General features: G+C 47.6%; 1 protein-coding gene and 1 pseudogene across 1 annotated transcript; one reads left to right on the forward strand and one right to left on the reverse strand.

Moving 5' to 3' along the window:
- Positions 1-14,045: 14,045 nt before the first annotated feature.
- Positions 14,046-52,656, reverse strand: LOC126516602 (PR domain zinc finger protein 12-like). Its single transcript, XM_055063823.1, has 6 exons — positions 52,623-52,656; positions 51,960-52,132; positions 48,454-48,618; positions 32,712-32,826; positions 22,650-22,895; positions 14,046-15,230 (listed from the first exon to the last, which is right to left on the reverse strand). Exons 1-6 carry the CDS (start codon positions 52,654-52,656, stop codon positions 14,959-14,961), a joined length of 1,005 nt encoding a protein of 334 aa, XP_054919798.1. The 3' UTR covers positions 14,046-14,958.
- Positions 52,657-71,987: 19,331 nt separating this feature from the next.
- The window catches only part of LOC126516974 (U2 spliceosomal RNA), a 141-nt pseudogene continuing 39 nt past the window's right edge, over positions 71,988-72,089 (forward strand).

Consider the following 72,089-nt stretch of genomic DNA (forward strand, 5'->3'; position numbering starts at 1 on the left):
ACGATCGTCGCGTATGTTTCATTGCTGCTAAACCGCAGCTTAGAATTAGAGGATAATACTGCAATAAGGTCACATTACTCAATGGAACATTCAGAAATGCACAACTGATCTCGGAGGCTGATTGTGGGCTCAAATATGCGCGCACATATCGCATTGCGTGTTCCGTCTGCCTCAACGCCAGCAGAAAGTCCGGCCATACTGACCTAAACCCCTTCGGTACGTCTCACAGAACCGTATTCCACGTAGAAGACACCACGTTATACTAAATAGACCGTACGAGCGCGAAAACAAACGCCAGAAACTACCGCTGAGCGTATACCTGCCATGCAAAACGGAGCGCTCGCCCAAGCCAGCATGTCGACTGCCCATAGATGGCGCCACTGCGTAGCAGTACGGTGGCGCCCATGGAAAAACAGTGTATAGCCCTAAGAGCGTCACTGAGTGCACAGGCAAATCGAGCTAGCGATCCAGATGGGCGGCCAGGCAGCGGACAAAATCACTAAGCTGACGGCTGCACCATTGAAACCGGTACCCTTTCCAGACAAGCCGTAGCTGAAGCTGGGCATGGACATTGTTGGCCCATTTGTGAGAATGCCACATGATTGCAGATATCCAATCACGTTTGTCAATTACTATTCTAAGTGGCACGAAGTATACTTCTGAAGCGACGACGAGTACCACATCACGCTTAAAATAGCACCAATCTCAAGGAACATGGACCCAAATCTCCATAAAGGTCGTATGGAGGCAAGGGCTGAATACCTCCAGAAAACTTACGCTCCCCCAAAGACAACGGTGTATGTGGACGCAGCTATATACACCAGACAAAGGGGAACCAAGAATGCAGTAACAACGATGGTCGACTCGGCACTACGAGAAGGAATCAGCGTATCGCTACAAGACTGCACCTTAGTCGAGGCTGAAGAAGTGGCCGTTGCTCTAGCGGCAGCGGAGGCTTATCGGATTGGACAGTCGCTAACAATACTCTCGGGCTCGCAAACAGTCTGTCGCAACTACTTGTATGCCAGAATCAGTCACCGAGCACTCTGCATGCTCTGTAGACTGTGAAACACAAGAACAAACAGGCACAGAACGACATGAAGCGATCACACAAGATCGTATGGGTACCGGGACTCACGGGAGTGGCAAGGAACCAAGAGGCGGACAGGATAGCTGGAGATTACACTAATTACCGAGCGTCCAAAGTCGACAGCCTTGAGGAACCCACGCATGTATCCCGAGAGTACACGGCCATTTTAGACAGCTACAGAGGCAGCAGGAATCGGTACCCGCTGCCGCACAAGTCCCTTAGCATGGAAGAAGCTGTCGCGTGGCGACAACTACAAGTAGGGTTGTATGCTTACCTTAACGTGCTAAGTTGCACCCCACATTATATAAGGACAAATGTCAATGGTGCAATGAGAAACCCACATTACACCACATAACGTGGGCATGTCAACAAACTGACGTAATCCCAGTCATATCACGCCCAAGTGCGGAGCAATGGGAGGAACTTCTGTCCAACGACCGCTGCGAAGACCAGCTAGGTCTAGTGCGGTGGGCAGGACGGACAGTGGAAGCCAGCGGAGCCCTGGACTGAGGGCAGCCGACCATTCTAATAGAGCATGGGCGAAGCAACGGCTGACAACCTCCGAAGACACAAGGAGGAAGACTCCTCTGAAGAATCCGCACCAGCGGCAGAAGAACACAATTACTAGAGCTCAATAAACTTTTCACTCACTCACTCTGCAGCAATACCACAACCCGCTCAGTAACAAGCTTCTTGGTGTCTGTGTTCGCACGCGAAAGCTATCCAGATGAAATTGTTTGCAATAGTAGACCACATTTTTCATCTCGGGAGTCCGAAGCTTTCGTGCAAGATCAAGGTATCCGCTTGAGACATTCGTCCGTGTACTGCCCGCGGGCGAACGGTCAAATAGAGCGATTTAACAAAGTTCTTAAAGGCTTCGTTCAAGTGACTACACTCGAGCAGCGTCCCTTGCGCCAGGCGGTAACAGAATAATTGGGCGTTTACCGTTGAACGCCGCATGCCACAACTGAAAGGGCCACAGCCCTTTTGGCCTTCTCCTGCACGGACGGTTGCCAAGAACTCGGCTGGATGTGGTCGGGCACCCGTCAGCCACATTTTTTGCTGATCCTGGTTTGGAGCTCCGCTATCTATGTGAGCGGGTCAAGCAAGAACATCAGTATAGCAAACAATACACGGACGCTCAGAGGGCCGCAAGAGAAACCAGAGTGGATGCCGTGCCGGCGACCTCGTAAGAGTAAAAAAAAAAAAAAAAAAAAAAAATTGACGACCTGAAATTCAGTTGCCCAAGAAAAGTGATCATCAAGAAGGGACCGTCCTCTTTCCGCGTTGATGGCAGAAAAATGTGGAATGCTTCGAAGTTGTCAAAAATGACACGAGCCTCTGCTGTCCTTTATATGCGACGCGAAAGAAATGTACGGCTAGGGAAGGCTCGTCTCCGCCCACAAATGAGGGAGCTATTCCGGAAGCGACCACCGGGACTTCAGCTGCTGCTGTAAAGCAGTCGCCCATGCCACCTGTCACTTGCAGTGCGCCCGAACTTATTCCAGTCGCCAGTGGTTCTCCTAAAACAGCCGTGCCGCAACGTAGGGTACGGCCACCATGAAGTAGACGATCCCCAGATCGCTTTGGCTACCAAGTGTAGGTTTCGACGTTGTGCTGCTGTGCCTGTTAAACATTTCGCGAGCGTTGCACCTCTTTTGCATTTCAAATGAGTTTGTTTTCCTTTTTTTTGTTTTGTGTATAGGCTATGTCTATAGCACAAACACGTTGTTGTTACTGTACATAGACATGGGTGTAGATGAGCTAACTTATTAACGCACTGCACTGCTTATCCATATGACTGTGTTCCAGTAAGGAAGGAAATATGTTGTATATTTGATTTTGGTTTGGTGATCGCGGCCACTGGTGGTACTAGTGTCGTCCAGTGTATATAAATATGCGTGTGTTTCATAAAAGGGAATTTTCGCTGCTGTGTCGTTATCACGACAACTCTTCATTCGTCGGCGACACACGTCGCCGCTACAGGAGCCATACAGGAAAACAAGGTTTATTCGAAAGGGCCAAATCATGCGTATATGCAACCCACATCGCCAGAGCCCCCTGAACTCCCTTTCGCTGGCACATACCTTTCTGAAGTAATCCACCCGGGCCCATACCAGAGCCAATCTGCACTTTTACTGCCTGCTTGTAAGTTTTCTGCCTGGTCTGTCCCTACAACCATACCAGTCCTTACGAAAGAAGAGAAAGCGAGAGAATTGCCGCTAAACCCTCTCTCATTTCTTTGCTGACTCGCTGCATGAACTTTTAAGACTGACGTCGCAGCTGGTTATGGTACTCAGAGATCCTGAAGCACGGTATACAGCCGTTTCTTGTGTTCCACTCCCATCGGAATGCGGCCGATGCAGCCACTTGGGACGGGAACGGATCCCGCTATCTTGGGCTCAGCAGCCAAATGCCGTAGGCACTGAGCCAATGCGGCTGGTCGGCAGCGCGCGACAAACGACCACTGCATTGTGCGCACAGTATTAGTTTTTTTATTGCGAAAGCAATACTGCTCGCACTTTCGGCCCATCGGTGGTCGTGGCGCCTCCTTACACAGCTGCGCATCACGTGACCGTGTGACGTCACGCCAGACCGAGAGACGGGGCCCCAGCTCGCGGTATCGATGGTGGAGGCGAGGCCTTGCGCGCCGCTGCTGCGGCGCTACCGAGAGAGGGCGCTCGCTGGTGTGACGTCACGCTAGGAGGATATATGGGGCTACAGCTCGGCTCCTCGCAGTGGTCGGCGCGCTGCCTTGCGCTATGTCGGATGATGTATAGCCATAAGTTTAACAAAGGGCAAACATGTCCACACCATCAGCCGAACCGAGGCGCAGCCAAGGGTATTGCTTTCGCAATCTTCCAGGCTTTATCAAGCTAAGCCTTCAGCCAATTTTTTTTCCGTTTTTTCGATATCATTTTCGATGAGCATTAGCGTTGCAGATTCTGCAGCTTCACAAAAAAGGTGTTCGAGTGGTGAACGTTGGCAACAGTAGCAGTAAGTGAACTTACTAATACCGCGGTGGCCAATGCTAATTGCAATAAATTGTATGGTGAAATATAGAACGCTGCAGATGCATAATCGTGCAGATAAGTTGTGGAAAGACTTACAGTGCTCAGCGATTGAAACGCGATACTCGGACCGCGTAGCGGCAAGCGCTTCTTATGACACCGATGAGCTGCGAGTGATCGCTGAGGGGGCCGAATGCAGTCGCAATGCTTCACAAATATTGTCGATTCCATATAATACCAAAATACATCACCTCAATGTCCTTAGCACCTACCAGTGGCGCAAGAAGTGCCGGCAGCCATGCGCTCCGAGTATTGCGCTTCACTCGCTGAGCACTGTACATATACAGTGTCACAGCTAGCTTTAGCCAGAGTTTAAATATATGCGAATGCTACGTAGCTGGTTAGAGCCAAGGTAATGTTTGCCGTCGCTAGGAGATACTCAATTATTTTTTCATTCTACCTAATTCGGTAATTAGTCATAAATAATTAATCAACTAAAATATTATATTTAGATTAAAAGTGTCAATGAGAAAATTATAGAGCGACATGAAAACTCTCCATACAGCTTTGTGTTGCTCAATACGTGCTGCACAAAACGTGTTTTGCCGAGTGTGAAGGTAGCCCGCGAATACACACAAAGTGACTTCGCTCCGCCGGGCATTCCCTTGCCACTGGTGCGGCCTTCGTCAAGCTTCATCGAAGAAGATGGGCGGGTTGAGTTTCATCGCTCCCAGCCAATTTTGTGCCAGCATCGAAGATTGACTGGGCCTCTGATCTCACCTGACAACCAAGGCCTACCAGCGTCAAGCAATCCGAGGGGCGGATATTTAAGCAGCACTTCTCAGCTGAGCGTCCAGGGTACGACATCGCTTTGGCTATTTTCTCACACCCGTTCCACGCACAGGTCAGTTACTTAGACCCTGCTAAATGTTATCCTAGTTCTAATCGTTGTATAGTAGCGGCGTCTTGCCCCACCAACTTGCTATATGTTTTGTGAAAGGGCCTTGTAGGGTTGGTTTCTGCTCTTGTTTCTGTATGGAGTGTTCTGTTGATGGTCTCTGGAGATATTGAGAGTAACCCTGGCCCCAGAACCAATGTAGCACCTACAGGTTCTGACAGTGCCAAAATCGCAGAAATTTTTGAAGTCGTTAAAGGCTTGGAAATGAGCCGGGCGATGCTTCTTCAGGAAATACAAGTTGTTACAGAACAGTAAAATGTACTGAGCACGTCACTGCAAGCCCTTGTTAGCAGGGTGAATCTTCTGGAAAACGATATGCATTCTCTCAAACAGATTGACACGCGCAGTGCAGCCTCCACTCTGGGCGCTCTTGACGCTCTTCGTCATGATATGGCGAAGCTTGGGGCGTCGTTTGATAACGAGAGCAACAGATCCAGAAGAAACAGCCTCATTATTTACATAAACAGCCTCATCCAAACCCAACTGGGTGAACAGATTACTCCGGAAAGTATAGAGCGTGCTCACCGGCTTGGTAAATCCCACGAAAGAAAAAACGGGCCTGTCATTATTAGGTTTGTTAATTTCAAGGATAAGGAACATATCCTATCTCGTGGTATCAGGCCTAAGCGTACTAACTTTGCGATCCGTGAGGATTTCAGCCCTGACATCAGGCTTGCGCGATCTAAACTTGTAAGTTATGCAAAAACATTGAATGGCTCTTTCAAACTTCGATGCGGTAAGCTTCTCGTAGATGAGAAGTGCTACGCATATGATGGTACTCAGGATACTGTTGTTGAATTGAGAAAGTAGCAAGGGTGGTGCCTGAGTAATCAGTCCTCAAAGCAATGTGTTCGCGTGGGATCTTCTGGTCATCCAATTTCAGAGCTTACCATTTTGGTCGTGAACTGCAGAAGTGTAAAAAACAAAACCGATGAATTTGCTACTCTGACCTCGTCAGTAAAACTTCACGTGATTATAGGTACGGAGTCTTGGCTCGACGAATCTGTTGGTAGTTCCGAAGTATTTCCGCCTGGTTTTTACGTCTACCGTTCCAATTGCAATGCGCATTGCTGTGGAGTCTTTCTACTTGTTGTTTCGTGCTTGCAATCGTCTGCCGTCTTAATCCCAACTGATTGCCCCGAGTCAGTTCGGTGCAATATCCGATTTAAAACTGGGCAGTTTCTGGTAGTTGGATCCTTTTACCGTTCCCCCGCTTCCTCATCGCATGAGACCTTCACATCCTTCTCCGAGTTTCTCTCTACAATAAATAATGTCTGTCTTATTGGCGGTGATTTCAATTTGCCTGACATGAGGTGGGTTGACAATAACCCTGTCCTTGTTAACTCATCCGCTCTTCCTATAGCATTCCGCGAGGCACTAGTAGGCAATGCTATTTATCAGTTTGTCACTCAATCTACTAGGTGTGGTCCGAATAGCTCTTCTGTCTTAGATCTACTTTTTTCAAACGAGCCATTGCTTGTGCCTGATAGCGCCGTAATTCCCGGTATTAGCGACCATGAATGCATTGTAGCGCATGTTCAGATCGTCCCCTTCTCATGTGCACATGATCACTCAAGGACGGTATATTTTTTTAGAAAGCCAATTATGTTTAACTATCCAATGCGCTTGCCATATTTCTGCAGGAATTCAGTCACTTAGCTCAGTCCGCAGATTGAAATACCCTATGGGACACATTTCGCTCCACACTTAAGCAATTCGTTGACACACATGTTCCATGTAAACATTTGTGCGCAAAAAAAAAAAAAAAAAACGTAGTGATAAGCCCTGGGTTACTCGAGAGGTCAAGCGATTGATTAATAAGAGACATCCTCTCCTGAATGCTTATATAAAGCAGCGTAAACCTTGTGTATTTGTAATGTTAAAGCCTCTTGGAAAAGATAAAGTAAAAAACAAGGTTGATAAGCAAAAATACTTCTTAACATTGGGTCCAAAGTTACAAAATAGCCCGAAGGAAATGTTTAAAAACAACTAGCAAATAATCAGTTCACATCCCGAGCATAAACAACGGCAGTGTACTTCTTACTGATGACCTCGATAAAGTTTTAGAACAAAAACAGGAACAGCGCAACACAGGACAACACAGGACGAGCGAGTAAAGAGCACAGGACAGAGCGCTCTCCTGCGCTCTTTACTCGTTCGCCCTGTGTTGCGCTGTTCCTATTTTTATTGTAAACATGAACCATCCAGCCCCATTGAACACATTGCTATCGATAAAGCTTCTCGCTTCAATCTCTATTTGCAGTCTTCTTTCACAATTCCTTGTCATAATGAATTAACGCGTATTCCCGGCAATGTGTTTGAACCTATGCCGGAACTGGTCGTGACAAACGGTGGTATGCTTACGTTACTTACCAACATAAATGCTTCTTCTGCATGGGGTCCTGACGGTACACCTTCTTATGTGCTAAAGTCTTGTTCTGACATAATCGCCCACTACCTGGTTATAATGTTTCAGAAATCGTTAAGTACTTCTTGTTTACCTAAGGAGTGCAAAGTTGCAAACGTGGTACCGATCCATAGAAGTGGCCCAAAAATATTATCTCCCACTACAGGCCAATTTCTCTTACGAGTATATGTAGTAAAACACTGGAGCACATAGTGTACAGTGCCGTAATAAAGCATCTAGACAACAATATTTTTTTTACCGAATATCAGCATGGTTTTAGGTCTGGTCGTTCTTGTTCGACACCCGCTCCTAGAATTCAGCCACTATCTTCTTCATTCATTCGATCTCGGTGTACAGACTGAGTGCATATTCCTCGATTTTAAAAAGGCATTTGATTCTGTTCCCCATGTTTTGCTGTTACATAAGGTATCATCCCTGGTTATCTCTCCTTCATTGCTTCATTGGATTAAGTGTTATCTAAAAGAACGCATGCAACGTGTTGTAATTAATGGCTCACAATCTGATTACATTGCTGTTACTTCGGGAGTTCGCCAGGGATCTGTTTTGGGGCCATTGCTGTTTCTGGTACACATCAATAATATTGCTCAGGTTGTGTCATGCAAAGCGCGTGTGTATGCGGAATATTGTGTAAATTATCACTGCATTAGGCCTTCTACTGACCACGAGCACTTGCAATGCAATTTGGACTGCATAACGCGCTGGTGTGTTAGGCGGGAAATGTCTGTGAAACCCAGTAAGTGTCAGTACGTCTTCTTTACACGTAAACACAATTCATACCTGCTTCATTGTCTGACACGATAGCTGGACATTAGACAATGTCCAGCTATCGTGAGTAACTGAGTATAAATATCTTGGTGTTTATTACTCATCGAATTTAATTTGAACTAAGGACGTTGAATATGTTACAGCGAAAGCCTGTAAAGTGCTAAATTTTGTTAAACGTAACTTCCTGTTAGCTCCTCCCAAAATTAAAGAACTACTTTACTTTCGAACGTAAGACCCATATTAGAGTATCTCGGTGTGACCTGGGTCCCGCAAACCAAAAGTCTGTCTAATATAAATATAAACCTAATATATATAATATAACCTAAACCTAATTATATGATATATTATAAAGCGCGCAGCCCGTTTTGTATGTAGTAATTATGACTTCTAGTATTCCTGCAGTTAAGGATAGCTTGGGGTGGGAATTATGAGATTAAAAACATGAGATTAGAAATGCCTTTAAAAATTTCTTTCGACATGGTTCCAATAAATAAAGAAACTTACCTTTTACCTCCTCGTGTCTTAGCTTACTGAAGTGACCTATCTTTAAAAATAAGAGCAAAAACTTGTAGAACGTACGTCTTCCAGCACTCGTCTTTCCCACACACAATATCCCAGTGGAATCAGCTACAGCAGGAAATTGCTGATTGTCGCACTGAAGTACCGCTCAGAGCATTACTGTTGAATTTATAGCGGCATGAATCTTTCTGTTATTGTGTTATTTCTTTCATCAGTTATGTATTTTATCCGACCTTGTGTAACCCAGTATATTCCCCCCTGCAATAATGCCTTCGGGCGCTGCAGGTACTTGAAATAAATAAATAAATAAATAAATAAATAAATAAATAAATAAATAAAGAAAGAAATAAATTACTTTGGGACTTTGCATAGCTGAACTTTGGACTTTTTTTTGGACTTTGTTGCTTTGGACTTTGTTTCTTTGTTATTTCGTTACTTCTTCATGAAATGTACGTTTGCTTTTCGCTCTCCTTTTATGTTTGTAGCATCGGACAATGCTTTTTTTTTATTATTAGAGGTGGTACTGACACGTGCACCTGTTTATCGACCACGTTTCATTGTCTGACAAATGTTATCGCTCAGCGCAGAACGCGCGTACATGTATCGGAAGTTTCTGGAATGTTATCGATTGTTCTATCCGCTGTCTGTTGTCACCGAACCTCAATTGTGTATTATGATTGCATGTATGCGCGACGCGAATGGTGTAGAACTTTCAGGAAGGCACGCGGGCACCAGCGATTACTCTGGAACCTTCGATGACTGATGTATAAAGGCCGACGCGCTTGACCCGCTGATCAGGTTTCCACGATCGCTAACCATGTTCGCCGCTATTGCTGTGCTGTGAGTGTAACTTGCTTTCGTGGGCACAACTTCGCCCAATAAAAAGTTAGTTTTGTCATTCACAGTTTTACCGCTGTATTATTCACCGTCACTACTACGTGACAATAGCATAACTGAGTGAATGAACACAGTGTTTAACAACATGATGCTGGCTCTATGGTCTAAGGGAGAATATGCATTGATGGGAGCAAAGGAGAGAGGAGGCACGCAGTGGCATCAGCGACCGATCCCGATTGTCTACCAGAGCTCCTCTAAAAGAGACGGACGACGCCGGTTTCGCGGCCGAATGCGTAGAGCGCGTGAAAGGTGCCTCACGCGTCCATTCGGTGTCAGATTCAATCATCGAGGTGTGCCATCAAAGCACGATGCTTGGAACCCTAATAAGTTAATGCACTGTACGCCCATAGCATGTGATAAATGAATGGGGGCGTCCGTTTTCCATGCTTTGCAGGTAAGGTCAGGTGAAGGTGGGGGTGTGTTTAATTCGGAGGCACTGCGTTTGTTACGGTACAATCGCCGGCGGGACAAGACGCCCGAAATTAACGCTGAGCCAGTTCTGACCTTGTACGCTAGAACTTGGCGCCCTCTTAGTAGCAGAGGTGAGAGCGGTCCCGGGTCATTCAGTGTTTGCCGTGCCAGCCGTTCACAATTGTTACGCTTTTGAAGCAACTTTGAAGCGGACTTCAGATGAGAGATCCATGGTTGGCGGGAGGCTGATATTGTGGTCGCAACGGCGGGTGGTAGCTAGTACCTCGTTCACCGCATTTTGTCCCTCCCGTTCTCCGAGATCCCGCTATATCCGGGTGCGCAGTGTACACATCTAGTAATGTCATTGTCGGTTAGTGACCACTGGCATTCTTGTTTGATGAAGTGAGTAGAGGACTCGTAACTGCATTAACTGATCTTAGCATCCTCACCACCGATTAGCTGTCTGTGCAAACATGAAGCGTAGAAGTTGTAGGTAGGTAGGCGTTGGCCACAAGCCGTTCGAGTTTGTGAAAGCGCGCAGCCGTCAAGTTGAAGGCGTTAACACGGTATCTGGCCCTAGACGTGAGGAGAGCCTGGACAAGGAGGTATTGCATTGTCTGCGTGTACTTGCTCCTTCCATTCTCTGTGGGATCAAGTTGGGCTTCTTGCGCACTGTTGGAGTAAGCTGGCTTATTTATGTCGTTGAGATTCCTGTGCGACAGGCAGCAGGTAGCAACCCTGACATCAGCCTACCTCAAACACAAGGCCTGACAATATACACGGAGAAGTTCACGTTTATTGCATTCACGCGCAAATCCGTGATGCCATACCCAGTCTGCGCTAACGAACAGACTGTCAATTATGAATCATCAATCTTCAGGTATCATAATCAATAGGTGCTTTTCGTGGAACCCCATTCCGCATACCTGAAGAGACTGTTGTCTGTTGTGCATGTCTTGAACCTCATGTATGGTAAATCATGGAGAACCCGCCGTGGTTGCTCAGTGGCTATGGTGTTGGGCTGCTGAGCACGAGGTCGCGGGTTCGAATCCCGGCCACGGCGGCCGCATTTCGATGGGGGCGAAATGCGAAAACACCCGTGTACTTAGATTTAGGTGCACGTTAAAGAACCCCAGGTGGTCGAAATTTCCGGAGTCCTCCACTACGGCGTGCCTCATAATCAGAAAGTGGTTTTGGCGCGTAAAACCCCATAAATTATAAATCATGGAGAACATCCGTGTGCCCCATGTTACAGCTATACAGGGATTTACAGTTAAACCTCGACATAACAGACTTCAATATAACGAAATTCAATATAACAAAGTATTTAGCTTTTCATAACCTCTTGTCAATAAAACACCATGTATTTAGAACCTCAATATAACGAAGTGTGTTTGTATGCGATTTCAATATAACGAAATTTCACTGCCACCGCAAAGGAATGCCGAGACAATAAATGAAAACTTCCACGGACGAAGATGGTCAAATGATTCAACTACAAGCGGCTGCTCGAAGCACACCTCTCAAATCGCTCGCCGCGCCACAAGAGCGACCGCCGAAGTGGAGCCGCATCATGTTCTATGTAAAGTCAAGTACCATAAGATCCTTTCGCGCCCAGCGCACAGTGTGCTTTAGGTGCGAGTGAAAGTGTGGGAGGGTGAGACAAGAAAGATGGTGGCTTCGCGAGTGCCGCCCTCCCGCGCGAGCAAAGGCAAAGAGGAGGAGGGAAATGAGCTCGCGCTAACGCGATCAAGCGCGGGTGAGGGAGAGAGTTGGTGCGCGTCTCGGCCGTGGCTACGCAGCCGTACACAGCTGTGCGCCCTGTATTAGAGTTAATCTGCCTCGTGTGCATAGAGTGGGCGTGCCGAGAGGGCGTGGTACCTTGTAAGCTCTCTTCCAGCGCGTTTAGTATTAGATGTTGCGTAATCTCGAGTTTCGGTGACCCCTTGGGGCGACAGTCAGACGAAGCATTGGCTCCCCGCTGCCAGTGCCGCTATCAGCCGCGGAGGCGGAGTGCACGCGAAAGCGTGGCTGGCTTTGCTTAATTGGTACTGCCATTGTGAAGCTACTGGCGACGCACGTTGCATGAAACAGTATCATTCGTCACCGGCTCCTTAATATATTAAAACGACATCTTTTCTGATTCAAGTTTGCTTTTATTGCGAAAGCAATACTGCTCGCAGTTTCGGCCCATCGGTGGTCGTGGCGCCTCCTTACACATCTGCGCGTCACGTGACCGTGTGACGTCATGCCAGACCGAGGGACGGGGCCCCAGCTCGCGGCATCGATGGTGGAGGCGAAGCCTTGCGCGCCGCTGCTGCGGCGCTACCGAGAGAGGGCGCTCGCTGGTGTGACGTCACGCCAGACCGAGAGACGGGGCCCCAGCTCGCGGCATCGATGGTGGAGGCGAAGCCTTGCGCACCGCTGCTGCGGCGCTACCGAGAGAGGGCGCTCGCTGGTGTGACGTCACGCTAGGAGGATAAATGGGGCTACAGCTCGGCTCTTCGCAGTGGTCGGCGCGCTGCCTTGCGCTATGTCGGATGATGTATAGCCATGAGTTTGACAAAGGGCAACCATGTCCACACCATCAGCCGAACCAAGGCGCAGCCAAGGGTATTGCTTTCGCAATCTTCCAGGCTTAACCAAGCTAAGCCTTGAGCCAATTTTTTTAGGTCGCCCGATATTTTAGGAAATTCTGCGGCCCCTTTCCATGAAATAAAAATTGATCGGCGACTGCGCTTATTTGCATTAAAGGACGAATTTCAAAACATCGAAACTTCGATATAACGAAGCAAATTGCCGATTTTACCGACTTCGATATATCGAGATTTACCTGTATTTCTAGGATTATTGCGTCACAGCTTGCCAGTGCCTGTCCAATGTGTACAAATACAATGTTCGCTCATTGGAGGGTTTACAGTACCAGGCACTGCGCACTTGTGCGCGACTACCTTAAAGGGCTTCCACTTCTGCAGCACTCGTGCGTGCATGGCAAAGATAATCCAATCTCAACATAAATCACTGCTCATTGTCTCAGGGTGCACAGTCGACATATCGCCGACATTCTTGGTCTCAACTTGGACCTCTTGCCCTCCCAAAGACAACGAGCGACATTTTCCGAAGTTATCGCCACTCATCAAGACCGTATTTTGTGGGGATATACACCAGCAGCGAGACCTTCTTCTCCACAGGTCGCAGGTGCGCCTCACTATTCTGGGGATAACTAAAAAGGTTGATCACCTAATAACAGTGTTAAAACAAGCGATGCTGCTGCTACTAAACAAGACATATAGGGACCGAATGCAAATCTATAATGATGGGCCGGTCTTGTCCTTAAGCTGCATTGGTGTCTTTGTCACTCCGGCTATGCTGGTCAAAATCAAATTTTAATTGTCGCATAAACAACATTTACGGCGGCAGGGCTTGCTGCCCTGTGTGCTGCTATACAGGTCCTGCGAGAGCGACCACGAAAATGGGTCATATTTTGCAACACAACAGCAGCCAGGCTTCAGAGTTTGTTGTGTGCATGCGACAGGACTCGTAAGCAATTAGTAGTACCTGAGATAAGAAATGATCACCAATAAGCTCATGAGAAAAGACACGAGAAATTTCAGTTGCTGCCAGGACATACCGGTATTACTGGAATTACTGGAAATATATTTTCCGACGAGGCAGCCCCGTCCGCCCATGGAGGAAGCCGAGTGGTTTCGACGCCACTATCAAGAAACCATGCTGCAAGGAGACTTTAATTCCTGGCTCTGACTATCAGCATTGCCATTTGTTGGGCGTGTTGGTAAACTGAAAGCATATTTAGCGCCAGCAAACAAGGACGGAAGGGAGACGACACCACAGCGCATTGTGGTGTCGTCTCCCTTCTGTCCTTGTTTGCTTGCGCTAAATATGCTTTCAATATGCTTTCTGACTATCACACACACTTATTGTTCGTTTCCTAGTTCTCAGAAGGTGCCGCCTACATAAACTTGATTCTTCGTTAAAGCTGCAACTGCCATCACAAAGTTCCCGTTCCAATGTATCGTTGTTATGCCGTCTCGGGGTTGCATTCACGAAAGCATACTACTCACTCCTCATCGAAATGTATGACGTGCGACTCCTGGGGGGTAAAAGGAAATACTGAATGCGTCCTGTGCTTTTGTTTTCTTCCAATGACCAGTGCCGCGCACTGCGGACAGACTAAGAGCGTTTTCAGAAAGCAAGATTCTTGGACCATATCTGTCGCTGTTGGATAAAGCAACGAATGCTCTGTTAGAGTATTTTAGGTCGACAGGTCTCCGACCATTTGTAGACTTAGTGTGCACCTTCAAGTGTGCGTGCGACTAGTGTGCTCTCTCTTCCCTTTTTCTCTCCTTTCGCCGCTTCATTCCCTCTCCCCCAATGCAGGGTAGCAAATTGGACATGCGTGTGGTCAGGTCCCTGCCTTTCTTTGTCTCTCGTTCTTTTCTGACGAATAAATAATTTTCATTAATTTATTCATTGAGTCGTTGATTTTATTCCCTTGACGCTTCAAGCCATACATTATTTGGTCATTGTCAACAAGAGCGACGAAGCAAGCTGATTCCCGCAAACTAAATTCCTTTTTTTTTTCTTTACTTCTCCTCTTCTACAGTTGAACATGAATGGCCCAAAGGGTATTGCGCTCTTTTTTCCTTGTCTGCAGGCCCACACAAGTCTCTGAAGCAGCCGTATTTCCAGCGACTTAGCTCTTCCTTGCTGTAGTATGCAGCTGCAAGACACCCTACAGCCGGCAGATAAAGTCTTCAGACCTGCACATGTGTTCACTGCTTCTCTTGGTTCCTCACTAGATTGTCATTGAGTCCCCACACGGTTTAACACTAGAACCAAGGAGCTTCTGCAGGCAACTCTACACAGAGAGCAGGGAGCTATGCAATGGGTTCGCTGTCGTGGGTCCTTGGGGTCGGCACAAGGGCAGGGCCTGTTCCTTCCGAGTCGGCACCTCAGGCAGCGGCCCTCTCCGGGACCTGACTTCGTCACGACCACATCCCTCGTCACCAAACTCCCTGCCAGGAGGAGCGCCACTCTGAGGCCTGTGCCGAGCACTGCGCTGGTGAGCACGCAGTCCCGCCAACTGACTGTAGGCACGCTGGCACACCAGGCATTTGTACGGTCGCTCACCTATTGGAAATGAAAATGGTAGCAGTGTTAATTGACAAATTCAAAGTATTGCAGTGCTAAACACTTGCCTGATACTGTGTGCATGTTTTAAATTACGGTATAAATTTTATTGAAACAAATTTAATCACTGTAACAAAAGTTAGTGTGTGTGTAAAAAAAATTATTTGCACTAAAACTACCAATATTTTCGCAGTCACTTTAGTCTAACGTTAATAGAGAGACTTTGGGAATGTAAAGTGCACTATGGACGAGACACCGAAGTAGAAGAAGACAGGACAAACCCAGACTCACAACTGGTTTACTGAAACCGCACAATGCTGCCTCTTCTAACAATGCACATGCGCAAGCGCAATCATAACCGCGTGACCGTAGCACACTCCCTCTCCAAGCCCCCTATCTACACCAAAAATCAAGCTCTTTCTTGAAAAGATACCCTGATGATACAGTGACGCACCTATCTGGGCCATGTCTTGCTATCAAAGAAGCGTCCAAAGTTTCACGAGCGCTTTGGTCCTCTGCTCGCACTAACACCTTCGTTCTATCAAAAGCCAGCTTGCACTTAATGAGTTAGAGCGCTGCATAGAACGCTTATTAATACATCTTCATGTTTGCCCCACATACACCAATTGACGGGGCAGCGGAAACTCGTACACCACCTCTGTTCTACATGGTATACACATGTGCATCTGTGTTTTATGCCACATCCATCTTTCTTGGCTTATTCTACGTTAGAAAAGGCGCATAAACGCGACGACTTGCAGGGTGCGGCAAAAATCACATCAACACCGAATTTTTCGCCACCCTGTTCATCATATGTGAAACCATGGACGAAGGAAAATACTAGGATGGAGCGTCACGTGACAATTTTGAAGCCTAGTCATACAAAGTTTAAAGAAATTAGATGATGGGAAATAGGCCCTCACGTGATAGGCAAGCGGTAGCTTTAGTCGGCTCGCTTTGGTGGCGTCTGCTGCGGGGGTTTCGGAAAATGCACACATAATCGGCGTGGCAAACGCACGCCGAGGTTGAATGAAGGAATTCAAGTGTGTGAAGCAGTCGAGTCTGTGTTATGTCATTCAGGTAACGCACCGAACCACCACGCGCTTCGCCGCTTAAGCAAGCAGCAGACAGGCGCCAATGCTGTAGCGAATGAATGCGTCGGGCAATTAACCGGCATTGTGCCCAAAAACCTGCGACAGCCACCTCAACGACGACTGGTCGCGTTTCAGGGCGGTTTCAGGGAAACGAAGAAACGTGTGAGGGCAACCACGCCGCCCTTTCCACGGCGATTCGTCGCGTTTGGGGGCATCTTCTGGGCAACAATATGATGTCTTTCGCCCTTGCAAACATGCGCAGGCGCTCAAGCGAGCGTCCAGGGTCCGCAGCGACTGCTTTTCCGTGTGAAAAAAATTCGTCCCATCTTGTACCCAGTGATGGACTGGCGAGCCGGGTACCCCAACCATATTTGAGGCCTTGCCGGCCCACTGCTACGGCACATGGTGCCAGTCGACGCTGTCGTTCTGCTCAATGCCTTCTGCCTCTCAACAGATAGGCACGTCTGAAGAGCGTAAGGACGTCGCACCAACCAATATCTTACAAAATAGTGCACGTATATCTCAAGGAAAGGCGGTGACTTCGTCGTTTATAGTGCAAGGTAATGCTGTTTATTTCTTTCACAATGAAAGACGCACAGCAGAACCTGTTACTAAGCAAACGCGCAACAAATAACTATCACGCGAAAGGTCTCGTCTCATTTTATATAGTTGCTAGATAGCGGAACAAAAATTAGCAAGAAAATACGCACCGGAGTTTCAGGTACACAACAGCTGGATTGACGAAACAATAGACCGCGCTCGGGCCGGCATACTCTGGACGGGTTTCGAGGTGAGAGTGCCGAATAACTGCGGTGGTGAGCGCAAGTGATGCTTTGAGAATTATGTCGCTGTGGGTCTGGCTCCTCAGTCTTTCTCCCACGTTTCAAGGCAACACATCTGAAGCGAAGAACGACGCCCGCAGTAGCAGAAACACACGCGTTATACTTCCTACGCACTTCCATGCCTTTGACGGCGGGCGCCGCTGAGCCACTAATCGTTACCACGTACCAAACAAACACGAATGGTCCGGCAACAATGTCGGCCTGTTTCTACCCAAGCAGCACGGCTTACAAGACCCCGGCGAGTGGGAAGGGCAGTTTCAGAGAAGATTGGCTTGCAGCAGAATCGCGTGACGCTCCCTCCTAGTTTTTTTTCCCTTCCTCCATGTGCGAAACCTTCTGGACATGTAGCATTACCTCAAACTTTCGCCTCTCTCTCTTCTCCTTTTTCAACCCCAGTGCTGCTGGTATGATAGCATATGACCTTTAACAGCGACTATGCTATGGCTTGGAGTAGGGCCTGCGGAAAACCTGCATTACAAAGACATTTCACCTGGAATGAGAAATTATCTTGGACCTTATGGTGACATGACTTGGCAAGAGATGACCTCAAGCATGACAACGCAAAGCCCCTCTTGACCAGCTTTGAGTGACATGAATCAAACGGTGGAAGTGCCTTATTTGATGAGACCAGTACGACCAACATAAGTGGTCTTTATCATCGCAGAGCACCTTGATGTCTAAAAACTTCAAAGAAGAATTCTCGGGCAATTCAAAGGTAAAATTCAGCTTGGTGGCTGCGGATTTGAAGGACTGAGGAATGTATTTCGCTACTTCTTCAAGGTCATCGTCAGAGTTAGTATTTAACCGGATTAAAAACTCGTCCGCGTATCTAAATACACAAAATATGCAGCCGTCAGTAAGTACCCGCGACAACAACCAATCTAATTCGGCTAAAAAGATCTGAGTGAGTACCGGTGCAACACTTGATCGAATACATATACCTCGTTTTTATACATACAAAGTATCCTGAAATCTCACGAAGGACTCAAGAAATACGTTCTTGAGTCTTTCAAGTCCGCAGCCACCAAGTTGAATTTTGCCTTTGAATTGCCCGAGAATGCTTTGCAGTTTTTAGACATAAGGCTGTTCTTCGATGATAACGGCCTCCGGTTTTGGTCGTACTCGCCTAGTTCAAATAAGGCACTTCTGCCGTTTGATTCATGTCACTCAAGCTGGTCAAGAGGGGCAGTCCGGTGTCAGGGATGAGGTCATCTCTTGCCAAGTGATGTCACGGCAAGGTCCAAGCTATTTTCTCCTCCTAGTTGAAACGTCTTCGTAATGCAGATTTTCCGCAGGCCCTAGTCCAGGCCATAGCTAAGCCGCTGTTGAAGGCCATATGTCTCCATATCGCCGGCACTGGGGTTGGAAAACCAGATAAATAGAGAGGCGAAAGTTTGAGGTAATGCCATTTGTCCATAACGTTTCGGGTGGGATCAAGAGGGTGGCCGGAAAATTCGGTGTTGATGTGATTTTCGAAGCACCCTGCAAGTTGTCACGCTTATGCACCCTTTCTAACGTGCATAAAATCAAGAGAGATGGATGAGGCATGAAACGAAGATGCATGTATGTACCATGTAGAACGTAAGTGGTGTATGAGTTTCCGCTGACCCGTGGAATGCTCTATGGGGGGCAAAGCGGAAGATGTATTAATGAGCTTTTAATGGAGCACTCTAGCGCATTAAAAGATGGCAGCGGAAAGTACCTACCAGTGCATTGGAGGTCATGTGTGAAGAAGTGCAAGCCGATTTTTAATAGAACGAAGGCGTTAGGATGAGCAAAGGACCAAAGTGGTCGTGCGTCAGCGAACCATAGGTGTGGCTTTTCAAGAAAGAGCTTCATTTTTTGTGTAGATAGGGGATTAGTGAGGGAGTGTTCTATGGTCATGTGGATATGATTGGGCTTGCGCACGCGCTTTGTTCGAAGAGGCAGCATTGTGTGGTTTCCATAAACCAGTTGGTAGTCTGCGTTCGTCCTGTCTTCTTCTACTTCGGTGTCTCGTCCGTAGTGCACTTTACAGTCCCAAAGTCTCTCTATCAACGTTAAACTAAAGGGACTGCGAAAATATTGGTAGTTTTGTGTAAAGAAACAATTCCAAGTTGGCTAAGGGGACCTTCTAAAAGTCATTTTCTGTGCAGGTCAAAACTACTACAGTATATAAAGAAATCTTCCATAGTTTCATGTTCGTTGCAATAAAAACATTGAGGGTAAGGTGCCAAACCAAACTTGTGAGAATAAAAATTAATCATTGGTATTCGACAATGCATTCTTGTGAATGAAACTTCAAATTTTTTTTGTTGAACACCATCTGATGTGCCAAGGGAATCTAAGGCGATGAAGATTGGTCTTATTTAAAGGGACACTAGAGGTAAATACTAATTCGACGTTGAATGTTTAACTACCATTCCAGAAACCTCGCTACGCTTGTTTCGGGCCAAGAAAAGACTTAGTTTACGAGAAAATTGCGTCTGAAGGGTCCGAATATTTTTTCTGAAATTCAAATCTCCCGCCACCGATCCGCGGGAGTGGTGACGTCGCATACGCCATCACCAACCTTTGCTGTAAAACCGCGACCGACAGATGGCGGTACCGAGCCAAGACAGAGCGGTGTATTCGCCGCTGCAGCTGCTTTTTGCTAAAGTGGCGTAGACCATGTGGGTATCCGGTGACATCACATGGAAGTTGAATTCTCTGCTTCTTGCAGTTTGTGTGAGTTTTGCGAGCCAGCAAAACCAACGCCGCACTACGTGATAACGAAACTGAAACGCGAAAGCGTTGGCGGCGCAGAGACGAGCGAAAACGAAACCTTTCGACCGCCCGCATCGTTGTAAAGGTAATTTCAAAGAGTTATTTTTTCTAAAAATGGAATGGAACTACGAATGTAGCATTTTATCTCGTCTTATATTACAATACAAGGGTGTTTCTTTGCAACGAGTGGTTGAGCACTAGTGACAAAATTTACCTGAGGAGCGCTTTCGTCATCGGCCAAGTACTTGAATGTCCCGGGGGAGTCTCATCATGTCCTGCATTTGCCTCAATTTCTCGATCGTTAAGGCTGTGTTCATGATAATATTGACGCCTCAGAGATTCTCGAGCACTAATCTTTCACTTTATCTTGACTTAATACTTGCTGCTGTGTCCCTTTAATATACATGATTTGGCATGTTCTTGGAAACACCTTTTTAATCTTGCAGCCTTGATGTATGCCAAAGGTTTTACGATCTTCATTACTGGGCCTTTAAGAGATGCCGCCGCTAGTGCGTCTGTTGACTTGTTTAAAGTGAGTCCTATGTGTCCTGGTACCCATACCAAACGGACGAGGCGTAAATGCTGGGGGATATATGAAGAAAAATATCTGAGAATGGTAGATGAATTTGACACTGATAGAGCAGAACAAATAGATAAGGAGTCGGTTATGATTACGGCTGAATGAATAGATGAGGGAAGTTTTCGTAGAGCTGGAATGATAGCCAGTAACTCTGCCTGAAATATTGGTGTAAAGCCGGGCAGTCGAAGAGAGAAAGGCGACCGTGTTTTTCCAGTTTTTCTGCTGGCACTTCGTCTTTTGATCCTCCATAAAGAATGGACTTCATACGTGAAGTTGGACTCAGTATGGATACTCTATGAAGTTTCGTTACAGTTACGACGTCAATTCGCAGAAAGAAAAAAGTTAAATTCTTACGTTTCATACGTGAACGCGTGTTCGTTTCTACCAATTATAAAAGAAGAAGTGCCCATTTCTTTTTTTCCGTTTGTGTGTTTGATTGAAAGCGTCACATCCCTGCCGTATAATTTACCCAGAAACCAAAAACAGTGGTTTCTTGCATTCACTTAGCACGTTGTCTGCTATCGGGAAGGGGAATCCAGAAGGCACGGACACTTGTTCAAAGATAGCAGCGCCCGTGAATCGGTACTGTGAAGCGTCTATACGCCAATAATCACTTCTATACGCATGTATGACCTTCTTACACGAAGTATTGTCTACAGAAGCATATCGTTCAGTACAGTATAAAAGCATATGTTTTGATGCATTCTATTGTTGCGGAGGTTGTTGCGTTTGGCAGGCATTCGCAGATCATGAACAGCAGGTTGCCATTATCCCTCAAGAGAAAAGTGTATAACAGCTGTGTCTTACCAGTACTCACGTACGGGGCAGAAACCTGGAGGCTTACGAAAAGGGTTCTACTTAAATTGAGGACGACGCAACGAGCTATGGAAAGAAGAATGATAGGTGTAACGTTAAGGGATAAGAAAAGAGCAGATTGGGTGAGGGAACAAACGCGCGTTAATGACATCTTAGTTGAAATCAAGAAAAAGAAATGGGCATGGGCAGGACATGTAATGAGGAGGGAAGATAACCGATGGTCATTAAGGGTTACGGACTGGATTCCGAGGGAAGGGAAGCGTAGCAGGGCGCGACAGAAAGTTAGGTGGGCAGATGAGATTAGGAAGTTTGGAGGGTCAACATGGCCACAATTAGTACATGACCGGGGTAGTTGGAAAAGTATGGGAGAGGCCTTTGCCCTGCAGTGGGCGTAATCAGGCTGATGATGATGATGATTGTTGCGGATGAGATGAATGAGATGGAGCACTATGTAATACCATTATGTGGTCTCATGCCCAAATTTGCCATTGGTGGGACTGAAAATGCTTTTTCTCTTTCCGTTCTTTTCTGTTCTTCAGATTGTCAGGCGTGGTGTGGAGGGGTGCTTATCTTTCTCGTTTTATGGGGCTCGTATCAATGCTCTGTAGTTTGCCCTACGTCATGGTTCTCGCGGTCACCTAGTGAGTGTATCAAATAAGGTACGCTGACCACCAAGTGATCCATAAAGGACATCTGTTTACTGTCCAGCCACTGCAGAATTGTCGGTATTGACAGCGAAACCGTGCTCTATGCTCAAGAACAATTTTAGGTGTGTCTCCACTGCCGTCTAAACGGATGCTGCATGATTATTTTACTTATTTATTCGCCCGATAACACTGTCGCTATGGAATCTATCAAGTTTTACCAGCTCTCGCTTGTATTTACATGACCCTTACTTGGGAGTTCGCCTGTCACCCGGGTTCTCCCGTCGCCAAAAAAATGTATTACATTATTTACGAGATCTCATTCATTCCTCGTCGGGATCGCCAACAATGCCGCAAGCAATCACGTGCTGTGCGAGCTATAGTTTCAGCCGCTTAAATGACAAATTGATCTTGCAGCAGAAGTTTAAGGGACCATGGCCTAAGCACTCTTTCATACACGATGCTAGTGATTTCTGAAGGTGACTGGTCGGTGTGGCCACCTGTGTCTGTTAGTCAACAAGCCTCTGCGAGTACGTTCTTACTGATGGCCTATTCCTTCAAAATATTTCTCTTTTCCTACCTATCTTCGCCTTTCTCAAGTGCATAAGCCAACCGGGCACGGTTTTACTTAACCTCTCTGCGTTTAGTTCTTGTGTGTTTCCACGATTCAATAAGTTGGTCGCAACGCGCATGCTCACCGGTGTGCAGCCGCAGATGGTTCCTAAGCGTCGAGGACTGGCTGAACGAGCGGCCGCAGAACTTGCACGCGAAGGGCTTCTCCAGCGTGTGTGTGCGCATGTGCGAACGCAGGTTGCTTCGTGAGTTGAAGCCGCGCCTGCACACCACACACTTCAGCCGGCCTGAGCCGCCACTAGGCGCCGTAGACGAGCCGTAGATGCTGCTGCCGCTCCCGTTGACACACGAGCGTGGGCCACTGCTGCCGTCTGCCAGAAACAGAAACATCACATGCTAAGCACGTTTGGACAGAGACGTGGTGTCCTATTTTGTATGAGTTGCTTCGGTCCTATCACTTTCAGTGGAATTCAGTAATTAGAGCCAATGTACAGACTGCCCGCATCCCGAATGAACCGGGGCACCGCACCACGTCAAGGTGGAAATATCGCTTAAGACCATCCGGCATAGCAAAACGGCATAGAAACACACACACACACACAAGCGCACACAACTTACACCGAGCCTTTTTTTCAAGCGGCACTGCTTACTACTAGCGAGTATAACGCAACCTTGAACCCGCCATGGTTTCTGAGGCAGCATGCGCGTACGCCAGCAGCGCAATTCGAATCCCTTCTACCCGCAAGAAGAATTTACTTCCTCATTACATGCGCGAAGGCGAGCTTTCTGGTTCTTTTTTCGCCTTCCCCTGCACGACCAACGCCACCTCAGCCGCGGACGCGTGAGCCCCCCTGAATAAAACTAAAAGTAGCGACATTCCTCCTTGCCTGGCCTCTCGTTCTCCTTGTTTCCTCGCTACTCGCGCTTTACCTCGTCGCTCGCCCTCGCAGTTTGCTCGTTCACGTGGCTTCGCTCATAGAGTTATGCAAGGTGAGATATCAAAAATAGTTTTAGGCTTGTATATTGTGCGCTGTGCTAGGAGCAATGACGGAATGCTATGAAACTGGCAGAAGTGATGATTTTTGTGCTTTTTCTGGAGAGTAACTGCGCACCTGTTTTGCCGCATCGGGTTGGCTGCCTGTTTCCAGTTATGAGGCTTTTGAGGCTAGTTTCGCGGTCAAATTCCTTTTAGTGTCGAGTACAAGCAAAAAATCAGAGCTTTTTGTCTCGCCAATAATGTATACGTATTGTACATGATGTTCCTGTACATATGCCAGAGCTTTATTTGAGTGTTATGTTGTCCGTCCACCGCCAATGTACCTGCAGTCAAAAGCACTGTTGCTTCTTGCACAGACCAAGCCACTTGGCAGGTTATTTCTATTGTATTAGTCAAATTCTTTATTTAGTGAACTAAACACACTTTTCCGGCGTGAAAGGGCTGCGATGAAGTCAAGGTTTCACCGGTACACGCGAGAGGCGATGCAGTTGTATGTGTGCAGCACTATGTAGCTGCCGATTCAACAACTAGGATGTGTTTGCGCTGCTCGAAGAGCGTGCCTGTTTACTTGCATTACCCAATCGGCTGCCATGTGTCGAGCTTGTGCAGCTTCATAATTTAATGATGTTAGCACCGCGATGACCGAACGTAAGGCGCGCGATTAACTAGGAGCATCTCAACTATTCTCGTCGCGTCGTCATGACGCTGTCATCTCTGCATGCACTGAAAGTGGTCCTATGCCTTTATGACAAACTGGTTCCGCTGGCTCTCAAACGCAAACCTCACAGTGAAACCCGTACTTCATTTATAAACAAAGCGTTTGTAAGGACGAAAGATATACACAGAAATGGTTTCCATCATTGAGCACCTTAAATATGTTTGTCTTTTGCGCTGCCACGCGAGGGTAAAAGGCGCTAATTGGTTCTCCCTATTGTGAAATATATTTGCAGCGCCTAACGAAAGCATGCATTGACAAAGCTACACAATCTCAGTTGTGCAATAATAACACGTGTTACGTTTTTAGCATGATATATGACAGCACAGAGCCTTCGCACTCCAAAGCTTCATACACTTGTTGACAATAGCGCAACGAGGAAAAAAAGCTGAACGAGCACTGAGAATATCCCTTAAAAATTGTTGAAAGGTTACTGAAATGTTATTAGTCAACGTCGAGAAATCGCATTGAAAGCACATTGCGCTATTGTTCAAACATAATTCAGAAAGTTGACAAGTGTTGATAATTGGCCCTCGACATTTTGTCGAAACACCATTGGGACATTTCAATTTGAAAGATCATTCGTGTATTGCTGAAACCATGTATTTCAATAGTGAAAGCCCATTGAAGTGTTGTTCAAAAGTGTTGTGTGTCGATATTCAAAGCCCATTGAAGCGTTGTTGCAGGTGTGTTGAGTTTGTGGGTTGACTCTGGCATGACTGGGCTCACCACGTCTGGTGTCAGCAATTTGTGGGAGGTGGCGCAGAAAGGTAGACGCCATGGCCACGGTTTATTTAGGCCAGCCAGCCATAGTGCAGCGGGATCTCGGGCGCGGCCAACTACGCGGCCGTTCGGGTCGAGCAGGCTAGCGTGTTCTATTCTCGCGCTACCTGCACGCGAGCCCGCTTCTTCTTCGCCGGTATTGGAGGCGATAGTCGTGCCGCTAGAAGTCTCAACATTGAAAGCCCATTGAAGTATTGTTGGAGTTGTATTGAATGTCAACACTGAAAAGATTTAAAAATTATTGGGTTTTACGTGCCAAAACCACAATCTGATTATGAGGCACGCTGTAGTGGGGGGTCTCCGGATAACAACACTGAAAGAATGTTGAAAGGCCATTAGGCCCCCAATGTGTATTTATCAGTGTTTAAAACTGCACTTTTCATAAAATACTGCTCACGTATGTTGTGCCACATAGCATTGTTCGTGATGTCACGTTGATATAGTCCTTGAAGACAGGAGCAAATTTAAATACAGGCACTTTTGCATTGCAGTCCTGGGGTCAAAAGCATGCTCTTTGATAGCCAGTAATAAAACAAATTGTAAAGCTGCTAGCAGAAGTGTTATGCCAGTTTTCAATTGGCTTAACACAGCAAAATCAACGGTCCTCCACGAAATCAACAGTGCAGAACTAATGCAGACAAAAACTATTTTTATAGGTGAAGTGTAAATTTGTAACCAAATATCTGTGGAAATGTACAACCATTTGTAGCTTGAGAACACCAGAAACTTCTTAAAAAAGTATTGCAAGGTACACACTGCCCGCAGCTTGACGCCATAACAAAATTGAATACTGACGGATGTATTCTGTGTGGATGGATGGATGGATGGATGGATGGATGAAAAACTTTATTAGGGTCCTTTAGGGCGCGCCCTAGCGCGCAGCGGGTGGCCCTCAAGTAAAACACATTTCCCAAACTAAGTAAATATTAAAAATAAATAAATATCTGAATAAATAAATGCACAAGCAGACTGATATGACAGTAAAAAATAACACTCAAAAAAGGTACTTGCTTTCTATATTAGGTAGCCAATGGTACCATAACCATGCCACGATTCGCATGAGCCCACGGAAGACACTGCTATGCGGGGTGGTCGTCTGAAATTTATGGAATTTTTAAAGACTGGCTACTGCAGCTAACGTAATTCTATATCGAGGTGGATTATACAGAGTGCCTGACATTACTTGCACGAGAAATGAAAACGCATATTCAGCTAATTACCAATTCAGTTAATTACTATTCTAATTAATTACTTTAGGCACCTATTGCAATTTACAAATTGTAGCCGGTGATGTTACAAGGTGCATGCACTTAAAATGAATTCCCAGAAGCTGGCTTCATCAGCGACACAGATGACAGGGAAGCAGTGCTGTGGTCTGAGTTTTATTGCCAAGAGACGCACGCTCGGACGCAACGCGGCTTGTGCTTGGTGTAGGCCGGGTACACCATACAGCCATTGCATATATAATTTCAGAATGAAACCAGCGACGATACACGCCATCCAACTGTCAGTAAAAATGCACTGTTACACTTACTTTTTCAACAAAACGTACTTCTATGCATGGAAGCACAAATGTAACTAGAACACCCAAGCATTTCGTCTCATATTTCTAGAAAAATCTCAAAACTGGTGCCATCCGGCAAATTAATTTCAAGTTTATACGTTTTGCAAACTCACGGGCTACAATTTGTAAATTGCAACATGTGCCGTATAGTAATTAAGGGAATTAGCAATTCTGTGAGAATCAGTTGAATACATGTTTCATCTCTTGTGATAGCAATGCCTACCTCTCAATAAACCAGCTCAAAAAGAATTGTGCTATCTGGTACAGGCAAATTAAAAAATATATGTAAAACTGAAGAAAGGATCACTCTGTATAATGATCATTTATTGGTTGAAAGGTGGTTGCCAATTTCACTAAACCTTATATACTTTTGAAACAACACGGAAGTTCCAATAAGTGATGCCATGGGAGATGTTGATTGTGCTGCATTACTTGTTGTATGATCCAGTTGTGTTTTCTGCCATCATAACTAGGCTCCTCAGCAAGTAATTCCATGTCAAGCGACTTATTAATTTTGACTAGTACAAATTTTTATATGAAGAACTATAGCTATTAGTGAACTGCTGGAAGAGTTCAAAAATTATTCCTCATGCGAGTTCTATTTCAATTTTTTCAGTGCCACAAAAAATAATGCACGAATTCACAGGTTATCTGATTTCATGCATACATGAAAGGCACATCACTGCCATTACCTGAGAGTTTTTGTTGCACTTAAAATTTAAGCCAACCTATACCTCTTAATTATTACTCATGTATTTTTTGATAGCAAAATTAACCACTTTTGTGAACTTATGTAAAAGACCGTTTTTATTGAACAGAACCACTCTGACAATGGCACAGATACACTTGCAGGTTGGTCATTCCATACCAAATCGAGGAGTGTTTTTTCAACACCACAGATATAGCTGAAAAAATTTCCATGTTTACTGGAGTTCAGAACTCCTTCCCGACTTTTATTTAATTTTGCCAAAAATTTTGTGGCATTTTGGTGACACTTTATTTTTCCTGCCCGGCTGATCTAGAGGACGTCAATCAACATTTTTTTCAGTGGCATATTGTACAGATTGAGGCGTTCAAATCGTGCGCTTGGAAAGACGGTGAAGTGATGTAACTGCCAAAATAGCCAAATTTTCAAATATTTGAATATTTCGAGTGCTTTTGGCACCAGCAAAAACGAGTAAAACTACAATGTAATTTTTTCTCGTAACGCAGAACAATTCACAAAACAGAAGTTAAACATAGAATGGTAGGCCAGTTGACGTAGTATAGCAGAAAAATATTATTAGCTTTGGGGGTTCAGCTGATCGCCTGTAAAGAAACTGTAAAATCCTAATCTTTTGGAAGAAGCTTCGTGTTCGAGGTCAAAAAGCAGCTTTGTTGTTTGGCTTAAAAGTATACGCGATATGTCGTTAGACAGCTCTACATGTCTGCTATGCATGGTGAAGTTGAAGAAGGTATTAAAGTTGAAACTCGATCAAACGAAACCCAATTTTGCGAAGTTCCTAATATAACAAAGAAACTTCCATTCCCTGGCAGATACCCATGAGGTTCACTATTGTCATCAACCCTGAATAACGAAACTACCTTGGCCAAACTCAATTTAACGAAGTTTTTCGTGAAATAAATGAGTAAAAAAAGCGGTGATTTCTTTCTAATTTTGACACAAAAAGGTTTTCTTCGACCGTGCGCTTTAAAGCTATCGTGTTAAAACATCTCGGTGCCATGGTCACGGCCCTAGCTTTATTTTGACGAGGCTGCAAGCCGCACCCGTGCACGGAACAGCGAACTCAACACCGCATCGGTAGGGGCGGCGGTGGTTGCTTTCGTTATTTCACGGTTTATGCGACGGATGGCTGGATTAGCGGCAAATAAAATGTCGCAGAAGCTTTTGCGTGTCACTATGTTAGAATTTCAGATTTCGAAGGACCGATCAATTTATTTTTCAATTTTACGAACTTCCCGATATAACAGAATAATTCGAGTGTTGTCATCACTTCGTTAAATCGAGTTTCAACTGTATTTTTAAATTTAAAAGAATCTTTCTTGAATTTTTGTGTCAGCACCGGCTTTTCTCCGACGTGCACACAAGCTTGCCGGCCAGGAATGCCGACGACTAAGCTGGCTTCGTCATCGTTATAGACGTCAGAGAAGCGGTGTTGGGGTCTGCGTTTTATTGCCAAGAGACGCACGCTTTGACGCAAGGGGACTTGTGTTTGGTGTAGGCCGGGTAAACCATACAACCATTGCACATAAAATATCAATACGTGTTAAATTCATGAGGGAGTCCTGCAGTGTTAAAAGATACGTTTCATGCAATTTACAAAAATAAATATTTCCTCTTACGTAGTCATTAAATCTAAAAATAGCGTTGATATCCTTCACGCAAATGTATTTTGAAAGATATGTCGCACGGAAGTGCAATGCGACACATCAACATGCATTGCGGCATGCAATGACGTGCGATATACAGGAAGCAGGACACTTTGTGCCCTGTTCCCTGGAGCCCAAAGCCTGTCATATGACGATCCAAGTAGAAAATACCTTCATAATTACAATTGAAAGCCTACACGAGCGCCAACAAATTCTTGTGGTGTTGCGTATTACCGCTTTTGACAGCCTGAACACGTTCGGCTACAAAAGTCATATGTGCCGTGTTCGCTCTGATGTGGTCAGAGGTACTTGGCGTCCACTTTTCGTGTTCCTAATTAAAAAAATACCAGTCGAGGCTGCATCGCTTGCCTTCGAATTGATAAACAAAGGCAGTCACAGTTTGTCGACTAGCTTTGGTGGCCAAATTGCTTAACAATCACTCCTTGCTAGATGACAAGATTTCATATATTTATGTTGTAAGCACCTCGTTAATTTGACCATCATTAATTCGGAAAATCGGATAATTCGGACTCGTCTTTTGGTTCCGGCAGGAGTACGCATTATCTAATGCAATGAAACTCGTTAATTCGGACCGCATATTATTCTGTTCTGCAAACTCTACTAATAACTCTCCCCTGCTATTCCTAAAGCCTATGCCATATTCCCCCACTGACTTGTATCCAGCCTGCCTCTTGCCTACCCTGGCATTGAAGTGGCCCACCAGTATAGCGTATATTGTTTTGACTTTATCCATCGCCGATTCCACGCCGTCATAGAAGCTTTCGACTTCCTTGGTCGTAGACCTGGATGACCTTCAATTTCACAACAAGACCTGCCACCCTCTCGTGAATGCTATAGAGTTCCTGTATGTTAACAGCTATATTCTTATTAATCAGGAATCCGACTCCTAGTTCTCGTCTCTCCGCTAAGCCCAGACGTGCCCGCTTTTTAGCACTATATATGCTTCATTTGTCCTCCTAACTTCACTGAGCCCTATTATATCCCATTTACTGCCCTCTATTTCCTCCAATAGCACTGTTAGAGTCGCCTCACTAGATAACGTTCTAGCGTTAAGCGTTGCCAGGTTCAGATTCCAATGGCGGCCTGTCCGGAACCAGGGATTCCTAACACCCTCGGCTACGTTGCAGGTCTGAGCACCGCCGTGGTCAGTTGCTTCGCAGCTGCTGGGGAATGAGGGGCCGGGGTTTTATTGTTGTAATCATACAGGAGGTTGTGACCAAGTACTGCACCAGGGTGGCCAATCCTACTCTGGTGAGGGAGTGCGTTACCGGTTATGCTCACCGGGATCAGGCCGCACTCCAGGCCTGTTTATGCAATTTTATCAACACGCGGATTTTTTTTATCCGGTGGAAAAATTGCACGGCACGGGGATTCTAACCACGGTCCTCTTGCACGCGAGGCGGATGCTCTACCTCTACACCACCACTGCACTACTGGCTCGCTTTTTAAAAGTTTTTTTAGGCAATCGACTGAACCTCCTAGGCTTCAAATATTTTGCGGCCATACTACACTCTTAAACAAATGTACACCCTTTGGGTCGTATCTTGCCACACAACAACAATCGTCATCTGTCTTGCTTGCGTTTCCCTTCTTGAAAACGCTGCGCTCGCTACTTTCCTGGCGAGAATGCTCTGCCATGCTGATAACGCGCATGCCGTTCGTGACATGGAAGTACCGGGCTCGCAGCATTAAAGGGAAGCTGAAAGGTTTTCCAGAAAAAATGAGTGAACATCTGTACATAATGGTTTTCAACCCTCCGAATTCGAATATCGTATCGAAATTGAGCGAAAGAAAGCGCAAATATATATTATTTTGACGAAAAGTGCAGCAGCGGACACGCCCAGCTCGCGCGTCTCGTTTCCGCCTGTGATTGGTCGGGCGCCTGGTGACGTCAACACTAGTAACCGACCGCTGCCGGTACACATGAAGCGCGGTGCCAGGTAGTTTGGTGCTGTTTTTCTGAGACGGTAATGGAAAATTTAAAGAGACTGCGTTTTTCTGAGGAGTTCGGCGTTACTCCCTACATGTACGAGCCGATTGCGAAGAGCCGGCCTCTCGAAGAAGTAAACGATGCTGGTGCGAGCAGTGCTTTCGACGCGAACGAAAGCAAAGTCTTGGAATCCCCTCGTGTTGGAAATGCTCTTTGGTGAGTATGTTTTTTGCAAAGCGATCTAGTGATCTCGCTTATCTTTCGCCGATCTAGTGAGCTCGTTTCCGGTCAAACAACTGTAGTGTTGTGTTCCTGCATGCCTCCACGTGGAACGTAAGCGGGGATGCGATCGTCGGCATTTGTGCGCTGTCCAAAGCTGTCGGCAATCTACAAAGACGGTTTAAACGCGCGAAAAGCTTCCCGGTTCATGCAGTACGTGTAGTGACCTTCATCTGTTGACTACCACGTTGACTACCACTCACGTTGATTACCACTCACGTTGACTACCACGCACGTTGACTAGCACTCTACATACACGCAGACGAACCAAGAAAGGAATGCAGGGTCGATCGAAGCAGATTACGATGGCACGCACGCAGAAACAAGCGCGGTCAGGCACGGTCGCGGACGCTGCGAAGGAACGAAACACTAGAGTTGACGTCACAACACCGCGGTTTCCGGTGTCCGCTCGCATCGTCAGCGTCAGCAGCAGCGCGCGGCATTCGACGGGGGGCGGAGCTACAGCGCAATTTCAACCGACGATTACGTCGCTCCGAATTGAAAAAAAGCCCAAATTTTACATACATGGTTTATAAGGTTCCCGCATCCGTATATGAGCGTCTTATTGAATTCGACAGACTCTTCAGCTTCCCTTTAAGGAAGGAAATGCGGACAAGACAGATGACGATTATTGTTGTGCGGCAAGATGCGACCCAAAGGGTGTAATTTTGCTTAAGAGTGTAAGTCAATCGGGCTGCCATTCTATATTTTGTGCCTTCTTTACTTCCCTGCATCTGACCGGGATGGTCTCATGGCGAGGGTTCGCGGTTGCCACTCTAATTTCCCCTTCTCCTATATAGTGGATCCAGGCTAAACTTCCTTATTTATGCGAGACTAACCAAGGTCCGAAGGACAGTATTTGAAGTTTTAAATAGAAACGTTTAAAGCACTACCAAAATGCATAAACAGAAAAAAGGGATCCTGTACCTGTGGCACAAAACGCACACTTCGTAGCTCTGGGTGACCATATAAAAACTTCTCGAGTGGAAGCTTAAAAAAGGCGTTCTATGGGCTTCTTTCTTGTTTGTCTGTTTGTTTGTTTGTTTGTTGAGGCAACAGTGCAACATGGTCTGGCCGAATCCTCTGTCGATCGCTGATACTATCTCGTTTGCGTGACGTGAGGTCTGGCACGACCCATCACTGGAGCTACGGGTGTTCTGCTTGGCGGATTAGGCAGTATATCGTCATTTGAAAGTGATTTACGTGAAAGTGATCTCTGGGAAACAACGTTCTTCCATGGGTGCAGATAAAAACTACAAAGAAGTGACTAAAATCCGTGCGGGCCAAGTTCTTCCGTGAGTCAGGTAAACTGTCTTTTCGATGTGTCCGAGGCAACGAAAATGGGTGATGGAGCTTACGAGAAGAGCTTATGCCGAGTGCAATCATTGAACCGAATAGCGCTATTTTGGCTGTGCTTTGTGTTTGCGTCAATCCTGTTTTCGTCAACTTGAAATCTGTGTGGTGGTCAGCGCACAATTGCCTTTCTTCAACTTTGATAGAGAAGAAATGGGTTAAACAGCTGTACAACCTTGCGGCTTCTCCTTTACCGGCGTGTCCGATGGCAGCAAGGCATCTGGAATGCCCATGTAGTGAGGCAGCTCGCCGTCGTACCACACCAGGAGCTCTTCGTCCGGGTGAATGGCCTGCGAGGCGGTTGGGCAAATCAGAGCTTCCAGCAAGTTACTTTTCTGACTGATATAAAAGCATGCACGATTAGAGTAAATGAATACTGGCAAGAGCAGTTTCAAGACGAGACAAGAGAAGACACCGACACATGGGACACGGTGTCTTTCTCTTGTCCCGTCTTGAAACTGCATGCGCTTACCAGTATTCATTTATTAGTATGAACCAACTAGCCTAGCAAGGAATTTTGTTAACCTATGATTAGGAGTTGCGAAGGTTTGCGAGTGTTCCGCCGACGTGATACATGCTAAACAGCCAGCCGGTAAGATGCATAGACGCAATATGCGCTTTCTGCACGTAAATAAACCAACCCCGAATATAATACCAGGGTATACTTACGGAGTCTAAGAAGAGGAAAGAAATATATCATAAAATATTAAGAGAAATATTCAGCTCGGGCCAATCTTTGATGCCGCCCATTTAATACACGTAAAACAAAGAAATGCTTTTCTGAGATAACATCGTGACCAATTTTAGAGAAACTTGATGCATTTCAGAGATAAAGTTGAATTCTAGTGACTATTTGTTCCAAATCTTGATTTAAGGCCCTCCATGATTTTAGAAAATTTCCGCACATTGGCAAAAAAAAAAAAAATAGAGGCTTGGAGTTTACAAATTTGTAACTCTGCACCTAAAATAGATATTTCAGTTCTGTCGACTACATCAGTTAGAGCACCTAATGCGGACAAACTTGGTGTAATAAGGTACAGCTTACGTGAATTTGTGACACTGTTTATGCGTTATACAAAAGTCCTATTCGGCTGCTGTGCACGAGGTCGCGGGATCGTATCCCGGCCGCGGCGGCCCCATTTCGACGGGGGCGAAATGCGAAAACACCCGTGTACTTAGATTTAGGTGCGCGTTATAGAACCCCAGGTGGTCGAAATTTCCGGAGTCCTCCACTACGGCGTGCCTCATAATCAAAAAGTGGTTTTGGCACGTTAAACCCCATAATTTAAGTTTTAAAGTCCTATTCACAAATTAGTAATAAATTTCACAGGGGTGCATAATCTATCAATTTTGTCCGCTTTAGATGCATTATGAAATGAAGTTTACAGAACTTTATAACGTTTTTTTATCGCTGAGCTAGAGTTGTAAGCTTGACAGTTAGTTTTTCTAAATTTTTTAGTGTTCAACATCCTTTTTAAAATATCGACGGCCTAAATAGAAAATACACTTGCTAGAGTGACTACACATTAACTTTTTTCTTTTAGACGCTGAAATTTCATCCCGCTCAACGAAGCCACTGACGAGAAAAACGATCTCTCCTTTCCCATGTTGTCGGACAGGAGCCCCTTACCTAAACCTTCGTCAAGTGATGGCGCAATGAAACAGTAAAAGACGCTAAAGAAAGCGAATGCCCGCATGGTGCTTACTTCATAATTACTGCGAACTGCCGCCTCATCATTAAAGGGAAAGAAAGAGTGCATGCACAACTTCCTCGTTGTCACTGCTGAGGTCACAGCCTCAGAACGCGCCTCGTGTTATACTCGGTTTCGTGAGATCAATATAACCTGCTTGTCTTGCTTTAGTTTTTTTTCGTCGGAATGAAATTTCTGCGTTTAAAAAAAAACGTTAATGTCTAGTCACTATAGGAAGTGTATTTTCGATTTAGGCCGTCGATATTTTAAAAAAGAATGTCGAACACTGAAAATTTTAGAAAATACGCCGTAATAACACTGATGCGGGCCTAACAGCGTCTTAAGTCAACAGACAGTTCGCGAGAACGGCTCAGTCCACCATGTCACCTAAGCCATTTGGCAGGTAGCACATCAGAAGTGCTCGCAGTATACAATCGAAGAATGCAAAGCCTTCCACGGATTGCGCTGTGATCAATCGCGCCACTTGGAAGACGGCTCGTTTGACGCGCTCGCACAATAGGACCGATTGTCATGCTCGAGGTTGCGAATAATACGCCGTAATGACACCGATGCCGCACTAACAGCGTCATAAATCAACAGAGAAGAAACGGAGCGAAATGCACACAGGCGGCACGCGCAGAAGGACTGCGTACGCGGCATACTGATCGCGGTGGTGTCGGGTGTCTCAGCTCGCTGCATTCTGAAGCGCAAGAAAAAAAAATAATGCAAAAAAGCTCGTTATATTAATGTCACGAACCCGAGTATAACGCGAGGCGCGTTCAGGCTGAAAATATTGAAGACAGAAAGAAAAAGAAAGAAACTCGCGTTATATTAGTAGAAATAGGGTTCTGCCCTAAGCTTAGCTTTCGCTAAATCTTTGTCAAATACAAATTATTTAAAGTATTGAATCTCAGATTCCCTCAGATGGCCAGTGGGTTATGAGGGATGCCGTATATTATGTATAGTAGAAGGCTCACAGTTAAATGTGACCCTTTCGGGGTTTTTTTTTCTAACCTAGACTTAATGCGCTGTTTCTGCATTCCGCCGCTATCAGGATCAGCTGCAGGGATTTGGACCAGCGCGTCTCCCATGTTCAGCAGGGCAACAAATTCATAATTCGACTTGCACAGCTGCTTCAGACCCTTTGGTGGTAAATTATATTCGGCGAGTCTACACCAAACACACCGTATTCTTGCGCGTATTACCCGCCACCACGTATAATGCGCACCCCCAATTACAACAGCCCTGAAAGAAAAAAAAAATATCCCTGCGTAGAATGCGACGACGACGACGACGAACGTGCCAGTAAGCGTCGAAGACCGACTCCCGCTTCTGAAAATGGTTTCGGTGATTTAATTTGAGCCCAGTGCGACTATTTTAGTGCCAACGGACTCTTTAAGTTGTGGCGATCCTGTAGACACCCGACTCTTGAAGGTGGGTGGCCTTGTTGCGATATTATCGGCCTTTTCCGTCCAGACCACGCCGCTGCGACGCTAACCCTAGCCGCGCTTGTGTTAGCGCGGCGAAGTGCTGCTGCGGCGCCAGCTTTTCTCGTCAGTGTCTGCAGTGATGGAATGTGAAGTGGAAGGGGAGCTTCTGACTCCCGAGGAATTTTCCAAGGATCCCGGATGGCAAACAGTTGCTGCCAGGCGCTCCGGAGCCAAATCGGCGCCCGTCGAGCGAGTTGGTGCCATTTCTACCGGCGCTAAGCCAAATGACAACGCGACCGCAAAGGGTCGCCGAGACCGCAGCAGCGCTAAAGCCAAAATTATTCGGGGTGGAAGGATGCCTCCGCTGCCCAAAGAAGACGCGAAGATCATCGTCAGGCCGAAGGGAGGTCTGAACATCAGCAAGGTGGGGCCGACAGTTGTGGCCGAGGCCATATGGAACGCAGTCGGTTTCGACCAGGCGAAGCGGGACTCGGACACGATGTGCCCTAATTTCCAACAAAATATCATGGTCATCAGCACCCCCAGCAGAGAGAATGCGACCCTCTACGTCAGGGTCGAGTGCATCGCTGTTGGCGGTCAGCAGCACGAGGTGAACGCGTACGAGGCAGCGCCCAACTCTACGTGCAAAGGCGTGATCCGCGGCATCGCACCAAGTGAAGGCCCGGAGGAGCTCGATCGCAAGATTGTCAACTCAAAGAACCCGCTGGCCTTGGGAGCCAAACGAATCAAGAGCACGGGCACCGTGGTTGTGGTCTTCGACGGCTACAAGGTGCCAAACTACGTGTCGTACGGCGGCACACTTGTCAGGTGTGCATTATATAGGAAGCAAGTGGAGGTGTGCTACGCCTGTGGCCGCCTCGGGCATCGAGCGGACGTCTGCCCCTCGCCGGACGAAACTATGTGCAGGGGATGCGGCATCGCCAACCCGGACGAACAACACAAGTGCGACCCCAAATGCAGGCTGTGCGGAGGCCGACACTTCACCGCTGCCAAGGAGTGCAAGCAGAGGTACCAGACGCCGTACCTCGTCAGACGCAGGCGCCGGGACCGATCCCGAGCCAACAGAAGCAAGTCTCCGGCCCTCGCCATGGGCGAGCGACAACTCCCGGCCGCCGCCGGTCCCTCCGCGACTCGCGGGAGCTCTAGATCCAGGAGCCCCTCTCCACCTTCCGGACGCCGTTCCAGGTCCAGGGGCAGATCCCGGTCCAGGGGCAGATCTATGTCCAGGGGCAGATCCGGAAGCCGCTCCAGGAGCCGCTCTGTCTCATGGGCCCGGTATGGGTCCAGTGCCGGCCAGCAGAGGAAGAGAAAGTCGACGCTATCGTGGGCAGATATGGTTGCTGGCGGCGCCCATGCGAGATCCACCCGGGGCCCACGCGACCCGCTTCCAGAGCAATCCAGGGAGGCAGAGGTAGCGCGCCTTATGAAGGAAAACGCGGACTTAAAAGAAATGATCAGAAAGATGGCTAGCGAAATGATAGAGATTAAGAAATTAGTAATCAGTCAGAGTGTTACATCCAACGCGTCGGCGCCGACCGCCACAGAAGCACCAGTTCCGGCCTGCGACTCGGCCGGCGCCGCCAAGCGTAGGGCAGTTTCCAGTAAGGACGATTCAGATTCGCAAACTTATGAGATCAAAAGCATGCTGGCCACGCTCACTAAGAGCGCGCAGCAGTTACAACAAGGCTTAGCACAGGTGCAAGTCGCCCTAGGAGACCCGAGGAGAGGCCTAGGCGCGCTGGCCGATCGCATGGACGCCCTCGAGCGTCTGGTGATTCCGAATAATACGTCCGTAACTCCGATGCAGGTCGTTGTTCCGAACGCGTCGGGGACTCAAATCAGGGCTACGAGCACATCGGCATGTCAGAGTGGGGGGAACTTCTTGCGTGCACCTCTGCTTACAGCGGGTACCCCGGACAATTTATCTAATCATGGATAGTGCCAAAGAGGAGTTCAAAATTTGGCAGTGGAACTGCAGGGGGTACTCCAATAAGAGGGCTCCTTTGCAGCAATATTTAAGGTCGCTACGTAACAAACCACAAGTAATAGCATCACAGGAAACCCTCGTCTCTGCCGCATCCCTCTCTGGTTATCGTGCCGTCTCCGTGCAGGCCGAAGGTCGGGGAGTGTGCACGTTAGTTGACAGGAGGCTTACACACTTGTCTCACGACCTGAAGCTGGCGAGTTGCAAGGTCGAATACGTCATGGCGGAGGTTCTGCTCAATACGAGACAACGCAACCAGCGGAGAAACAGCGTGTTCATACTAAACATCTACAGCAATCCTAGGGACTCGCAACAGCAGTTCAAAACGATACTCAAGAAGTCCGTCGACCTGGCCGGCACCCATCCCTTGGTCGTCGTCGGAGATTTCAACGCACCGTACGGCGTGTGGGGCTACGTCTACGACACGAGCAAGGGTCGGGGTTTGTGGCAGAACGCCAACGAAATGGACCTCACGCTCATCACGGACAAGGCGTTCCCCACCCGAATCGGCAACTCGGTTAGCCGGGACACCACCCCCGATCTGGCGTTCGTGAAGAACGTCGAGGGAGCCGAGTGGAGCAACACCGCAATAAATTTTGGTAGCGACCATTATGTGCTCGAGACCCGCTTCGAAGTCACCCGAAGTAAATCCAGACAATTCACTGTCACGGACTGGGACCTTTTTCGCAAGCTCCGCGGCAACGACAGCGCACCCGTCCCAAAAGACCTGGAAGATTGGTGCGAGCGAATCAAGAGTGACGCCGAGTCATCCACTAAGAAGATCGTCAGCGACCTGGAGGTAGAAAAGATGGACAGTAGGCTGGCCCATCTGATCGAGGCCAAGCAGGCGCTGCTTTTGAGATGGAAGGGACAAAGGTTTAACCGAAGACTGAGGAAAAAGATCTCCGAACTTAACAAGGCCATCGAAGATCACTGTCGGACCCTCGGCAAGCAGCAATGGGACGAGGTCTGTGACTCGATCGACGGGCAGATGCGTAACGGCAAGTCCTGGGGCATGCTTAAACATCTTCTCGACGAGGGCAGCACCAGATCCAGTCAGAGACACACGCTCGCCAGAGCCTTTCACGAAGCTACCATATCCTGTTCCGGGGATGAGCTGGTTGCCAAGCTCATGGAGAAATACCTTCCCATAAAGCATGGCGACGAGGAAGACCGGTTTCCCGACTACCTCGGACCAGCCCGTCCGGAATAGGACGAAGACTTCGCCGTGGGGGAAATTAGGCAAGCCATTTTCGCGCTCAAGGGGAAGTGTGCGCCAGGTGCCGACAGAATCACCAACAAGATGCTGCGGAACCTTGACGACGGTTCGATCGCATACCTCACCGAGAAGATCAACGAGACGTGGAAAAACGGCAGCGTCCCAGAGCAATGGAAGAGCGCCAACGTCGTCCTGATCCCCAAACCCGGCAAGGCTCCGAACGTGGACAACCTCCGACCGATCTCTCTCACCTCCTGCGTTGGGAAAGTGGCGGAGCACGTCGTCCTCAACAGGCTAAACAGATATCTCGAAGAGAACAACATCTATACTTACAACATGATTGGCTTTCGTGCCGGCCTCTCGTCGCAGGACGCCATGAAGATGATCAAACATCAAATCATCGATGGCAGTACCAGAGACACCAGGGCCCTGCTCGGACTCGACCTCGAGAAAGCGTTTGACAACGTTCTCCACGAATACATTCTGGCCTCCGTGGCAGACCTCAAGCTGGGCCCCAGACTATATAACTACGTCCGTTCGTTCCTGACGGGGAGGAAAGCGAGGCTGCGGATCGGCGACTTTGTCTCCGACGAGGTGCTCCTGGGCGCACGGGGCACGCCGCAAGGCTCGGTCATTTCGCCTGCTCTCTTCAACATCTGCATGGTCGGCCTCTCGAGGAATCTGGCCCAAGTTGAAGGAATCAAACACACCATCTACGCAGACGACATCACCATCTGGTGCACCGGCGGTAGCGAAGGGCAAGTGGAAAGCGCCATGCAAGAGGCGGTAGACGTCACAGAGCAGTACCTGCTACCCACCGGACTCAGATGTTCCCCGACCAAATCTGAGCTTCTCCTTTATAGAAAAGAAAAAGGCCGCAGACCCAAGGGCTGGAAACCGGTCTCAGAAAGTGACATTCACCTGTTCACTCGGAGCGGTGACCCGATACCCAGGGTCGACACCATCAGAGTCCTGGGTATGTTCATAGAATCACGCGGCGGCAACGGCACTGCGTTACGCAAGATAATTGCGAAAACCGACAATGCTTTTCGCCTCGTCCGAAGGGTCACGAACAGACATCGTGGCCTCAAGGAGGACAACCTGCTTCGGCTCATCAACGCCTTTGTGCTTTGTCACTTCACCTACACGGTGGCCATGCACAACTGGCTCAGAGCCGAGCGGGAAAAGCTTAATGCCCTCATTAGAAAATTCTTCAAGAGAGCCCTCGGGCTGCCCGTCAGAACGCATACAGAGGACCTCCTTCGGCTCGGCATACACAACACCATGGAGGAGATGGCCGAGGCTCAGGAACGGGCCCAGCTAACTCGGCTGTCCACCACGCCAGCCGGCAGGCGTATCCTCGAGGAGATCGGACTCGCACCAACCAAGAACTTGGCTGAAGACGCCCAAATCCCCAGAGAAATAGGGGAGAAGATCGTGGTCGCCCCTTTGCCCCGCAACGTTCATCCCGTTCACAACGCAGGTCGTCGCAAGGCAAGAGCACTTAATATACTAAAGCAAATAAACAAAGACAAAATCGCAGCAAGCTTCGTGGACGCAGCTGCATACCGAGACGGCAAGGCTTTTGCGGTTTCCGTCATTGACACGCTGGGCAAAGTCATCAACTGTGCTTCCGTCCGGACGACGAACCCAGAGGTGGCCGAGCAAGTGGCCATTGCACTCGCCATGCAAGACGGTCGGAGAGACAGGGTGTATAGCGATTCGAAAGCCGCCATCAGGGCATTCCAGAAAGGCCGGGTAGCCCGGCAGGTAGTTCACATTCTGACAGGCGCCAAACAGGGCAACACCTCCATGCACTCGATCCTTTGGTTCCCTGCACATGTCGGGGCGATTGCGGGGGTTCCTCTGAACCTCAACGAGTCTGCCCACGAGGCTGCGCGTGGCTTTACCGACCGCGCTGCCCTCGGATCGGGCGACTCTCTCCCCGGACACAGAGACGCTCCTCTCACACACAACGAAATCACGAAATTCTTTTACTTAGAGAGAAGGGTTTTCCCCCCGCCTCACTCCAAGCTAAGCAGGCCGCAGGCGGTCACACTAAGACTTCTACAAACGAACTCGTACCCAAATCCGGCGTCCCTTAATAGCATATATCCAGAGATTTATCCAAATTGTTCTTGCGTGGCCTGTGGTGAGGTAGCTACGTTGCCTCATATGCTCTGGGAGTGCGGGTCGCTGGGCCCGACGTTCACCAAGGAAGAGTGGGACGCGCTCCTGCGAAGTCCTGTCTTTGAGGATCAAATCCTGGCCGTCCAGCGCGCCCGCGATCGGGCCGGCAGACTAGATCTGTCAGTCCCGTCGTGGGATTAGCCGGGTGCGCGTTTTATCGCGCTTTGCTGGACCAAATAAAAGTTTATTCACTCACTCACTCACTGCATACAACACTGCACAAATCGTTGCAAAAAAAAAAAAAGTCTCCGTTCGCGAATGCACAAGTCGTCCACGTCGTATCTTCGCCCAGCGGCTCTGTTCCCCATTCTTCGACGACGCTTACAGAGCTGGATTCATACGGCGTGGGCGTTGTCGCGCACGAATCAGTCGCATGATATCCGACGTGAATCGGATCACTTGGCAGCTAGCACTCGTACGATAGCGGGTGACAGCGCGGACGGAGAAGCCCTCGCATCAGCAACGGCGACGGAGCAAACGCGACCGTGCCGAAAATCCCAACGCTGATTTGGCCCACCGCTGTATCGCGTAGCGCTACGCGCAGACTGAGGGAGCGCCGCGAACGAGTGACGTAGGAGTTTGCCGCCAACGCGCGCTATTATTCGCTAACTACTAAACGCAAAATGGTGACCCGTAAAGCGGAGGAGAATGGGCGACCAGGAAAGAGGGGAGAATGGAGCTTCGACAAGCAAGGGTGGGGAGGAGGTGGGGTCCCTAAGCGATAACGAAACTAAATGGCGCAGACCCTTGCCTTGAGGTGTGGCTTCACGGCAGCACGCGGCTTGCTGCCGTGAAGTCACACTTCATGGTGAAAACTCGCATATAATCCGCGCCCCAACTTTAATGCAACATTTCTTTTGAAATTTTGGTGTGGGTTATAAGCGAAAATTTACGGTAAATTCGAAAATTTCCTTCTTAAGCGGAACGTTGACCTTGAGAGCTTCCATCTAAGCATACATGGGAATGGAGAAATCGATTTGCTTGGATTCCATTGCATTGATTTCTGCTCAGATTTTTTTGCATTTGAAAGAGCCTCGGCGTCTAGCTGATATATCAAGCAGCTTTAATATTGCTACGGCACAATATGCGCGATCACGAAAGGCCAGCAGTGTGAAGACGACGACGACGATTAGAAGCTAGCGCGGGCTGTTGCCTCTTGGCCAAGCGCAGCGTATTTTCCTTGTAAATATATTTGTACATAGCTTTTCGTCTGCGTCTTCCTACGTAACATATCTGGTGGAGGTGGACGTTCCCTGTACCTCGTCACGGAGCTTCGCAGTGGACGGTACGTCGAGCCTTCCTTCATGGCTCCCGGCGACGACAACCCGACTCCGCCGGCTCCGACACCTGCTGCCACTTCGACGACCTACATCACTCTCCCCGCTCCCCGTGATCCTGGCGTATTCTCGGGCCAAGATGGGGAAGACGTCGATGACTGGATCAGCCTGTATGAACACGTCAGCCGCAATAACCGGTGGGACCCTACTATTATGCTCGCCAACGTAGTCTTTTACCTCGGTGGCACACCTCGAGTTTGGTATCGCACGCACGAAGATGAGCTCACCAGTTGGGATTCACTTAAGACACAGCTTCGAGACTTGTTCGGCAACCCCTACGGTCAACAACTTGCCGCGCAGAAGGCGCTTTCCGGCCGTGTGCAGACGTCAACAGAGCCCTATGTCACGTACATTCAGGACGTCTTGGCTCTGTGCCGCAAAGTTGACACCCACATGACTGAGTCAGACAAGGTTTCCCACATCCTCAAAGGCATTGCCGATGACGCCTTCAACTTGCTCGTTTGCAACAACGTAGCGACGGTGGATGCTGTTATAAGAGAGTGCCGCCGCCTGGAACTCGCCAAAAGCCGACGTATTGACCAGCAGTTTGCCCGTCTGCCCAACACCCCAGCGACATCTTCCTGTGCCGACGCTCCTCGTCCCAACAACACTGCCGATGTTACCAGGATCGTCCGGCGTGAGATCGAGGCCGCCTATCCGGCTGCCTTCGACTCCAGTCCCACCAACACATCTGCAGTCACGGTCTCACTGATCCAGGCAGTTGTCCGCCAGGAGTTTGAAAACATGGGTCTTCACACCATCTGCTCGGCCCATCGCCCTAATACCCGCCCGGCTTCTTCGATTTCGCCCCGTCCCGCATCTTCTTACCCACCACGTTTCCGCAACCCATCTGAATGGCGCACTGCTGACGACAAGCCTATTTGTTTCCACTGCCATCGAATCGGGCACATTTCTCGGCACTGTCGTAGTCGCTGGAGTTCCCCGAGCCGGCCTACTTATACTGCCTACTCTCGCCCCTCAGGTGGCCCTTCTCGTCCCTATGCCGCACGCTCCGATAATGCCGCCACTGATTCTCCTGCAACGAACCGCCCCTATTCTCGTTCGCCTTCGCCCCAACGACGACAATCTCGCTCTCCCCAGCCCCGTCGCTCCTATTCGCCGACTCCCTTCGGACGCCGCTCCCAGCCGGAAAACTAGACGATGCAGCGCCTCGAGGTGACGCTGCATTGCTCCCTACGCCGCCAAATCCTCTACTGACTTTGCCCACTCATCTGAACCTTCTTGACGTGCAAGTCGACGGTGTTTCTGTGTCTGCTCTCATAGACACTGGGGCGCATTTGTCCGTAATGAGCGCTGACCTTCGTAACCGGCTCAAGAAAATTATCACGCCCGCCACGACGCCTGTTGTCCGTGTCGCCGATGGCGGAACAGCCCCCGTAATTGGTATGTGTACCGCCCGCGTCTCCTTCGCCGATCGCTCAACAATCGTGCTATTCACAGTCATCGCCCACTGTCCCCACGACATCATCCTCGGCTTAGACTTCCTTTCCGCACATTCTGCTCTCATCGATTGTTCCGCCAGTACTCTCCGCCTTGACCTGCCTGTTCTGGATCCTGCTGAACCACACCCCAGTCGCCTCAGTTCCGCCGACTTCGTTCGCTTGCCACCTTCGGCACTGACCTACGTTGACCTAGTATCATCCCCACCAGTCCCCGACGGTCACTACATCGCGGCTCCTATGCAAGACGTCCTCCTTACACATGGGATCACAGTACCCCATACAGTTTTATCTATTACGGCGAATTGCGTCTGCCTGCCAGTGGTCAACTTTGGCTTGACGACACAAGTGCTGCCACGTGGGATGTCTTTGGCCCAGCTTTGTTCATTCGAGGATCACTCAGTAGCATCCATTGCAGTAGACGACACTTCATCCGATACTCCTCTACCATCGCAGTCGGCAAATTGTACCATCGCTGACTTACGGAAAATGATTGCCCCCGACTTGCCCTCCGAGCACGCTCGTGAACTCTACCGCGTTCTGTTTTCCTACCACGATCTTTTTGACTTTAACGATCGTCCTTTAGCCCAAACTACAGCTGTCAAACATCGCATTAATACCGGCGATGCCCCTCCTATTCATCGCCGCCCGTATCGAGTGTCACCAGCTGAGCGTCAAGTTATTCACGCAGAAGTTCGCAAAATGCTTGCCAAGAACATTATTGAACCATCATATAGTCCATGGGCGTCACCTGTAGTGCTGGTCAAAAAGAAGGATGGCTCATGGCGCTTTTGCGTGGATTATCGGCACCTTAACAGGGTTACCAAAAAGGACGTGTATCCCCTACCTCGGATTGATGACGCCCTTGACTGCCTCCACGGTGCTCGCTATTTCTCTTCTATTGACCTTCGCTCCGGCTACTGGCAGATTGCCGTGGACGATCTCGACCGCGAGAAGACTGCTTTTGTCACACCCGACGGTCTTTATCAATTCAAAGTGATGCCGTTCGGTCTATGTAACGCCCCTGCCACTTTTGAACGCATGATGGACTCCCTTCTTCACGGTTTCAAATGGTCCACGTGCCTGTGCTACTTGGACGACGTTATCGTATTCTCCCCAACGTTCGCTACGCACCTCGAGCGCCTCTCAGCAGTCCTGGACGTTTTTCGGCGAGCCGGTCTGCAACTCAACGCATCGAAGTGCCAATTCGGCCGTCGCCAGATTACCGTCCTTGGACATCTCGTTGACGCGAACGGAGTGCAACCGGACCCAGGCAAGATCCATGCTGTTACGCACTTCCCTGTTCCGAAGTGTGTCAAGGATGTGCGCAGCTTCATCGGCCTTTGTTCGTACTTCCGCCGTTTCGTGAGAAATTTCGCCGCCATAGCACGACCACTAACCGACCTTTTGAAAAAAGACGCTCCTTTCCAGTGGGGCGATAACGAGGCCTCTGCATTCTCTCATCTAATCGACATTCTCACAACGCCTCCCGTTTTGGCCCATTTCGATCCTTCTGCGCCTACCGAAGTCCGTACTGATGCCAGCGGTCACGGAATTGGAGCAGTACTGGCACAACGCCAGCGTGGCCACGACCGTGTTATCGCTTACGCCAGCAGGCTCCTCTCACCCGCGGAGCGCAACTATTCCATCACTGAGCGTGAGTGTCTGGCCCTAGTTTGGGCGGTTGCGAAATTCCGCCCATACTTATATGGCCGACCCTTTTCCGTTGTCACAGACCATCACGCGCTTTGCTGGTTATGCTCACTGAAAGATCCTACAGGAAGACTTGGTCGCTGGGCCTTACGCCTCCAAGAATATTCGTATACTGTCACCTATAAATCTGGCCGACTACACAAGGACGCTGACTGCCTGTCTCGCTACCCGGTCGACGAGCCTGACGACGCCGACAGTAGTAGCGCCAACGGCATTTTCTCTGTCTCTGCCTTCGGTAACATCGCCGATGAGCAGTACCGAGACCTATCGCTGCGAGCACTTATCGAGCGTCTGCGCTCTACACCTACCGACGCATCCGTTCGCCGATATGTCCTCCAGGGTGGCATTCTGTATCGAAGGAACTTCCTCCCTGACGGCTCTGACCTTCTTCTTGTCGTGCCAAAACAGCTACGACAGACTGTGCTCTTTGAGATGCATGACGCACCCACTTCAGGACATCTTGGGGTAACCCGCACGTACGACCGCGTCCGCCGCCGCTTCTATTGGCCTGGTCTCGCTCGCTCCGTTCGACGCTATGTTGCTGCCTGTGATCCCTGCCAGCGTCGGAAGACACCTCAGGTGCTACCTGCCGGTCATCTCCAGCCGATCACCGTCCCTGTGGAACCGTTCTTTCGTGTTGGATTAGACCTGCTCGGTCCCTTTCCCACGTCATCTTCTGGGAACAAATGGGTAGCCGTCGCGACTGATTACGCCACCCGATACGCTATCACTCGGGCTCTCCCTACCAGCTGCGCCACTGACGTCGCGGACTTTCTCTTGCGTGACATTATCTTGCTTCATGGCGCCCCGCGACAGCTGCTTACTGACCGTGGTCGAAACTTCCTCTCGAAAGTTATCGCTGACATTGTGCGTTCCTGCTCCATTCAACACAAACTGACTACTTCATACCATCCTCAAACCAATGGCCTGACAGAGCGGTTAAACCGTACTCTTACCGATATGCTGGCCAAGTACGTTTCCAAGGACCACCACGACTGGGACATTGCCCTTCCTTACGTAACATTTGCGTACAATTCTTCCCGGCACGACACCGCCGGATTTTCTCCCTTTTATCTACTGTACGGTCGCGAACCTACCTTGCCCCTAGACACGGCACTTCCTCCTGCTGCGGTCTCAACAAGCGAGTATGCGCGCGACGCCATCGCCCTCGCTGACCATGCACGCCAGCTTGCCCGTGCTCGACTGACGGCCTCACAGACCACTCAGCAGTGTCAGTACAACGCCCGCCATCGTGACGTACAGTTTTCACCTGGTGCGCTCGTGCTCCTGTGGTCGCCCTCTCGTCACGTCGGACTTTCAGAGAAGCTCCTTTCGCGATACACAGGGCCCTACCGCGTGCTGCGCCAGGTGACGCCTGTGACTTACGAAATTGCTCCTGTGGCCTCAACCTCGTCCTCTCCTGTGGCATCTAGTGATGTCGTACACGTCAGTAGGCTCAAGGCCTACTACACTGCTTCCGAGTCCGATCTTTAGTCGCTCCGGGACGGCGCTTTTGCAGCCGGGGGTAGTGCTACGGCACAATATGCGCGATCACGAAAGGCCAGCAGTGTGAAGACGACGACGACGATTAGAAGCTAGCGCGGGCTGTTGCCTCTTGGCCAAGCGCAGCGTATTTTCCTTGTAAATATATTTGTACATAGCTTTTCGTCTGCGTCTTCCTACGTAACAATATATTAAGCTTTTTTTCAAAACGTATTTAATATGTGAAAAAAGCAAAAAAGAACTAATTTATGAGGTTTCCAACTCTATAACTCAGTAATACATTAAGATTTCACAATGCTTGCCTTTCTGAAAGCCAGATTTCTAGCTTTTTAGGCGCAACGCATGTTTGCGCAATGTCACCTAAGCACAAAACTAATCAGGAGCACCCCTTTATTTGGCCCAATCCCGTAAGCATCACTTTATGCATTTGAAATACCTACATTTCAACCGCGTTGTGTGCGTTATCCGAAGAAAAATTCTTTGAGGGGCACATAAAAACTAAAGCATGTAATTTTCCTAATTTCCTTTTTACTAAAGTTGATTGCTCTTCTCTGTATCAAGCGTACCCTGGGAACAAGAGCAGTAAGCGTTATTGCATCCGCAACCATAGGACTTGATTACTGGCCTCTGTATTTTCTTAGTCTTTATACAGGAGACAGGAGACAGGGGGACAGGACAGGAATCGAAAGCAGCAGTCTTTCGTATAGGCAGTGCATTCAGGACATATTCGTCCACGAATCTCGGAATCTGACTCCCTGCTTCGACAGCTGCGGGGAAATGCAAAAGCTATCCTGGGCAGGTATTCTGTAAGACTCTACCTAGTGGACATCTCCATTTCGTCTGCTGCTGAAGTGATCAATTGATGAAGTGGCTGATGAAGTGGCTGTGGCGCCTGGTCGCTGTGCACGCCCAACCTACCCCAGACAATCAGCACTTGAGCAGCAGAGGAGATGGCCATGTCCACTAGGTAGAGTCTTACTGAATACCTACCTCCCCTGTACTCGGGTTTAGGTAACCGTTAGAACTTCCAGAATGGTCAAGAGGGAAACAAAGCTAAGAGGAAAGGTGTGGAGGTTAACTAGAAGGGCAAATCCCGTTTGCTACTCTGCAATAGGGAACATGGTAGGTAAAGAGATTCAGAGAAAGGCAGCACGGACACACAATCTGAGGCGGTCGCTATCACCGCAGACTGTCGCAGCACACGATCAGTTTTAGCACAAGGAACGCCACAAGTAATCCGGATGCTTCTACTACGGCGTCTCTCACATGGTATTAATCGATCAACCAAGCAATGCACTATTGCCTTCTCAGCTGCTTCGCTATAGCAAAGCGGCGTTTTGCATGCGCGCGGCGCCGCCTGGCCGCTCACCTTTGTGACCCTGTAATAGAGGCCGCCTTCGGGAAGGAGCAGCAGCATGTCCAGATTCTGCTCCTGTTCGTGGCGGGCGCACTGCACATACGTCATCCACGACGGCATCACCGCATCGGCACCGTCCACGAAGAAGCGCACGCGGCCGCTGGCACCATCGATGGCCTGCGAACATGCGACGACGTCACTCCTCGGCTCGGAGACAAGGGGAACAAAACTCATCCCTTGGGAGCTTAATCTAGAATTATGCAATTATGGAGCAGACAATTCTGAGGACAGCAAATAAACTCGAGTGCAAGCTGAGGATCGCGCGAGAAGGAATAGAGTGGGAAATGATTCCTTAGGAGAGCTTGTCTCACTTTCTTGCCCCGTTCCATGGGCCATTTTGGATTTTAGGAAAATGATAGGCATCGATGTTGAGAGACAGTAAGGCGGCTGTATTGATTAGGCGAGCAAACGCAAGTAGCGAGTTATTCTAGATCAGAATAAGAGAAAGTAGGGGAGTTTGGAAATTCGGTAGCGACGTTGGGTAGGGCGTTGACTTTATTTGAATGGAATCTCATCAGTAAAAGAATGAATATCTGCAGACATGTGGACCTGTCACCCACTACAGTAAACACGCCTTTCGCAGTTTTACGGCCTGCTCAGCAGTAGACTGCGTACAGTCTTAAGTATTTTTCAAGTTACCTCATGGCTGTGGCAATACCGGCGTTGGCAGGAGAATGACGTTCACTAAATCTTCCATTTTAGTTCGCCTGTTTTTTATTAATTACAGCAAGAAGAACGAGCCGCAACTTAGGAGCAGGTAGCAAACATCCCGCGATATCAACTACAGTCTGAAAACATGTCCGAGGTCAATTCCTTATTATTCTACACTGACGCACTGGTAAGCTGATCCGGTGAAGCACGACATACAAAAAAACGCTTTAGCAAGTCATCGCTTCTTTGTAAGCACAAACAAACAAAAGCGTCATTAAATATACTTCAGAAAACATTCTCTAGCTGATTCTCATAGTCTTCACAAAGATCAAATGATACCTTGAAGTCTTAAGTGAAGACCGTTAAGAACATTATTAAGATTTTCCTCTCGTTCATATAGCGTTCTGCCTCTCTTCCAATGTAATATTCAGATATGTTAAATAATTTCAGGCTATATGGTTTCACCAGGCGATATTTAATGAATTTTCTTTATCTGTACAAATTAAGCCTTCAATAACAACTCTTCCCATCTGTGGCCATGCGCGACTGCCGAAATGTAATGTATGTTAATTTATTTTATCTGTTATTTAGCTGAGAATAAACTCGAAAAGAGTAGGCGAAACTTGGGACAGCTTATATATTAGGCATCTTAATTTAACACCGTAATCGCCGTCGTCGTTGTCATCATCATCAGCATTAGCATATCTACCATCACTGGGGCCTCGAGGCAAATTTCGTCCCGGGCCCCAAAATTTCTTGATCGGGCGTTCAAACAAAAAGGAAGAAAATCCCCCGCATCGTGAGGAGTCTGAAGTAGTAAGTCAAGGAATTCCCTGAGCAAGTCGAAAGTGGGAATGTAGATAACAGACTTGTGCACGTTACAGAAAAAAAAGTAAGCGATGACAATTGCAATTACTTCATTCGGAAATATAATAGATTACAGTGACCAACTACTTCCACATAAATGTAATTGAACAATTACTAAAATGTGATTGATTACTTTTATGTTACTTTGGCCCTAACCTTTGTTACCATTACACAAACGCAGTATATAGAACGACCTGGCGTGGCTGTTTAATGCTTCATTTGCAGACCCTTGCATGTTCTTTATTTTCCTTCAAAAGGGCTTTTCGAAATTCTCGACCGTGATCTCTCAACCCGCCGCGGTTGCTTAGCGGCTATGGCGTTGCGCTGTTAAGCACGGGGTTGCGGGTTCGATTAAGGAAAAAGAAGTAGAAAGAAAAGAGAAAAGAAAGACGTGCGTGTACTAAGATTTAAGCGCACGTTCAATAATTCCAGATGGTAAAAGCAATCCAGGCGGCCAATCTACGGCGGGCCTCACAATCACATCCCGGCCTTCGCACATGAAAACACAGAATTTCATTTCATTCGTTTTCATCTTCTCCCGTTTTCCTGCAGAAACACCAGCAGCCATACTGAAAACTCGCTCAACGTGTGCGTGGAAGAAGGGAAGAGTGGCGTTCTAACGTACGGCGGTATGAAAAAAATAATTTGAATATCTCCAAGCGACGGCAAGCAACATTAACTTGGTTCTGTCCAGCTACGCGGCATTCGCACATTTTAAAACTCTGGCTAAAGTTAGCTGGGACACCTTGTATATACAGACTCGCAGCATCTCATTTCGGGTTGAAAAAAATGAAGCTAGCACTATTTATTTCATCAGAGCACCACATTCACAAGTGCAATGTGAAAACCTATAGTATACGTGAGCTTTACTCGCTTGCGAGCAGGCTTGCGCATTCAAGGCAGTTTCTCGCTGCAGGAACGGAGCATAAATGTGCATTCGCGTCACCAAATAAAATTGGATAATACGGGCCGTAAACTCGTCAAAATGCACATAGCATAGAAAACGCACAAGAGTGTCGCAAGAAGCACCGATACTGTAGCAAAACACGCATGTAATACACACCGCCAAAACGCGCGAACAGCCGCAGACAATGCTTCGGCGCCCCATCCGTGCCGTGCTGAGCGAGCAAAGTGCGACAGCAGGATTGCTTACCGCAAGGATTGCTTACCAGGCTTTCGTGAAATCAGCAGATATGCATCTACTCCAAGCTGAGGTCAGAACAGGCACTCTTTGTGCGCATTAAATATGTTTATTGTCGCCGTAGTATAGTCAATCTGTGGAGCCCATGATCATATGAATGTGCCTGAGGTGAACACCAGGGCGGCGTCGTACGCATGCGCATAACACCAAACATAGAACGCAAGGTCCAGATGCGACGCTGCATCAACAAGGAGCTTACATTTACTGTTTGTCCACGTCCACATCTGACAGTTTCATTATATTTTTTAACCAGAAATATGCTTCTTAAAAGCGAGCTTTCCGTCATTCTTCCCCTCACTTTGCGGGTGCTTTCTCCTGGCTGTCGCTGTCTTGCCGAGTGGTCGACAAATTGGGCCACTGGTTGTGCGCGCAAGATACGTGCCAATTCTTGGCCAATCCACTCGATACGGTACGTGCGGCTGTGACACAAGGGGCATAGAAGCCTTAAGTATATTTAGTTGCGTGTCACGCTGCTGCTTGCATACATCTCTCATCGACATTCTTTCATCAACAAGCGTCATACATCGCCTTCGTCGTCGCGGCAGGGAGATCTAAAAGCTACGGGTGATGATGCCATTCGAGTGTCATTCGCTACTGCTGCTGCTACCTCGTTAGCTCACACAAGCTACGCGTCATTTAGGCTTCAAGGAGGCGTTATTATTATTATGTTGCAATCTCTCTATACCTGTTCTCTTTTCTCAATTTATGCGATCTGAGCACGCGCACAAGCAAGCCTTACCTCCCAGACGAGCGCTGGGTCTCTGCAGAGGGCTAGCGCCGGCTTTGGTGCGCCCGGGTACGGTCCCATCTGCGTGTCCTTCGGAATGTGGTCGGCGGCGAACACGCCTACTTGGCAGCCGGGTACCGAGGAGACGCCCAACCGAAGCTGCCTCGGCGTGCCTGCGATAACCCCTGCGCACGCCAGTCCAAATGAGCGGCACGACACCGATGAACACTTGACATGACTGCCACCGTCTCACGTCATTAGCGAATAACAGCTCCATCAACTAGTCATGCTGCAACTGAGAACACATCATTAGAACAAAAACACTGCAGTCGACCGCATGCGCGGGTCCTTAAACGTCTGCATTATAGTGCTGATAACGCACTATAACAACTGTGCCGATATTGCGGCACTCGCTCCGTCTCAACAAAGTCCAACGAAATGACCTTTGACTGATAACGACGCGTGCTAGTTCCAAAGTAGGGATGTACGTAAGCTAATCGTTGATCTGACTGCCGATGTTTGCATACTCGCGAGAGAGAGGAAGAGAAAACAAACATCTTAATTTAACACTTATAGATGAGTTCTTCTACAGCCCCAGGATATGCGAAGCATTTGGGATACGTTTTCTGGTGATACCGATATCTTTAGTCGCTCGTATGATTACAGACTGCTGACTGCTGTCAGTGTCTGTGACCATGCCTGCTGCCATTGTCAATTTGCCTATTCCATTTTCGATATTCATTTTGTTTTCCGCCATCGGCACGTCATGTAAAGGGAAATAGCACAAGGAGTATAGGCTGTACCACTTTTAGACAAGACTTCTTAAACAAACGTGATTTCAATAATCGACGGGCAATCTCTTTGTTTACCTTCTTGCGGCATTAATATACTATGATGGGGCTTTATAACATTCTGGGTCACCGTCGGAGTTTGGCTATTATTTTACTGTTATGCTCTTTCTTGCTCGAACTTACCGGATATGTGAAGAAAGTTATCGGCTCTCTAGACTAGTCAATGAGCGGTGCCAAATGTAACTCCAGTGTGAAATGAGTGAACAGGAAACTAACACAGAGGCTCTTGCGCGACGGGCACGCTTCTGTTAAACTCTTCTGTGCATGGTCCTGTTCTAGCTTCACTCACCGTGTTCAATGCTAGTTTTCAGCACTGCGCTTATTATACCTTTGTATAACAGCAACGAAAAAAAATTCACACAGAAACTCCTCTGGGAGTTATATAAAAGGGGTGACCATTTCACACTTATCGCCTTTTTCGTCGTACGCTGTTTTGTTTGGTACAATTGCGAGAAACACCGCGAGAGGCGTGTAGAGAAACGTGATTGCAACGCCGTGGTGTTAATTAAACCAGCATAAGATGACCGCGTGATGCTGCCTGTGGAGTCGCTGTCAGGCGGGGTGTGCGTCCTTCTTCTTCTGTTGCCTGACAGCAACTTCCCAGTTGTTTAAATACTTTACAGGAAAGACGTTGGGGATGTCAGTAGACGCAATGCTTAAACTCTACAGAGCTCTCTTTCTCGGCTTTTTTAAGATATAGTCTACTTGTACTGAACAACACCTGCAAGGCAAATATTCGTGTTCTGCAGGCAGCACAAGCTCAAGCACTCAGAGTCTGCCTTGGTTTGCCCAGATGCACGTCAACAGAGGCAACTCTTGCGATTGCTCGGGACCACCCAATGCGAACTCACATTATGGTGGAAGCCCTGAGAACGCACATCAGACATTTTGCACGTGCCCTCTATCACCACCTTGCAACACTACCTTCAGACAGGCACCAATCATCATTCTCTAAAACTATCGTCAAGTACAACGACAAACTTCCCTCGGACTTCACCGCTGCATCTAAACCATCGATACCCCCTTGGTGTCTTATCAGCCCAACAGTCCATCTCAGTGTACCAGGAATCGGTTTCCCGATTCCTGGTACACTGTCGTCGCATGTGCTGAAACAACTCTCTCTGCTTCTTCTGCACGAGAGTTACGCGGACAGTCAACACATTTATACTGATGGTTCCGCAAACATCCAGTGTTCGTCCGGTGCTGTGGTTGTCCCAGCAAGAGCTATTACCATCAGCTTTAGGATTGACCACCCAACAACATCGACATCTGCTGAACTAGCTGCTCTTCGCGCTGCACTTTGTTTCGTCAATCGGGAGCCACCTCGACAATGGTCAATCTTCAGCGACTCAAAGGCAGCCCTACAATCTGTGCTATCAGCTCAGCGTCGCGGGCCATTCGAACAGCTCGCATTCGATATTAGATGCCTACTCCATACATCACAGGACAAAGGGCACCACGTGACGTTTCAGTGGCTGCCAAGTCACTGCGGCGTCATAGGAAACGAAGACGCCGATAATGCCGCTCGGGCAGCTCTTGAAGGCGCGCAAGAAGAGGCCATACCACTTTCACGGTCCGAAGCAGCTAGCAGACTTCGAGTGCTTGCACAGGAGATCACGCTCTCTCTATGGTGCACACCAAACAGCCAGACCAACCGGAGCAACCGTCAATACCACCTGCCTTCTTTGATGCATCTCTATATGCCAACTGGACTCCGCCGAAGAGAGGCGACTCTGCTTTATCGCTTATGGCTAGGGGTGGCTTTCACTAAATCTTACTCATTTCGCATTGGAATGGCCGACAACGCTCTCTGCAATGCCTTTCTTTCCCAGGAGACGCTGGAACACATTCCGTGCGACTGTCCTGAATATAATGTTCAGCGACAGTCCCTGGCATCCGTTCTAGCGCACCTTGACACTAGACCACTGTCCCTCGACACGATTTTCACATGCCGCCGACAGAAGACATCGCAGCTGAAGGCGACGAAGGGACTACTACGGTTTTTGAAAGAGACGGGATTGGACAAGCGGCTGTGACAGTGATACCACGTACCACGCCAGAGTGATGGACTCTAACGGACTTTGTGTGTGTGCTATGCTATGTGCCCTCTCTCTCTCCTTTCCCCATCTTTCACCCCCCCCCCATCTCGCTGCAATGTGTAGGGTAGGAAACCGGTTAAGCTAAACTGGTTAACCTCCCTGCTTTTCCTTCTCCACTTTTTCCTTCCTTCCTTTCTTCTTCTGTTGTTGCTGTAGCTCTTGGTCGCCATCACCGTTCATTAAATCTTGTTGCTGTTCCTCACGTGAAACTGGTTGTCGCTAATTAACGTTTAAAACCATCTGATATGTCTTTCTGCTTTGTTGATTTATTCTTATTAATACAACACTTTCTCGATGCAGTCAAAGCGTCACGCGTCAGCGACGGTTTTCCTCACTGAGTCGACAGAGAAATGCTTACGCATTTTAAAAATCGCGCAGAGAAAAATTTAATTCATGGTGACGCACCCCATGTGAACATGTGACGTCGCTTGCTAGTTTTCTTCCTCTGTGTGTTCGTTACTGTGAAGGCCTTACAACGTTAAAAAAGGGAATACAGTTACAAAATTGCAATACGGAGCAGCAGATTTGGTGAGTTGTATTAATAACAGCAAATTAGCCCTTATTGATGTCAGAATATTTGCTAAGGTTCAACAAAAATGTTAATCATGGATGATGGCTGCGACCTCCAACGCTTGTACAAAAGCAGACCATATGGAATGTATGGACCCTTTTATCCACGCTGTCGACGCAGTGTGTTCATGACCCGAAAAGTGTTCTGGTGATGCATTTTTCACAGCCACATTAGCCAAGAAGAAAATAAGTAATTTGTCCCACAGTTCCCTCTAAGTATGCATGTTCATTATGCTTAAAGATATAAGGAGCGTGTCCAATGTGTCCAGCGCATCTATGCGACATTCTTGTTGTGCATAGCAATACAATTTATTTGGAAAGCATTCTATCTATGAAGCGAAGCTCGTGCCAGTTGGCGAGTTCTATGTACTTATAGGCTATTGTAACTTTTGTTGCACCAAAGGGCTTAACGTAATGTGTTAACGTAATGTGAAATCGCAAAAAATTATATATATATATATATATATATATATATATATCTATATATATATATATATATATATATATATATATATATATATATATCGCATGATTAAACTCCTTCATTGTGGCGGTGATAGACGCGCATGGCGAAGTAGGCTGTGGGCGATCAATAACATCTTTGAGAAGCGCGGTATGACAATGTTTATGAGAGCGGCATACAAGCATAAAACACCATAACAAATGATACAGCTAGGTTTTATGATTGCAAGTTCTGGATTTACTTATCCCCTTGGCGCACTGGATATACAATTTTCCACAGAAATATAAGTCCTCCTAATCACTAGCAGTAACGGAAACAACGACATTGACGGCGTTATGCATGTATCTTAGGGCGCTGCTGATTAGATGACTGCTTCAAAATTTGTTATATGGAGCGTGTTTTTTTTTCTCTTTTTCTCACGTAAGAGACTCCTCGATTTAAGAGCGAACTAGACGAAATTGTGGTATGAGCGATGAATCAGGTTTCATTTAATAAATGTGCTTACCGCATTTACCGCACTTTCCAACACATTTATGTCAGCTAAAATGTGTCAGCACCATACTGCCATGTCTAGACTGCCCATGCAGCGATATTCCCTCGACAAGTCGTTCAGATTTATTCTTCTTCACAAGAAATCTGCCTTTTTAATGTCGCGCCCATAGCATATCAATATTTTCAATTCCGTGGGCTGTATTACATAAGGATTCTTTTTGCGACCCATTCCTTTGGCGTTTCCTCACTGGCTCGGACACGCCTCGGACGCCTTCATCGCCGAGATCAGCCATTGGACATGCAGCGTCCGGGCAACGCCGGGGCCAATGAGAAAACGGGAAAAAAATAATTCCGTAATGCGGCCGCAGGCTCTGTAGTCCTCCGCTAAGCGCGTACAAAGTGCCGCGTCAAACTACCTCGCCACGCCCCCCGCATGTTGAGCTGCATAACAGCCTCCGACTATTCCATCCCTCCAACACAACTTCAGTGCGGCAGTGGTTGAGAACCCTCGCAACACTGGATCGTTGCTATAACTTTTAGTCAGCGCCTACGCAGTGATTTTCCAAGTGTGCTGTCTTTTTATTGCGCTTGACCGTTTATAGGCCCTGCTGCTTATTCTCCTGCGGTCGCGCAGTGCTCACTTTCTCCCTCTTTTCCTTCCTTAAGGCGATGGAGTTAAGGGCCCCGTGTCGCAGAAAATCCGGCGTCTGCGTCCCGCGTCGCCGTTCGGCGTCCGCAGTCGGACGTCGTTTCGGCAAAAAGATTTTCGAGCTACCCAGGCCCTCCATGTGGCGCAAGAGAGTTACTGCAATCATGAAATTTCTCGACATAAAATACGTAAGAAATTGTAACGTACGAGTTATACACAACCTACAGACATGATAGCGCCGGATTGCAATTTGAATATAAGAGAAAATATAATCCTGTTACGCGAAAACTCAAACAAACCCCTTTTCCAGCGTTTCTAGCATCCATAGAGAGGCCACGGCGTCCGTCATTTGCGGGCGCTGGCATGCGAATATCTTGGGGGCCACGGAGCGGCGCGCCCGGCTCATTGCAAGGCCTTTAGATCGCGCTCGCCTCCGCCAAGCGGAGGCGAGCGCCAGATTTTTATATTCCCTCTTTGCCTTACCACCAGTGTAGGGAAACAACAAACAACGGATGATTACAAAAACAAAGCTCGCGATAGGGGTTCAGAAAGTTTGTTTATGGAAATTTCTCGTGTTTTTTGTCTCTTTTAACATAGGTAGGACATTAGGCAATATAATAACAAGAGATGGTGGCGCAACCCATCACCCAGTTCCAAAAAGAACGCTCATATCATTCATCCATCCATACATAGGGGCCGACTACGGGGCGGGGGCCGGGGGGCTCCGGGGCCCGAGCGCCCTCTGGAGTATTTCGGGGTGGGAGCTGAGCCCCCACCCCGGCGATGTCGAAGCCCCCTCACCACCACCCCCCCTTCCCCCACGCACACCTATAGTGCCATGGCAGATAAAAAATAACGTACAGCGCGAAGGACAAGGACAGCGATAGACGACACACACAGCGCTGACTTCCAACAATATTTTATTGCGTTGCCACATTGTGTGTATATATACAAGAAAGGGCATGCGCAGAAAACTAGCCCAAGCAACCACCCTAATGCCATGGCAGAGCTTTGTCACCCGCATCATTTGAGGTTTCTTTAGACTTGCCTGAGCCCTTTCACTTGAAATTTTATTAGGGCTAATAGCTTACTTCATCCTTGTTGGCCCGGACGTGCACGGCTATTAATTCATACGTTCGCTTTATTTCTGCAAATTCTAGCAGGACGATAAGGGCATTAGAAGCACCAGCGGTGGCTACCTCATCCGTATTTTCTCACTTCAACATTGTTTTAAATTTGCACGGTAAACACCTTGCACATCCGCAATATATTCGAAAATACTCACTGGACAAAGTTTGTTACATTTTTGAAAGAGATCGAGCTAGTCAATTAAAGATTATTTCTAACGGTATGGATAGCCTATGCCTAGAGAATGATTATTTTGCTGTATGTTCACCTCGCTTCAAATTGCTTTACGTGCTTTTTTGACCACGAAAAAACCTAGAGACACCAGTGACCCCTTCGGCAAAGCCTTTTATCAACGGCGTCTGAAATTCGCGCGAATCATGTGTGTCTCAGTATTCCTTCTCTTGCCAGTAAGCAATGCTAACGACTCACGAGAAAAAAAAAATTTCTAATAATTTACACCATATATTAGTGATGGAAACGTCGTCACTTGCATACAAAGGTCATAAATATATACAGGGTGTCCCCACTAACTATCACGCACCAAGATTTAAAAAAAAAGGCAATGCGTTAGCCGAAGAAAACCTGTACATATTGTTTCCAGTACAGTGGAGTAGCTGCCAGTAATTTTTTCCTTACTAATATTTAATTAGGTAATTGCAGTAAATTATGTAACTCGAAACCTACTATCACAATTATCGAAGTGTCAGTGAGTTGTATGTAGGCACAGCCAACGGACATCTAACTGCGGTATTGCACAAGTGCGGTATGGCAACAAGAAGAAGGCCACAAATGCATATAAGTCATGGGAGTGTGGCGGTAGACCAAAGGCATCGACCATCATCAGAAATGATGAAAACCTGAGACAAACCGGCAGCTTCAAGAAACAGCGGCAGAGGACTCCATATTTGAGTCCTATAGCCTACGCACGGATGTTCTAGCACATATGGCCTCAAATTCTCATGCTAGCGTGCGGGGACATGGCCGCCCAGGTACCAATTTCCAAGTAATCAGTTTGGAGGATTCTAAACGACGGCCTTTCTCCCGTACCACCTTAACCAGCAGCAATGTTTGTAAGATAGGGACCTGTAGAATTGTCTAGATTTCTCGAATTGAGTCCTCATAAAAGCCGATGAGTCACCTGACTTTTTGAGTAACATCATATGCACAGATGAAGCCAGTTTATGCAGAAACGGCCAGTTAAATTTGCTTAATGCACACTATTGGAGTCACTCAAATCCACACTGGGTAATGTGCACTAGGCACCAGTAGCAGTGGTCGTTCAATATGTGGTTCGGAATTTACACCGGTGCTATAATCGGTGTTATCTTTTTCGATCACACACTGATTGGTCAGCGTTACGTGGACGAAATCGTCGAAGGAGTGGTGGATGAGTTTCTCAGCGAAGTCCCGCTATCACCTCTTCCACTTCTGTGGTATCAGCAAGATGGGGCACCAGCACACAGCAGCAGCCGAGCACGAAACTGGCTGGATGCGACTTTCATGCGCAATAGATTGGAAGACACGGGCCTGTAAATTGACCAGCTAGGTCACCTGACCTCACTCCACTCGATTTTTTTTTCTTCGTGGTTATGTGAAAGATCGTGCTTACATGATCGAGACGGACGTGAGATTTGTTCAAGGCAAGGATAACGGATGTCTGCCGCAGAATTCTAAAGTCCATCATCAAGAAAGCAACTAAAAATGTGATAAAGCGGACTCAGTACTGCTTAGCTGCAAAAGAAGACCTATTTGAACACGTCCTCTAGGCAGCAGCTGGTGTTCAACGGAGCTTACGAATTCATAAATAATAAGGGCACACTGAAATCTGATATTTTTTGTAGACATCTTGATTGCCAATTCCGCTCATTTAGAAGTCGTATATTTACTTTCTTGAACGCATCGGTTATGTCTTTTCTCTACACGTTGGTCGCTTCCCGGTCTGTTCATTTCGGTTTTATTTTTTGATACGAACCTGTTTTGGAGCACGTAAACACTTTCATGAAAAATACCATGGTCACTTTAATTTGGCTTTGGTCCGAAGCAAGTTTCTGGCGAAATACAACTTCACGCGCACTCTTTCGATGCAGTGCCAGCAAAGCCGGGATTTTGAAACATTATGTGCCTGTTACACTGCTTTTCGCATTTCGTGCGTGGTCAGAGCGGCGCTTCGGCCGCGTAATCAAGGGGGTTTTGTTCTCAATGTGATCAGTCGGCCTTGAGAGACGGATAATAAGTGTGAAGTAGAAATGGGAGGAAGGAATAGCTGCGAAGCCGCGGAAGCTGTTGTTGGTGCTCCTTCCGTACCATTATCAAAGTGATGCGTTGTCTCTTTGGGTTTGCGACAGGCAGTGCAGTTGCTTTCAATAAGCTTATTTTAGGGCCCTCCTTTATGATGCGGGTGCGAGCGCACTCACGAGGTATTTTTCATATTTCGTGAGGTTTCTTTGCCAGTCGGGAAAAATTGTACGCATTGTACTAATTGCGATTGCCGAATGAAATCTCACTATTGAAAGAATGACTGGCCGCTACTCCACTATACTGGAAACAATATGCACCAGGCTTTCTTCGAGTAAGGCAACCGCTCTTTTGGTGCATGATAGCTGTGGAACATTGTGTAATTCACTCAGTAACCGAAATGAGGCCAAGCCGGATTCACTCGAAATCAATATCAACAGCAATCATGCGCAGCAGCGCTTATACTCGGACTCACAGAAAAAGAAAGAGAGAGTGAGGGAGAGATAATGCGGTTTCGCCGGAAAGGCGAAGCAGGATTAGGGATACCCACGTATGCGGCAATTAGACGAAGGAAGATTACACCAGCGAGAGAACTCATACTGTGAAATTGAACTCCCTCATCCTAGAAAGCACGCGCTCCCCTTAGCAGAGTGGAATACCGCGCATACAAGGCGCACCAGACTGCACAGACTAAACCCGTCACTGCAACTCAGACCACCGGCTGGATTGCATCGGCGCGAAGCGTCTCTTCTGTGTCGGTTGTGGCTTGGAGTTGCTTTCACGAAAGCCTACTGAGAACTAATTGGAATGGCTGATAGTCCTGCATGTGATGTTTGCGGATGTGAGATCATTGACCGCTTATTGTGCCACTGTCCTCAATTTGAAGCACAAAGACAATCTTTGTGCAGCACAATAAGGAAATTAGATGATCATGCTCTGAGTGAACAGACAGTACTAGAGCACCGTCCCCACCAATCATCGGCTCAGAAGTCAGTGAAGGCACGCTTGTGCTTTCTAAGAACGTCTGCTTTGTACGAGCGGCTTTGACTTAAGTACTGTCCGTGAACGCTTCTATACCTGCTCGGTCCCTTTTCTCTCTTCCCTTCTCCCTTCCCCCAGCGTAGGGTAGCCAACCAGACTCTTGACCGGTTAACATCCCTGCTATCCTTATATCCCTCTCACCTACTATGAGGTCTTTTATATACTCGTATAACGCCGTCACCCACGAAGTTTCTTCAATTTCAAGAAATATATATATATATATATATATGGGGTTCGGGAAGGTGGTCGGGCCCCCGCGGGAATATAAAAGCTCTCTGCCCATCCATCCATCCATCGCGGCCCACGCAAGAGGCCGCGTTTCTACCAGAAAGCACGCCTTCGTGAATAGGGTTCGCCGCGAGGGTTTCCCTCGCGGCGAACCTTAAGCGTCCTTAACCGAACCTTAAGCGTCCGAACCTTAAGGCGAAGCTTAAGCGTCCTCCAAATTTTTATATTCCCTCTTTGCCTCACCACCAGTGCAGGGTAGCAAATCGGGAGCTTGTCTGGTTGACCTCCTTGCATGTGCTCTCCTAGCTTTCGCTCTTTATGTGTAGCAAGGTAGGAATTCCTACGATTGGCAGCACTGTCCACCCTCACCAACGCGGGCTGCCTGCAAAACCTCACTTGGAGCACGCCATCTGCGTTTTTAGTGACCCCCCCCTCCCCCACCTGCCCAATTTACGACTGTGCAAGCCCCCTCGTGAGTGGAGGAAGCCGCTCTCTAAGAACCGGCTCTTCGTTCGCACTGAATTAAATCGCGATGCGGGGATAACTAGCCCGCGGCTTTTTCATAACCAAGCGTCGTGACGACGATTAAATCACTCGTTCGCTATTAGTGGCTTATCACTCGCAGCAAGCGCAGTAAACTGCTTTTCGAAGTTGACTAACTCACCTACTAACTGGTGCCGATCAATAGTAATCCTTGAGCAGACAAAATTAAGCTAGCCAGCTGTGAATTTGAGGGACAATATTTCTATATTGAACGGTGCAAAAGTCAGCTACGTATATTTTATACTATTTTATTTCTTCTTCAAGTTCAAGGTGCAGCACCTCTAGGAAAGTTCAGTGTGGAAGATCTTAGGATCAAGTTCCTGTTTCTCCGAGGAAAACCTGCGAAGCATATCCGTGACAAAATGTCACAAACATTGTGCGACGGCAATCTTAAAGCTGGCCATTTCGGTTTTGAAAGCGAGAAGCCCAGTGGAAGGCCTGTTTCTGTCTCTGTGCCTGAAGATGTGAAAGCCACCTATGACATGTTGATGAACGACCGCCGAATGTAAGCCAGAGTATTGCTACATATCTGGAAGCATCACGCGAGAGTTGATGCTTCGTCCACGACGAATTCGAAATGGGAATGCTTGCGGCAATGTGTATACCATAACTATTGACAACTGAACAAAACAGTCAACACGCGATGACATTGGTGACTGTTTCGGAACATTTTGCAAAAAAAGAGCGACTCAGGTTTTCTGCACAAACTGCTAACTGGTGATGACACATGGATCTACTCATATGAACTCGAGACAATGTAACCGTCTCAAGAACGGAGGCGCAGAGGTTCACCGAGGCGGGAAATGTTGCGTGTGCAAAGAATCGGTGCAGAAGCGAATCGATAATGGAGTTCTGCTGGCAGCCTAGCTCCAACAGGGTGCAACCATAATTGCTGGATATACTGTGCTTCATTGACAATGTTGAGGCAAATCTTAAGGGAAAAAACACCGAGGAAAGCTCTTCAAGTGGCATCCAGTTGCTGCCTCGCAACGCAATGCAAGTAAAACAACGGCAACACTGACCTCCTTTGGTTTTCCAGGGATGCCCCGTGCACCCTATTCGCCCGACCTGGCTCCTTCTGACAAATACTTTCCGCATTCTCGAAAAACCTCTAAGGAGATAACGGTTCAAGAGGCCTCTGGAGGCAACTAATGCAGCAAATGAATTATTACACCAGCAGAGTGAAGAATTTTATTCGCAGAGACTTAAGGAACTGGCAGGACAGCTAACGCAAGTGCATTGACTTTCCGGGGAAGTATGTAGAGTTGGGTGGCAGTAGAGCTTCCCAGCTCTTTTTTTTTTTTTTTGTTCAGGGTAAGGCACGATACTTATCAGCATCGCCTCGCATAATATCTAGATCTAGTGAAATGAATAGTAATTCAAATAACCACTTTGGACCGCTTAGCGGTTTCAGGTTGTTTTCTTTCTTTACCCGTTTTCTTTATTGAATTTTTTTCTCCTTTCGGGGCTAGACTCTACGGTCCCGCGACGTCTCACTCGCAGGCTCGGAGGCGCGCTGCTCTGTGCCTCTTCCGACGGTGTCATTGTCGCTGCCTCTCTTATGATGATAGTGATCTTAAGAATGAAACGAGGCTTATTTTTTCCTTCTTTAGATCACTATCATTCAGGGAGGCAGCGACCACGACACTGAATGGAACCGCAGCAGCCGCTCTTGGTTCTTTGCTTCCTTCCATGCCCTCGCAGCTCGCCCACCAATCAGCCACTTTTTTTTTTTTTTTTTTACCCCGCCTTCCGTACGCAACGCGGCGCGCCCTCCTGCGCCTCCAACGCGAGAATCTGAGTTACGGATCGCCGACGCGGGGGGTCGCCACCGAAACATCTGGCCACGGCCGCCCGCCGCCCGCTCTTCGCGACCCACATCAGGGCGAGAAGTCAGCGCTCACCGCTGGGGATTCTCCGTGAGATTTGACATCTCTCTCTAAAGTTCTCTCTCAAAGTCCGTTATTATTATTATTATTTATTTACTGCCGAGTTCTCTGCTGGGCGCTGTAGGTGTGACGCACAGCGGAAACACGAGCTGTGCGGCTGCCAGTGCTGGCGACAAAATAATGCCGATGCGGAGTCAGAGTCGCGTGTAGACTTGAAGCGGCTGTTTGGACCGAACTCCGCGGGTACCGACACTGAAAAATGGAGGGGTGTTTGTCACAGCCACGGCGCAACTCACACCGTGTAGGCAAGAGTAAAAAAAAAGAAAAAAGAAAAAAAGTTCGTTGTTGCGCGTCCTCTTAATGCGCCGCTGGAAGCGCATGGAGAAAAACAACACATCGAACTCAAACTGAGCAGAAGGCGGCGTGTTTTTAAAGCTTCTTTTCTTTTCTGTTTCTTTTTTTTTACGTGAGAGATGAGTACCCGTGCACCTGGTCCCATCGGAGTTGCGTAGTCATTTGTAGTTTGATAAAGCTGCTAGGTCGTTTCAGCTGCTTGCTTAAAACGAATTACCCGATCTACCACGACAAATATATACGTCGATAATAAATAAATAAATAAATAAATAAATAAATAAATAAATGCGCAACAGTCGGTTTTTACGTTCGTGTTCGGCGTTGGCGCTGCGTACACAGGACTGCCACTGGTCCACGTAGGACAGGTCTGCAGCTACAGGGATTATTCGTGTAGTTGGCCAATGCGCGTATTCAAGCCGAGAGATGCTGGAAAGGGCGCATATTTGCGAGGCGTTGTTTGCGGGAACGTCAAGCGGTATACCATCGCATCTTTGCAAGAGAAAAGAATAAGAATGTACAAACATTCACTCAGCCGTCCATGGAACAACTCAAAAGCTTTTGCAGGCAGTTCACAAAGACATGTGAGTGAAGGCTTTAATGAGGCCCTTTGTTTGAGAGGTTGTTCGATAGGCCCGATCCCACAAAAAACAAAGTACATTTACTTATTTAAACTGAACGAGGAGGGATATAAGACGTATAAGATAACCTGCGCACTTTAGCGTATCTTTATGCAAATACACCCGCGTATAACAGTCAGACTTGTACGTAACGAATTACACGTAATTACTTGTAATCAGTTACATTTTTTGTCAATTTTGTAATTGAACGATTACTTTGTTTACTCGGTAACGCTCACTGTAGTTCAATTACTTTTTTTGGTAACCAAATGCATGTAACCAATTACTTTATTGACGAGACAAGCTGCAACAAACGACGCAGCTTTGAGAGCCTGAATTTGGCGAAAACTACCGCAGAAACGCTCTCGATCGTGCCACGCAGCAGACTCGCAAATGCGCGTGTTCAGACAGCCAAACCCGAGGCCTCCGTATTTCTTTGCTCATCTTAACGTTCCACGAGATGTTGGCCGACGAATTGACCAGGTGCTGGTACGTCTCGATAGTGAAGGCAACTTAGGACGTTACAGCCATGGAATCACGTACGGACGATTTTCGCAGCCGTTCATTCTTCCAACGGGCTCCGGAGAGCCTTCTCCAAGTCCCAGCGACAATTAAGCGATGTGCGTCATAGAGGACCCAGATGCTGAGCAACCATAATCTCGTGCGCAACATCCGTATACGTTATAGAACACCGCCCTACCCCTCAGCGCGAACCTCAAGCGAACTGGCTAACCTACCTGTCTTTCCTTCTCTTTTTCCTCCTATAGAGCAAGTTTTCAGTGTCGCTGCTCATGTCTTCGCAACGAATAAGAGGGACGATGACCGACACAACTTTTTACAAGCAGTTGTTAGTGCAGATTTGCAATGTATGAACTAAGTGCTGCAGAGGACGCACTGAAGGTTGCAGGCCAGGTCATTCTAGTTACTATATCTATGCAATGTTAATAACATTTCGGAAGAAGGTAACGTAGAAGTAATCGATTACTATTGTGTAATTGCCCAAATACTTTCATTGGTTAGTGTAATCCATTACATTTTTTCAAAGATTTAATTGTAATTGGTTCCTTTGTACATCAGTCACTCGGAACTCTGGCATTTTCCCAAACGCAGAACTAATTACGGAACTCAAAGACTAGATAGTGCACTATTACGTCTATTAAACAAGTTTAATAAAGTGGATGTCGATGTACCTAATATGCCTCGGAAAACTCTGATTCATATGGTTTCTAATGTGTCTAGCCAAGTGAAACGATTTACTAATTTACTCTACCATAAACAACACGATGGACCAACTCGGAATCTATTGTTGCCTGCATAATTTCGATCAGTGGTGCAAGCCACGAGGAGTGTAAATAAATTATACTCAATGAACGTGCACACACATCAATAAAATACGACAACATTGTATTGTCCATATTCTAGATATAGTCACTTACTGATACGTGCTAATCAATTTAATTGTTTAGATGTCACGGTTGATTTGATTGGATAACGCAAAATTTAGCATAACGTGCACGTATAGATAACGGGTGCTCGAAGAAGCGAATCAAAAGCTAGAATTCTGAAGGAAGAAACCAGAGCAAGCAACGCGAGCTGTATAGCTGATTGCGCACAACAGTTCATCAGACCCGTCTTTCTACATGCGTCGGTCGTGTGGTAGCCTCGTGAATGAAGTTTAAAAAATAGTCTTAGAAAAAATTCAACGCCACTTATACGCTTCATGTGCTCTAGGCACCGATGGACAGACAGTCACGAAAATGCTGCCGCCGAGCCAGTTAGAGAGAGAGAGAGAAAACAAGGATAGGAAAGGCAGGGAGGTCAACCAGAAGAGCATCCGATTTGCTACCCTACCCTGGGGGTGGGGGAAAGGGGAATAGAAAGAGGAAAAAGGGAGAGAGTAAGCACTGAGTGCGTGTGGGAGGGACACGTACAGGGACACTATAAAGGGTCTCTTAAGCCAGTTAGAAATTTTGGAAACAGTTAGGCAATAGAATCGGCTAAACGTCCTTTATTTTACGTGCTGCAAAGACAACTGAACATTGATAGGGAAGTGTATCTGAGGCATCTAAGAAAACGAAGTGGTAATGTTAATCACAGTTATGTTATAGATCCTTATACTTTGCTCCAAATAATGCATTTTGCCCCCCCCCCCCCCCTTTTTTTTTTTTTCTCGCCGTGATTGAACTATCCGGAAAAGTTGCAAAGCGAGGGAGGGGTGTTCGGGGGCATTGTAGTGAATACAATGCATGTTTGTGCATTTCAACTCTTTAGATCCGTGTCTTCAAGATTATGCGGCGCGGCGGTCGACCGACGTGGCGGTTGACGCTTCCACGAGATTAATAAACATATTTGAGAGCTGCGCATTCATCGGCTTTGTTGATACAGAAGAATGCTGTTGCATTTATACTTGGAAAATAAAGCACGATTCTGTTATGAAGCTAGTGGCTGACAATGACATTCTACGTTTGCAATGACGCACAGAATTTAGCCGCATAACGTTTCTTCGCACTGTGACAAGCAAACTGCGCATTGGTACACGTCACTGCTCTTGACTGACATAGAACGCGATATACGCTAGCGAGCAAACACTTCTACCTTCGCAAGAAAACACGCTTAAATACAGCTTTCTCATGTGGTATTTCAGACTCGAATGCTTTCCTAAAAGCATTTTTAGGCAAATAATCATAACACATCTCTGAAGGATCTGCTGTTGAAATAGTCGATTCTTGTGCAGATTTATTAAAGTGAAGCATTATTTGCCGTGCTACAGGGTCATTGCTGGGCGATATCTCGCACCTTGGCGGAGACAGCGCGACGCCATGGTATTGCTACGGGATGAGCGTCGGCACCTCTGCTAACTGCTACGGGCTTGTTTGAGGGCGCCGTATTTTGATGCGGGCGGACGGTTAGCCACGTGACATTTTTCATTGGTCGCTGGCTTTCTTTATCAGCCGGCGAAAAAAAAATAATAATAAACGGGCAAGAAGTACCTGGCACTGAAAACATACCAGCTTTGTATTTCTTTCAATTTTCTACAAATTCTTCATTGACAAGACGGCATTCGGAGCAGTAATTAAAAAAATTGCTGCTTGCAATTATTATAAATTGAATGGCATCAACAAAACAATTACTGGCGGTTACTCTACCCTACTGCGAACAGTATGCACTTGGTTATCATCGCCCAGAATGCCCGTCTTTCTTTTTTTTAAAAAGAACGCGATGTATGATAGCTGCGACACCCTGTACATGCGAACGCAGTATACGGGCCTCATCGGGGAGGGCTCGCTTCCCGGGGAATGGCCTAAAGTGTCCGTTGCCTTTGGCGATGGACGGTCTAGGCTGTTGGTAGTGCAGCCTCAGCACCCGCAGCGGACTTTGCACTGAAGCAGACAACGCGCGTCTGCTGCTGGATGTAAGCTGCGATCTTCTGAGGATTTAAGGGAAGATTTCTAGCGCTGTCTAGAGTTTCCAGGAACTCTTCAGGTGGCATTGGAGTCCTCTAAGTTTTCTAAGAGTACCGGTGGCTTTCAACAAGAACCGCCGTGTCCGTAACGGCTGTTCGAAGTAACGGAATCGCAGGGACCCCGGCTATCGAGAAGGGGTTTTCTTTCTTTCTCTCTTTCTCAAACTCTCGCCGAAAGAATGACGCTTTTTTAGAATACGTAAATCATTCGCTACAGTGTAGGAGGGCCGTATTGATTTTCTCCGCCAATCTTTTCGGCCTACAGTGGGAGAGAAAGCGTCTGACAGGGCGCGCCTGGTTCTCGGCTTTCGCTTTCGCCTTATGTAGTCTGTAGAGCCCGGAAAGAGCGCCTGTGCGGGTTTCCTCAAACACGCGGCCAACCTACAAAGCTGTGTGTTTTCCTTCGTTACGTAACGATAGCCAGTGATTGACGTTAACCGTTGCGAATTAAGTCCTCTTGAGTAACAGGAAAAAATAGTGACCTAAGCGCAAGCAGAAAGCACAAAAACAGGGGCGCGATGTGCAGGCCAGCCTTTCAGGCTGTACACACATAAAGACGTCTTGGGTGTAAAATACCGGTGGGACACTTATACAAAGGCACGCAAACGTCGGCTTTGCTGTAACGCATATAGACACAAGCTCCTGTCGCTGCCGCAGACCGTAGATAGCGGCATGGCAGGGAGCGAGGGAAAAAGTCGCGCCAAGTTGTCGGTCAGCCAGGTCGAGTCCCGGCGGTAATCCGTCTCAATCCTTAAATACGGCCCCCTTTTGGCGGCGATAATCCCCGAGCAGAAGTCTCTTTTTCGAATCTGACGCCTCGATCCCACCCTCCCCGCTGCGTTTACGTTTTGAGGTCCATCCATCATGCGCCGCGGACCGTTCTCTCCCTCTCTCACAAGCATTCTTTTTTTTTTTTAAAGAAAATCATGCGCCTCCCATTCTTCATTATTCGGCTGACTGGGTAGACTTTGTGCGACTTGTTAGCGGGAAAACGCGGACTCCGCCGCCAATGCTTCCGACAAGGATCTCCGTTTCTACTTCTAGATAGTTCTACCGGCGAGCTTCAAGCAGGCACGTCAGCCCTTCGTCAGTGATATGTTATATGCATTGGGCAAGTGAGCAGAGTAGACTGCGGAGAATATGCTATTTCCCCAATTCATTTCGCAAACATCGAAAGATATGTTACGCCAAGATAACCGGTCCTTCCTAGGACGTGAAGCTTTATACGAATGCTTTATTGTAACAGCAGCACACCGCTACACGGCCAGGAGTCAACTCCCGTCTCGCAAATATCCTTACTTCTGAAAGAGGGCGGACATGCGCGAGCTCCTCACTCACTGGCTTCTCATAGCCGCGCATGTGCGCCGCCTAAGCCCTATTTTGTGGTTGTGCTCCGCTGAGCTATACGGGTAGTGTACACCTATAGAGGCGCCACTGATGGCTACCTAGTGGATGCTTTCGGAAGTACGCTCGGGATGCAGCACCAAGCGACATTTTGAAGCAAGGGTGGCTGAAGGTCGCGGCTGCAATTTATCTTTGTTCAGGTGCCAGACCGTTACTCCAGTGGCGATAGCAGCAGGAAAGGCGCGGGCCTTTGTGAGAGAGGATATGTACACGATGCCGCCGGAGTTTTCGACAACTCAGTCCGCATTTGTGCCGCAGACAAGCGCAACGTGGAGCTCAGTTATATGAAGTGGAAATCGTGTTAAGTAGCCGCTTCATTTTGTTGACTAAAATGCGAAGCCGCTACAGTTTCTTTAAATCTGCAATTTCCGTAATACTGTTCATGTACCTCGATAGTGTGTGCGCACGTCGTTGGTACAGGCTTCTATCTCAAACGACTCCGCACATTGCGATGCCGGCACACGTCGTAGTGACCTTGCTACCGATTAATACAAATGACATCGCCGTTACCATATGCCGCAGCTAATAGCAATCTTCACGCTAAGCTACTTCGTTTCTAACACATTTCCCAAGCAACCACAATAACGAAAATTTCTTTGGGAGGAGGAGGAGGAGGAGGAGGAGGAGGAGTGTTACTTGATGCAGGAGAACCTAGCTTTGCAAAAGTTGCCGACAAATTGCTTCGCCTGAACGCCGCATATTAACCGCGATACGGCCTGAGGCACTTCGCAGTACAACTAACCGCACCAGGTAGCAAACACGTGTTCACGTGTAGTGCAAAATGTTGCGCGTTTTCCGAACCACGACGACCCATATGACTCACCATTCAGTTCCCAACCCTATATCACGGAGGAACCTTATAGTAGGAGCCGAAGCACCTCCCTCCTAAAAATCCAATGTCCTCGCGGGAACAAAATACCACTTGCATTCGAGTGTGGCGCCGTCTAGCGCTTGATTTTATCTATTAATTTCTTACGTTCTCCAATAAATTCAGCACACTTCAGTATATGCAATGTGCAATGTCATTAACACTGTAAAATAATTTACACCCTAAAAAGTGAAAAAGGGTGTAAATGTGTCTATAACTCACACACTTAGGGTGTTATCTATATAATGGACACCCTAATGGTGTGAGTTGTGGACACATTTACACCCTTTTTCACTTTTTAGGGTGTAAATTATTTTACAGTGAAGAGCTTGACAATGCCCACACGGCGATGATGGGCCAAGTCTGGGCGAAACGAAAAAAGCTGTGAATGAAGCACTTGCCTATGATCATTCTGATAAAACGCGGCGTGATTTAAGCCTCCTAAAAACAAGGTGAGCTGAAAACCTCTTACTTAAAAAAAAATTGGAGCCATCCCACTCCGTGAAGGTGGATGACCAGCGAAGCTGTAGCACATCACACACGGTTAGACAAGGGTCTTTATTTCAGATATTTTATTTTATAGACAAGGGTATTTATTTTCATCGTTTGGTAGGGCAGTGACGATACCTTTGCTATTACTCTGATATATACTGATTGGTTTGGTTGCAGCCTTAGACGGGCGCTCGGCCAAAGTAAACTATATACACGATAATTGTTGAGTAGTTGAGTGACTTTGATTAGTGTGATACTTCAAACCAAACTCTTCTAGCACAAACTCAGCGAACTATTTCTTGTCTGGTTTTGAAATGTCCACACTGAAGTCTCCAACGATGATCACAGGGGTATTGTCATCAAGGCTAACCCATGCAAAGTGCGTGGTCACGCACTTCTCGATATCACACTTTGGTGTGCCTGGATATATATACACAATGGATATCACAATTTCGTCTTTCGTTTGTGCGGCACAGACATCCCCACAGTCGCTGGCATTGTCGTCTTGTGATTCAACGGTGTATGGTTGTACATACGTTTTGTCCTTTGCGTATATGACAATGCCTCCTGCTCGTGAGTCCATGTGCTGTTCACAAACGATTCCAGCATACCCATCAAATTGAAACAATGCATCGATTTATTATTATTATTATTATTATTATTATTATTATTATTATTATTATTATTATTATTATTATTATTATTATTATTATCGGGCAGTATGCTTGAAGCCTGCTTCACCTCTGCCGCGGGTCG

Source organism: Dermacentor andersoni, chromosome 1, assembly GCF_023375885.2.
Source record: "Dermacentor andersoni chromosome 1, qqDerAnde1_hic_scaffold, whole genome shotgun sequence".
Lineage (NCBI taxonomy): Eukaryota > Metazoa > Arthropoda > Arachnida > Ixodida > Ixodidae > Dermacentor > Dermacentor andersoni.

Excerpts from the sequence above, each read along its gene's own strand:
- LOC126516602 (XM_055063823.1), bottom strand. The coding sequence starts at position 52,656 with ATGGCAGCAGGCATGGTCACAGACACTGACAGCA. Across the intron at positions 52,133-52,622 it reads GGTCACAGACACTGACAGCA|GGGTTATCGCAGGCACGCCG; the intron begins GTCAGCAGTCTG and ends TGGCGTGCGCAG. Across the intron at positions 15,231-22,649 it reads CCATCTGCGGCTGCACACCG|GTGAGCGACCGTACAAATGC; the intron begins GTGAGCATGCGC and ends CATTTCCAATAG.